General features: G+C 42.0%; 1 protein-coding gene across 1 annotated transcript; it reads right to left on the bottom strand.

Annotated features, from left to right (window-relative positions):
• Nucleotides 1-287: 287 nt before the first annotated feature.
• On the bottom strand, nucleotides 288-45,058 carry LOC307181041 (BCL-6 corepressor-like). Its single transcript, XM_079911809.1, is given in 13 exon segments — nucleotides 288-710; nucleotides 1,835-1,991; nucleotides 2,205-2,282; nucleotides 4,020-4,165; nucleotides 23,802-23,968; nucleotides 34,929-35,183; nucleotides 35,520-35,833; nucleotides 36,683-36,922; nucleotides 40,399-40,582; nucleotides 41,653-41,956; nucleotides 41,958-44,193; nucleotides 44,196-44,457; nucleotides 44,980-45,058. Coding segments are annotated over 13 exon segments (4,641 nt in total). The 5' UTR covers nucleotides 44,989-45,058; the 3' UTR covers nucleotides 288-421.
• Nucleotides 45,059-59,812: the final 14,754 nt, after the last annotated feature.

Genomic DNA, 59,812 nt, shown 5'->3' with positions numbered 1-59,812 from the left:
AGTGGCATGGACATATATACACTACCAAACGTAAAATAGATAGCTAGTGGGAAGCAGCCACCTAGAGGGGTGGGATAGGGAGGGTGGGAGGGAGGGAGATGCAAGAGGGAGGAGATATGGGAACATATGTATATGTATAACTGATTCACTTTGTTATAAAGCAGAAACTAACACACCATTGTAAAGCAATTATACTCCAATAAAGATGTAAAAAAATAATAATAATAAAATGGTAAAACACTTCAACTTCATAAAAACTAAAAAGAAAGACAATCTTGTACGTTTTCCAAATTGTGTTTTAGATAAAGCAGATATATATTTTCATATGTAATAATGTCCCTTCTTTACAGACAAAGCTGTATTTAAACAATAATGCACAGGATTAACACAACACATTTTGTATACAGTGAAACTAAACTGCTCAGTGGTCTTCCAGGGCCACATCACTGGGATTTAACCACTCCACAGAGGGGCCGAGCAGAGTCTGAAGTTCATTTGATAATTCAACCAAATCTAGTAGCTCTTTGCTTTCAGGATTGAAGGCTTCCAGGTCTTTGGGGCAAGAGAACAAGAGACTTGCAGAAACCTGCCTGTAAAACTCTGACTCTGCGACTGTGACAATTTCAATATTGGGAAAATTGCAGCGGAATACACAGGAGGACGTTTTCAATTTTTTAAGCACATCTGAAAGCAATAACCAGTTTCGTGGCCTACAAAATAAAAAAGAAAGTGGTTCAACTTTCTGGCAAAAATTACTGACTACTATCCTGAATAAACCCATCTACAGCCATAACAAGAGCCAATAGCTTTTTCTAACTATACCCATCATTGACCAATGCTCTCTTATCAAAGTAAGGGAAAGTATTTACTTCTAGTATGAGTAACTCAGAACTCATCTGGTTTTAAGAGAACATCTAGAGAAGGCCATCTGATTTTTAGAAAGCAGAAGGAACATCTTAATGAGATTCATCAAATGTGCTTTTCACTGCTCTCACTGCTAACAAATGGGTTAATTCCTATTCACTCAGCTCTTACCACAATTCAAGTTATAACTCTCTGTGTGTTCCACTATATTCACTGAGGGAAGTCTGTATCCCAACCCAAGAGGATTGATTACAAACACCTTTTCTGATCCCTCCTCCTACCCCCACAATAGAATACATTTTAAACACACATTACACCACATTTCTTTTCACACATGCCACACACTAAATTTCATCTCTTTCGGGATTGATGGTTTTTAGAAGCAAACTGTAACATTCCTTACATGCACAGTGCAACACAACTTTATGTTTTCTGTTACTATAAAATTTCACTGTTTTAATGGCATATATACTTTTATTTATTAAGTACCTTTGTTTACACAGCAAAGGATTAATCTCTTATGTGTATACGATATATAAAAGCCCATGAATAAATGATTTTTCTAATCCTACACGAGAAGGCAGATTATCAATACACTGTTACACACTTCGTGTGCCTAAGGAGTCCCCTGTGTTGGGAGCTCCTAGGACTCTTTCCCAAATATTTTGTGACCAAAGTCTCCAAGGGAGCAACTATTCTGTGAAATTCCACTGAATGACAGCTTCAACACTTTGGGCCCAGCGTCTTATTTGCCTTGGTGGTGTTCTATTGAGGATAGTTTATACTGGGCTATGAATCTGATCCCCACTGTGTATAATTAATCTTTTCCAGAAATTTTCATTAAGTGAGGTTCATGGAGAATTAGAAATCATTCACCCACCCTCATCTGCTTAAAAGGGGTTTTAGGTCCTGCTTCCCCAAGAAAACTACTGCAAGCTATTTTTCAACTACATGATATATACATCCTTACCTCTGAGCAACAGACACTTGGATGTTATAACAAGGTAAGAGAGGACTATCTGAAAATTCAAATTCAAACACATCGCTGAAAGCCTTATCCTCATCATCCTCATCCTCTGGTCCTGGAGGATCTGTCAAAACATTAAGTCCAGCCTTTTTATCTGGTTCTAATGCAGGTAAAAAGAAAGAAAGGAGTCAGTAGGCTCTACCACATTTCAGCTCTCAATAATTAAACAATTCTAAATAAAAACATAATTTCCTAATGATCCCTGCTTACAGTACCCATCACCCATCATCCCCTCACCCATACCAGAGAGAAATATTCTGTAACTCATTCACTTCCCACTGAAAGAAAAATGTGGAGGAAAAATGTTTCTCACCACATACAGAGCTTCCATAGAACTCCCAAGGGCCACCAAGTTTATCATCATTGTGACCCTGTAGGTCCTTTAAATAATCTAGAGATATGACAAAGTAAAAGGGTTTTTAAAAAAATGTTAGAAGTAATAAATGATTTCAGCAGAGTTGCATGAGAGTCAACATACAAAAATGAGTTGCAATTTTATATACTAACAATAAACAATTCAAAAGGGAAATAAAACAATCTCACAGTAGCATTGAAAAAATACTTAAGAATAAACTTAATAACGAAGGGACATCTAAAAAAAAATGGTTCTGAAGAACCTAGGGGTAAGACAGGAATAAAGACACAGACCTACTAGAGAATGGACTTGAGGTTATGGGGAGGGGGAAGGGTGAGCTGTGACAAAGTGAGAGAGTGGCATGGACATATATACACTACGAAACGTAAGATAGCTAGCTAGTGGGAAGCAGCCACATAGCACAGGGAGATCAGCTCAGTGCTTTGTGACCACCTAGAGGGGTGGGATAGGGAGGGTGGGAGGGAGAGAGATGCAAGAGGGAAGAGATATGGGAACATGTGTATATGTATAACTGATTCACTTTGTTATAAAGCAGAAACTAACACAACACTGTGAAGTTATTATACTCCAAAAAAGATGTAAAAACAAAACACAAAGAGACAAAGACTTGTACACTAAAATCTACAAAACTTAGCTAAAAGGAATCTAAGAAGATTCAGATAAATGGAAAGATATCCCATGTTCACAGATTAAGCAGACTTTATTGTTAAAATGTCCATACTACCCAATGCAGTCTACAGATTCAAGGCAATCTTTCTCAAAATCCCAGCCTTTTTTTTATATTTTTGCAAAATTAGAGAAGTCTATTCTAAATTCACGTGGAATCTCGAGGGATTCTGAATAGCCTAAGTAATCTTGAAAAACAACAAAGTTGGTGGCCTCACACTCCCTGATTTCAAAACACACCACAAAACAAAGTAATCAAAACAATACAGCACTGGCATAAAGACAATACACTGTCAAATAATCTTTGACAAGAGTGCCAAGGCTACACGTGGAGAAAGCCTCTTCAACAAAGGATGCTGCGGGAACTACCTGACGGTCTAGTGGTTAGGACTTCGTGATTTCACTGCGGTGGCCCTGATTCAATCCATGGTCAGGGAACTAAGATCCCACGAGCCATGTGGTGTGGCCAAGAAAACAAAACGACAGCAACAAAAAAATGATGCTGGGCAAAGAATGAAGCTGGACCCTTACCTTACACCAAATGCAAAAATTAACTCAAAATGGATATAATAAATAAGACCTAACACCATAAAAACATAGGAGGAAAGGTTCAGGAAATTGAATTTGACCAACATTTCTTGGATATGACACCAAAACACAGGCAACAAGAGCAAAATCAGATAAATCTGACTACGTCAAACTAAAAAATTTCTCCGTATCAAAGGAAATACAGTGAAAAGACAATCTACAGAACGGGAGAAAATACTGCAAGTCTGATAGGGGTTTATAGCCAGAATATAAAAGGAACTCCTGCAAGTCAACAAAAAACAAATAAACTAATATTAAAATGGGCAAAGAACCTGAATAAACATCTCTCCAAAGAAAATCTATAAATGGCCAATAAGCACGTTTTCATTAATTAGCAAATAAAATCTATAGTAAGATACCACCTCACATCAATTAGAACAAAAAACAGTGAGTGAGAGTGAGGATCTAGAGAAATTAGAAGTGTTGCAAATTACCATCTAATTTTTAATTTAAAACATTTGTTAAACTTTGTCATTCCTATTCTTTGAAGTTACCTACCTGCCAGAAACATTTCCATAAGTTTGCTGTGAGTCATACTCATGACAGTTCTACCGGAATACGTAGCCAAAGTGGGGTCAGCACCATAGGAGAGAAGCAACCGAACAATATCCAAGAAATCACTCTCAACTGCATCATGAAGAGGCCTAGGAAGAGATGTGCAGTGGGATTAACCTTGTGTACACATACTTGCTTCTGGAGTAGTTTCATTTAACAATAAGCAAAATACGGTGTGTGTACTATGTGTGATAAACCTCCTACATGGAATATTTCACGAAGAAAGTATGTACTTTCAAACCATTCTACACAAAGGGAAACTGAGGCATGATAACTGACCCAAGATGAAATAATAAATTACTGTTAGTTCTGTATCAGTCATTTATAAGACAGGTGAACAAACAATTTCAGAAATAATTCTCAAATGAAAATCTATTTTAGTCCAAGACCTAATTCAAGACAAAGATGAAAATATTTTGAAGGAATTTAACTAATGACAGACTGTATAACGATAAATCAGAGAGAAAAAAAATCCCATCGTTATGGAAGCCAATAGAAGTATCAATTGTTACACAATTTTTTAAAATACCTACTCCATTTTAAAAAGAACCAGGGTACAAATATCAGTGATCAGTGAAAATTTCTCTTGGAAGCTGGGCTCTAGGAACTTATAGACATTAATGATGAACTCTCTGCCTCAGAACCTCAGTGACTGAAGGGGAGAGAAGAAACAGGGTCCAGAGTCAGCCCAGAACCAGAGTCATTACGATGAGTTCTCATGAGGATACAGAGTCCTCCATCCATTTGCACTAGGGAATGAAACATTGCCTGCATTCCCAACCTGAATGGGTAGTAAGAAACTATAGAATACCACAAACATTTCAATTTTGCTTATTTTATAACTGTGAGGAGAGCCCTAGTACATTGCCTCTTGGTAGCATTTCGTGGACACAAGCACAAACTTGGTCCTCAGGCCAATAAATTGTGACCATATTGGGGATGGGGCCAGGTCTGAGGATGTGGGTTATGACATCAGGTTGTACACAAAGCCAACACAGGTCTGTACTCTGTACTATTGGGACTTGAAGATCATATATTTTTTGAACACAGTGATTTAAAGAAATGATTAAAGAGTTCAGTGTCTTAAAACTTAGCACTACTATTTATTCATATAACCCTTGATTATTTCAGGGACTAACCTACGGGGGCGTTGTACGACTGACCAATGTTTTACGCCTTGACTCTAATAAGCCATCTGAGGAGAAGAAATAAACACACAGAAAATTAAGAAGAAACAATAGTGCAAATTGCCAATAATGTGCAAGAGGAGGCCCCAAAACAAAGGCTGGTACTGAACGTTGGAGTAGGAGCTTGCAATTACTGAGAAGAGGCATAAAGTGTGGAGAAGGATTATGGAGGCCAAGCATACCTCATGGAGCAGAAAGTTTCTTCTGCTGGACACAGTGGAAAGCTACATAAATTCGGGGGGGAAAAAAAGTGGTCAAAATAATGTCTCGTTGCCCTGAACTGAGCTGTATCTTACTTTTTATTGGTTTTGAACAGTGAAATAATTTAGTTACTGACTTTTGGAAAGAAAAAAACTGAAAGGCCAAGAACTAAAGTGGAAATGATCAAGGTTTTTAAAAACAACAGTAAACAATAATATTATAAAATCAGAACAACAAAATTAGAGTCCATCACTGACGCATCCCTAACTGGCCTGAACAAGCACACACGTGCACACATGAACACACAAATACACACACTTATCAACTTAGAAACCACAATCAATCCTACGAGGGTAACTACTTACAGAATGCCTTTTTTCTTTCAATTTTTGAATTTTATTATATTTTTTTATACAGCAAGTCCTTTATTACTTATCCATTTTATACATATATACATGTCAATCCCAGTCTCCCAATTCATCCCACCACCACCCCCATCCCCCGTGCTGCTTTCCCCCCTTGGTGTCCATATGTTTGTTCTCTACATCTGTGTCTCACTTTCTGCCCTGCATACCAGTTCATCTGTACCATTTTTCTAGGTTCCACATACGTGCATTAATATACGATATTTGTTTTTCTCTTTCTGACTTACGTCACTCTGTATGACAGTCTCTAGATCCATCCACGTCTCTAAAAATGACCCAATTTCATTCCTCTTTATGGCTGAGTAATATTCCATTGTATACATGTACCACATCTTCTTTATCCATTCATCTGTCGATGCGCATTTAGGATGCTTCCAGGTCCTGGCTATTGTAAACAGAGCTGCAGTGAACATTGGAGTGCATGTGTCTTTTTGAATTATGGTTTTCTCAGGGTATATGCCCAGTAGTGGGATTGCTGGGTCATATGGTAGTTCTATTTGTAGTTTTTTAAGGAACCTCCATACTGTTCTCCATAGTGGCTGTACCAGTTCACATTCCCACCAACAATGCAAGACGCTTCCCCTTTTCTCCACACCCTCTCCAGCATTTATTGTTTGTAGATTTTTTGATGACGGCCATTCTGACTGGTGTGAGATGATATCTCATTGTAGTTTTGATTTGCATTTCTCTAATGATTAGTGATGTTGAGCATCCTTTCATGTATTCGTTGGCAATCTGTATATCTTCTTTGGAGAAATGTCTATTTAGGTCTTCTGTCCATTTTTGGATTGACTTGTTTATTTTTGTCATATTGAGATGCAGGAGCCGCTTGTAAATTTTGGAGATTGATCTTTTGTCAGTGGCTTCATTTGCAAATATTTTCTCCCATTCCGAGGGCTATCCTTTTGTCTTGTTTATGGTTTCCTTTGCTGTGCAAAAACTTTTAAGTTTCATTAGGTCCCATTTGTTTATTTTTATTTGCATTACTCTAGGAGGTTGATCAAAAAAGATCTTGCTGTGATTCATATCAAAGATTGCTCTTCCTATGTTTTCCTCTAAGAGATTTATAGTGTCCGGTCTTACATTTAGGTCTCTAATCCATTTGGAGTTTATTTTTGTGTATAGTGTTAGGGAGTGTTCTAATCTCATTCTTTTACATGTAGCTGTCCAGTTTTCCCAGCACCACTTATTGAAGAGGTTATCTTTTCTTCATTGTATGTTCTTGCCTCCTTTATCAAAAATAAGGTGACCATACGTGCATGGGTTTATCTCTGGGCTTTCTTTCCTGTTCCATTCATCTATCTTTCTGTTTTTGTTTGGCAGTACCATACTCTCTTGATTACTGTAGCTTTGTAGTATAGTATGAAGTCAGAGACCCTGATTCCTCCAGCTCCATTTTTCGTTCTCAAGATTGCTTTGGCTATTTGAGGGTCTTTGTGTTTTCATACAAAGTGTGAAATTTTTTGTTCTAGTTCTGTGAAAAATGCCAGTGGTAGTTTGATAGAGATTGCATTGAATCTGTAGATTGCTTTGGATAGTAGAGTCATTTTCACAATGTTGATTCTTCCAATCCAAGAACATGGTATATCTCTCCATCTAATTGTATTATCTTTAATTTCTTTCATCAGTGTCTTATAATTTTCTGCATACAGGTCTTTTGTCTCCTTAGGTAGGTTTATTCCTAGATATTTTATTCTTTTTCTTGCAATGGTAAACGGGAGTGTTTTCTTGATTTCTTTCACTTTCAGATTTTTCATCATTTAGTGTATAGGAATGACAGAGATTTCTGTGCATTCATTTTGTATCCTGCTACTTTACCAAATTCATTGATTAGCTCTAGTAGTTTTCTGGTAGCATCTTTAGGATTCTCTACGTATAGTATCATCTCATCTGCAAACAGTGACAGCTTTACTTCTTCTTTTCCAACTTGGACTCCTTTTATTTACTTTTATTCTCTGATGGCTGTGGCTAAAACTTCCAAAACTATGTTGAATAAGAGTGGTGAGAGTGGACAACCTTGTCTTGTTCCTGATCTTAGTGGAAATGCTTTCAGTTTTTCACCACTGAGAATGTTGTTTGCTGTCGGTCTGTGATACATGGGCTTTATTATGCTCAGGTAGTTCCTTCTATGCCCACTTTCTGGGGAGTTTTTATCATAAATTGGTGTTGAATTTTGTCAAAAGCTTTTTCTGCATCTATCCAGATGATCATATGGTTTTTATTCCTTAATTTGTTAATACGGTGTATCACACTGATTGATTTATTTGCGTATACTGAAGAATCCTTTGCATCCCTGGGATAACTCCCACTTGATCATGGTGTATGATCCTTTTAATGTTTTGTTAGATTCTGTTTGCTAGTATTTTGTTGAGGATTTCTGCATCTATGTTCATCAGAGATATTGGTCTGTAATTTTCTCTTTTTGTAGTATTTCTGTCTGGCTTTGATATCAGGGTGATGGTGGCCTCGTAGAATGAAATTGGGAGTGTTCCTTCCTCTGCAATTTTTTGGAAGAGTTTGAGAAGGATGGGTGTTAGCTCTTCTCTAAATGTTTGACGGAATTCACCTGTGAAGCCATCTGGTCCTGGACTTTTGTTTGTTGGAAGATTTTTAATCACAGTTTCAATGTCATCACTTGTGATTGGTATGTTCATATTTTCTATTTCTTCCTGGTTCAGTCTTGGAAGGTTATACCTTTGTAAGAATTTGTCCATTGCTTTCAGGTTTTCCATTTTATTGGCATAGAGTTGCTTTTAGTAGCTCTTAGGATGCTTTGTATTTCTGCGGTGTCTGTTATAACTTCTCCTTTTTCATTTCTAAATTTATTGATTTGAGTTCTCTCCCTCTTTTTCTGGATGAGTCTGGCTAATGGTTTATCAATTTTGTTTGTCTTCTCAAAGAACCAGCTTTTAGTTTTATTGACCTTTGCTATTGTTTTCTTTGCTTCTATTTCATTTATTTCTGCTCCGATCTTTATGATTTCTTTCCTTCTGCTAACTTTGGGTTTTGTTTGTTCTTCTTTCTCTATTTCCTTTAGGTGTAAGGTTAGATTGTTTACTTGAGGGGTTTCTTGTTTCTTGAGGTAGGCTTGTATAGCTATAAACTTCCCTCTTAGAACTGCTTTTGCTGCATCCCATAGGTTTTGGATCGTGTTTTCATTGTCATTTGTCTCTAGGTATTTTTGGATTTGCCCTTTGATTTCTTCAGTGATCTCTTGGTTATTTAGTAACATCTTGTTTAGCATCCATGTGTTTGTGTTTTTGACTTTTTTCCCCTGTAATTCATTTCTAATCTCATAGCCTTGTGGTCAGAAAAGATGCTTGATATGATTTCAATTTTCTTAAATTTACTGAGGCTTGATTTGTGACCCAAGGTGTGATCTATCCTGGAGAATGTTCCGGGCGCACTTGAGAAGAAAGTGTAATCTGCTGTTTTTGGATGGAATATCCTATAAATATCAATTAATTCTATCTGGTCTATTGTGTCTTGTGTTTCCTTATTAATTTTCTGTCTGGATGATCTGTCCATTGGTGTGAGGTGTTAAAGTCCCCCACTATGATTGTGTTACTGGCGATTTCCTCTTTTACAGCTGTTAGCAGTTGCCTTATGTATTGAGGTGCTCCTATGTTGGATGCATATATATTTGTAATTGTTATATCTTCTTCTTGGATTGATCCCTTGATCGTTATGTAGTGTCCCTCCTTGTTTCTTTTAACATTTGTTATTTTAAAGTCTATTTTTCCTGATATGAGTATTGCTACTCCAGCTTTCTTTTGATTTCCATTTGCATGGAATATCATTTCCATCCCCTCACTTTCAGTCTGTATGTGTCCCTAGGTCTGAAGTGGGTCTCTTGTAGTCAGCATATATATTGCCCTTGTTTTTGTATCCATTCAGCAAGCCTGTGTCTTTTGGTTGGAGCATTTCATCCATTCACATTTAAGATAATTATCGATATTACCATTTTCTTAATTGTTTGGGGTTTGTTTTTGTAGGTTCTTGTCTTCTCTTGTATTTCCCACCTAGAGAAGTTCCTTTAGCATTTGTTGTAAAGCTGGCTTGGTGGTGCTGAATTCTCTTAGCTTTTGCTTCTCTGTAAAGCTTTTGATTTCTCCATCGAGTCTGAATGAGATCCTTGCTGGGTAGAGTAATCTTGGTTGTAGGTTCTTCCCTTTCTTCACTTTAAGTATATCATGCCACTCCCTTCTGGCTTGTAAAGTTTGTGCTGAGAAGTCAGCTGTTAACCTTATGGGAGTTCCCTTGTATGTTATTTGTTGTTTTTCCCTTGCTGCTTTCAATAATTTTTCTTTGTCTTTAATTTTTGCCCATTTGATTACTATGTGCCTCGGCATGTTTCTCCTTGGGTTTATCTGGTATGGGACTCTCTGTGCTTCCTGGACGTGGGTGGCCATTTCCTTTCCCATGTTAGGGAAGTTTTCGACTGTAATCTCTTCAAATATCTTCCTGGGTCCTTTCTCTCTCTCTTTTCCTTCTGGGACCCCTATAATGCGAATGTTGGTGCGTTTAATGTTGTCCCAGAGGTCTCTTATGCTGTCTTCATTTCTTTTCATTCTTTTTTCTTTATTTTGTTCCGCAGCAGTGAATTCTACCATTTTGTCTTCCAAGTTATTCATCTGTTCTTCTTCTGCCTGTTATTCTGCTGTTGATTCCTTCTAGTGTACTTTTCATTTCAGTTATTGTATTGTTCATCTCTGTTTGTTTGTTCTTTAATTCTTCTAGGTCTTTGTTAAACATTTCTTGCATCTTCTCGATCTTTGCCTCCATTCTTTTTCCGAGGTCCTGGATCATCTTCACTATCATTATTCTGAATTCTTTTTCTGGAAGGTTGCCTATCTCTGCTTCATTTAGTTGTTTTCCCGGGGTTTTATCTTGTTCCTTCATCTGGTACACAGTCCTCTGCCTTTTCATCTTGTCTATCTTTCTGTGAATGTGATTTTTGTTCCACAGGCTGCAGGATTGTAGTTCTTCTTGCTTCTTCTGTCTGCCCTCTGGTGGATGAGGCTATCTAAGAGGCTTGTCGAACCCTTTTTATTAACACCTTCTTAGGTACAAATTTTCAAATAATTTCTCCCGTTGTTTTCCCTCTTATTGAATGTATCCTTTGACAAGTAGAAATTTATATAATCCCATTTGTCTGTTTTTGCTTTTACTGCTTCTGCTTTTGATGTCATATCCAACAAATCAATACCAAGTCAAATGTCATAAAGCTTTATCCCTAGTTTTTCTCTAGCAGTTTTATAGTTTTACGTCTTACATTTACATACTTAATCCATCATAAGTTAACTTTTGTATATGGAGTAAGGAAGGGATTCAACTTCACTGCTTTGCATGCGGACGTGTAAGTTTACTTGCAACTGTGGATGAAGAAATTTGTCCATCCCATGAGCAATGTGGCCACACCTGCAGAGCCTCATTTGACTATATACACAATGGTTTATTTCTCTATTTTATTCCATTGGACAATATAGCTGTCTTTATGCTACTCACATGCCGCTTTCATTAGTGTGGCTTTGTACTAAATGTTGAAGTCAGGACAAATCAAGACAAAAAAAAACAAACCTTGCCTTTTAAAACAGATTTTAAAAATTATTCAGGGCTCCTTGAAATTCAACATGAATTGTAAGATGGATTTTTCTCTCTCTTCAATAAATACTGTTGGTACTTTCATAAGACTGCACTAAAATCATAGAACTGAGTAACATTGACAAGACAAAGGAATCAGAAGCCTTAGGCCATCATTCCCCAACCAAGAGACACTGACTTAACAACAATATACAGACTAAATTGTCTTTATGATAATACCAGAAACTGGTTAAGAAGCTGTAGCAACCCAAGCAAGTGCAAAATCAAGAAGAGCTGCAATGAAGCAGGTAAGAATATTTGTTCCATTTACATGTGAGGGGACTCCCACCCCCTACACTTAGCACAATGCAGGAACAATCAGGAAAAAGTTCTCAGCTTCTTCCTAGAGAGGGAAAGGCAAGAATGGAATGTGTAGCAAATGTTCTAGCATTGCAGTGGGTCTACCTGAGGGACTGACTGAGGGACTGAGTCTATATGCCTGACTCAGAACACTGAAGTGGACAGAGGTATTCTTTGGATGCTATATTAGTCTGTTCAGGCCACCGTAAATTAATAAAGCAAAATGGGTGGCTTAAAAAAGATAAATTTATTTCTTACAGCTCTGGAAGTTGGCAAGTACAAGATAAAGATTCCTAGTGATTGACTCACCTCCTGATTTGCAGGTGGCTACCTTCTCACTGTGTTCTCATATGATAGAAAGAAAAAGAGATTCCTCTTTTAATAAGGCCACAGGCCTATTGTATTAGGGTCCTACTCTTATGACCTCAGTTCCTTTTATTCATGTCGTATTGTTTTTTCTTCGTGGTTACCATGTGAATTATTTACCTCTTCAATTTATACTATATGAAAAATGGATGAAATGAGCTAGTTGTTTGAAAAAATCAACAAAACTGTCAAACCTTTAACAAGACTCAAATAACATCAGAAATGAAAGAGGAAATGTTATAACTGATGCTATAGAAATGGAGAGAAATAATTTGCTCTGTAATTATTTAATATAAACAGTTGAATTTCCACAAATTGGATAACCTGGAAAAAAAGATAAGTTCCTAGAAACATGAAACACTTCAAAGCTGAATCGTGAAGAAACAGGAAATCTGAACGAGTAATGAGTAAGCAATCAAAAGTTTCCCAACAAAGAAAACCCCAGGGTCAAATGACTTCACTGGTAAATACCAAACATTTAAAGTCAAATTAACAACATACCCCTCAACTCCTTCTAAAAACATGGAAAGCGGGATCACTTCCAAACTTCATGGCCCAGCTTTGCAGGATCAGGAGAATGCATACAAGCTCAAGAATTCTGCCTCAAGAGAGTGCTAGAAGCATGGATCAGGTATGGCCTATCTATACAAGGTCTAAGAAAGCCTCAGAATCTGTAGCAGGACTGACTTAAACGTATTTCCACCCTGAAGGAAATTAGCTAAAAAGTGGAGGAGGTGACTGTGCCAACATGAAAACCGCAACACAAAATTCCAAGGAACTTGAAAACTCAAGGAAACATAAAATCACCAAAGGATTTCAACAATCTTCCAGTAACCAACCCAAAGACACAGACATCTATATTTAGTAATTAAAGAATTCAAATGAGCTATTTAAGGAAACTCAATAAGCTACAAGAAAATACAGAAAAACAATTCAATGAAATAAAGAAAACAAAACACAATCCAAATGTGAAATTTAACAGCGACAGAAATCATAAAAAGAGTCATAGGGAAATTCTGGATCTGAAGAATTCAATAAATGAAATGAAAAATGCAACAGACAGCACCAATATCAGAACAGACCAAATAGAATACAGAATCAGTGAGATAGAGTCAATGAAAGGAAAAGAGATACCATAAAGCTAACAACAACAACAACATCCAAATCACCGAAAATCCAAAAGGAAAAGAGAGGGAGAAGGGAACAGAAAAGTTTAATATTGAATCACTATGCTGTACACCTGAAACTAATATAATATTGTAAACCAACTATAATTCAATGAATGAATGAATGAATGAATGGAAGGCCAAGAACTTCCCAAACCTGGGGAGAGACTTGGAATCCAAAAATCGTGAAGATATATATCCCCCCCATTATTTCAGTTCAAAATGTTCTTATCTGAGAAACATTCTAGCAAACTGTCAAAAATCAAAGGTTCTAAAGGAAGCAAGAGAAAAAAATATTGTAACCTACAAGAAAATCCCATTAGGCTACCAACAGATTTCTGAGCACAATTATAGGCCAGGCAAAAAGGCAGAATAATATACTCATAGTGTTAAAACAGAAAAGCTGCCAACTTATCCTTTAGAAACAGACAGGAGAGAATTCATCACCACCAGACCTGTCTTAAAAGAAATGCTGAAAGGAGTTCTTCAGGCTGATACGAAAGGATGCTAATTAGTAATGAAAACATATGAAAATATACAACACACTGGTAAATGCAAATATATAGTCAAATTGTGAAACTCTAATACTGTAACATGAGGGTGTGTTAAACCAATTAACTATATTAAAAAGGTCAAAGGTATCAAAAATTACTCAGGCTACTATAATCTGTTGAAGAATATATAATATAAAAATCAAATTGCAACTCTAAACACTTGAAGGAGTGCATGAAAGGATAATGTGTTTGTAAGGCATAGACATGATGTTGCCAACCACATAAAATAGACTGTTATACCTAAAAGATGTTTAATGTAAGTCTCACGGTAACTACAGAGCAAAGACTAACTGTAGATTCACAAAAATAAAGACAGGAAATCATAGCAAACTATCACAGAAAATCAATAGTTCAAAGAAACATACTGAAAGAATAAGAAAGTAACAAGACGAACTACAAAACAGCCAGAAAATGGTTATATGGCAATAGTAAGTCCCTACATATCAATAACTACTCTAAATTTACATGGACTGAGTTGTCCAATCAAAAGGTACAAAGTGGCTGGATGCATAAAAAAAAAAACAAGACTCTACTGTATGCTATCTACAAGAGAGTAACTTCAGTTTTAAGGACATACACAGGCTCATATTTAAGGGATTAAAAGAGAATTCCATACAAATGAAAAAGAGAGTAGTGGTAGCTATACTCATATAAGAAAAAAACAGATTTTAAGCCAAAAGGGGTTAGCAGAGACAAAGCAAGTCATGATATAATGATAAAGGGTCAACCTATCAAGGAAACATAACAATGGTAAATACATGTGCACCTAACATAAGAGTACCAAAATACATTAACCAAATACTAACATCTGAAAGAAGAAACAGACAATACAGTAAGATCAGAGGACTTCAAAACAACACATTTGACAATGGACAGAAATCCAGATGGAAAATCCTCAAGAAAACATTGGGCTTGAATCATACATGAGATAAAATGAACCTAACAGAGATATATACATTCCATCCAAAAGCAGCAGAATACATTGAATTAAAGTGGCAAGAGTGGGCACACCCTTCTCTTGTTCCTGATCTTAGAGGGAAGGCTTTCAGCTTTTCACTGTTGAGTATGATATCAGCTATCAATCTGTCACATATGAGATATATCTGGTAAAGTTTCAGGATACAAAATTAATACACAGAAATTTGCTGCATTTCTATACACTGACAACAAACTATCTGAAAGAGAAATTAAGAAAACAATACCGTTTACCACATCATCAAAAAGAATAAAGCACCTTTTGCCTCCTCGGTAGGAATAAACCTACCGAGGAGGCAAAAGACTTGTACTCAGAAAACTGTAAGACTCTGATGAAAGAAACTGAAGACCACACAAACACATGGAAAAATATACAATGTTCTTGGATTGGAAGAATCAATACTGTCAAAATGACTATACTACCCAAGACAATCTACAGATTCAATGCAATGCCTACCAAATTACTAATAGAATTTTTCACAGAACTGGAATAAAAAATGTTTAGATTTGTATGGAACCACAAAGACATGGAACAGGCAACACAATCTTGAAAAAGAATGGAACTGAAGGAATCAGGCTCCCTGACTTCAGAATATACTACAAAGCTACTCATCGAAACAGTATGGTAGGGCAGAGTCAAGATGGCAGTCGGGGAGGACGCAGAGTTTGCGTCTCCCCACAAATAGGGCACCTGCTGGACATTGGTGGGTGCCCTCGACGCCCAAGGAGACAGGAGGAACCCCCGAGTGCCTGGGTAGGATGCAGGGGTAGGAGAAGAGTGGAGACCAGACAGCACCAGTGCCCCTGAGGGATGGCTGGGAGGGGGAGGGGTTCCCAGGCCTGGAGGGACCCTCAGGGGCTTGGAGAATCAGGCATTTCCCCTGCCCAATCGGGCCCGGGAAGTCTGCGGGGCTCCTGGGCCAGGTACTCCCCCCTCCAAGGCCTCCTCCAGGCCGCGTTGATCCTAGGGCATAGGAGGGAAGGGGGGCGAGAAGAGAAGAGGTGGTGGGAGGGGTCTTCCAGGACTGGAGGATCAGGGGAGGTGCAGCAGGCATTTCTCCCACCCACTGGGGCCCCAGGAGGCCTGCCGGGCTCTTGGGCCTGGTCCTCCATTCTCTGGGGCCCCCTCCAGCCTCATGGGTTCTAGAGGCATGGGAGGGAGGAAGGAGGGGGGAAGAGGAGCAGAGGGGGACGGTTGGGGCGGAACCATCCAGGACCGGAGAGGATCAGGGGAGACATGGAGGGAGTTTCTCCTGCTCACTTGGGCCCAGGGAAGGATGCTGGGTGCCCAGGCCTGGTCCTCTGTTCTCCATGGCCCCCTCTGGCCTCTTGGGTCATAGGGGCGTGGGAGGGAGGAAGGAGGGGGGAAGAGGAGCAGAGGGGGATGGTTGGGGCGGAACCGTCCAGGACCGGAGAGGATCAGGGGAGACATGGAGGGAGTTTCTCCTGCTCACTTGGGCGCAGGGAAGGATGCTGGGTGCCCAGGCCTGGTCCTCTGTTCTCCATGGCCCCCTCTGGCCTCTTGGGTCATAGGGGCATGGGAGGGAGGGAGGCAGGAGGAGGACGGGGAGCAGAGGCAGACAGTGTAGGGGGAACCCTCCAAGACCAGAGAACCAGAGGAGGTGAAGCGGGCGCTCCCCCACCCACTCAGCTCCAGGAACCCTCTTGGGCTTCCAGGTCTGGTCCTCTGCCTTCTGGGGCCCCCTCTAGCTGCCCCAGGGGGCATAGGAGGAAGGAGCAAGAAGAGAACCCAAGGGGAAGGGGCCCTCTGGGATCGGAGGATCGGGGGGAACACACCTAGTGTCTCCCATGCCCACTTGGGCCCAGTGATGAGCCTGTTGGGTCCTGGACCTGGTCCTCTGCCCTCCAAGGCCAGAGGCACTCCTGGGACCCTCTTCCTGCACTGAGCCTAAGCCGCACCCCCAACAGCCCCCCAGGGCCTTTTCCGGCCCTGTGGGTCCTAAGCGTAGACTCCCCACAACGGCCTAAACCCCGCCCCTGCCTAAGCCCCACCCCCCACAGCCAAGGTCTTTTCCAGCTTTTTGTTTGGTTTTACTCCTCTTTTTTTCACTATTGTGGTTCTGTTTTATCTTACGGTTATTTTGTCATCTATATTTTTATTTAATTCTTTGTAATATATCTGTTAGTTATCTAATCTTATTTTATTTTTTTACTATTTGTTATTCTTCTGCTCCTTTATTTCTTATTTTTTTCCCCGCCCCATGTGGCTTCTGGGATCTTGGTTCATGAGCCGGGGATCAAGCCAGAGCTCCTGTAGTAGAAGCATTGAGTATGAACCACTGGACTAACAGAAAACCTCAGACTCCAAGGAATATTCCTCAGGGTGAGGTCTCCCAGAAATCCTCATCTCGGTACAAAGACCCAGCTCCACCCAACAGCCTACAAACTCCAGTTCTAGAAGCCTCAGGCCAAACAGTAAGACAGGAACACAGTCTCACCCATCCAAGAAAAAAAAAAAAAATTAGACGACAAAAACCTACAAGACCAAATAAATGAAGAGGAAATAGGCAACCAACCTGAAAAAAGAATATAGAGTAATGACAATAAAGGCCCAGAATCTCAGAAATAGAATGGAGGCACGGATTGAGAAAATACAAGAAATGTTTAATAATGATCTAGAAGGACTAAAGAACACCAACAGAGATGAACAACAAAATAACAAATGAAAAATACACTAGAAGGAATCAATAACAGAATAACTGAGGCAGAAAAATGAGTAAGTGAGCTGGAAGACAGAATGGTGGAAATAACTTCTGAGAAGCAGAATAAAGAAAAAAGAATGAAAAGAATTGAGAACAATCTCACAGACCTCTGGGACAACACTAAACATGCCAACATTCGAATCATAAGGGTCCCAGAGAAGAACAGAAAAGCAAAGGGTCTGAGAAAATATTTGAAGAGATTACAGTGGAAAACTTCCCTAACATGGGAAAGAAAATAGTCAATCAAGTCAGGGAAGCGCAGAGAGTCCCATACAGGATAAATCCAAGAAAAAACACTCCTAGACACATATTAATCAAACTATCAAAATTAAATAAAAAGAAAAAATATTAAAAGCAGCAAAGGAAAAGTGAAAAATAACATACAAAGGAATCCCCATAAGGTTATCAGCTGATTTTTCAGCAGACACTCTGCAGGCCAGAATGGAGAGGCAGGATAGACTTAAAGTGATGAAAGAGAAAAACTTACCGCACTCTACGCAGCAAGGATCTCATTCACATTTCACAGGGGAACTAAAACCTTTACAAAAAAGCAAAAGCTAAGCAAATTCAGCACCACCAAACCAGCTTTACAACAAATGCTAAAGGAACTTCTCTAGGCAGGAAACACAAGAGAAGGAAAACACCTACAAAAACAAACCCAAAAGAATTAAGAAAATGGTAATAGGAACATACATATCGATAACTACCTTAAATGTAAATGGATTAAACCTCCAACCAAAAGACGCAGACTGGTTGAATGGATACAAAAATAAGACCCATATATATGCTGTCTGCAAGAGACCCACTTCACACCTAGGGACACATAAAGACTGAAAGTGAAGGGATGGAAAAAGATTCCACGCAAATGGAAATCAGAAGAAAGCTGGAGCTGCAATACTTGTATCAGAATAGACTCTAAAATAAAGACTGTTACAAGAGATAAGGAAGGACACTATATAATGCTCAAGGGATCGATCCAGTAAGAAGATATACCAATTATAAATATTTATGCACCAACAAAGGAGCACCTCAATACATAAAGCAAATACTATCAACCATAAAAGAGGAAATTAACAGTAACACAATAATATTAGGAGACTTTAACACCATTTACAACAATGCACAGATTATCCAAACAGAAACTAAGTAAGGAAACACAAGCTTTAAATGACATGACAGACCAGATAAATTTAATTGATATCTATAGGATATTCCACCCAAAGGTGTGAAAACACACTTGCTTCTCAAGTGCACACGGAACATTCTCCAGGAAGATCACATCTTGAGTCACAAATCAAGCCTTGGAAAATTTAAGAAAACTGAAACTGTACCAAGCATCTTTTCTGACCACAATGCTATGAGACTGAAAATCAATTACAGGAAAAAAACTAAAAAACATAAATACATGGAGCCTAAACAGTGCGCTACTAAATAACCAAGAGATCACTGAAGAAATCAAAGAAGAAATAAAAAAAATACACAGAAACAAATGACAAAGAAAACACAACAACGCAAAACCTATGGGATGCAGCAAAAGCAGTTCTAAGAGGGAAGTTTATAGCAATTCAATCTCACCTCAAGAAACAAGAAAAATATCAAATAAACAATCTAACCCTACATGTAAAGCAACCAGAGAACCCAAAGTCAGGAGAAGGAAAGAAATCATAAAGATGAGAACAGGAATAAATGAAATAGAAATGAAGAATACAATAGCAAAGGTCAATAAAACTAAAAGTTGGTTTTCTGAGAAGATAAAATCGATAAACCTTCAGCCAGACTCATTGAGAAAAACAGGGAGAGGACACAAATCAATAAAATTAGGAATGAAAAAAGAAAAATCACACCTGACAATGCAAAGGATTATACAAAGGATTATAAGAGACTACTACAAACATGTATATGCCAATAAAAAGGACAACCACGAAGAAATGGACAAATTCTTGCAAAGGCACAATTTTCCAATACTGAACCAGGAAGAGTTAGAAAATATAAACAGACCTATCACAAGTAATAAAATTGAAAACGTAATTTAAAATCTTCCACCAAACAAAAGTCCAGGACCAGATATGGCTTCACAGGTGAATTCTATCAAATATTTACAGAAGAGCTAACAGAGATCCTTCTCAAACCCTTCCAAAAAACTGCAAAGGGAGAAACACTCCCAAATTCATTCTACGAAACCACCAACCACCTGATATACCAAAACCAGACAAAATATCACAAAAAAAGAAAATTAGAGACCAACATCACTGATGAATGTAGATGCAAAAATCCTCAACAAAATACTAGCAAACAGACTCCAACAACACATTAAAAGCATAATACACCACAATCAAGTGGAATTTATCCCAGAGATGCAAGGATTCTTCAATACACAAATTAATCAGTGTGATACACCATATTAAAACTTTGAAGGGGCTTCCCTGGTGGCGCAGTGGTTGAGAGTCCACCTGCCGATGCAGGGGACACGGGTTCATGCCCTGGTCCGGGAAGATACCACATGCCGCGGAGCGGCTGGGTCTGTGAGCCATGGCCGCTGAGCCTGCGCGTCCGGAGCCTGTGCTCCGCCATGGGAGAGGCCACAACAGTGAGAGGCCCGCGTACCGCCCCCGCGCCCCCCCAAAAAAAATAACTGAATAAAAACCATATGATCATCTCAATAGATGCAGAAAAAGCTTCTGACAAAATTTGACATCCATTTATGATAAAAACTCTCCAGAAAGTGGGCATACAGGGAACTTACTTCAACATAATAAAGGCCATATATGACAAACCCACAGCAAACACTATTCTCAGTGGTGAGAAACTGAAAGCATTTCCACTAAGATCAGGTACAAGACAAGGATGTCCAATCTCGCCACTCTTATTCAACACAGTTTTGGAAGTCCTAGCCACGGCAATCAGAGAAGAAAAAGAAATAAAAGGAATACAAATTGGAAAAGAAGAAGTAAAATTGTCACTGTTTGCAGATGACATAATACTACACTTAGAAAATCCTAAAGATGCCATCAGAAAACTACTAGAGCTAATCAATGAATTTGGTAAAGTTGCAGGATTCAAAATTAATGCACAGAAATCTCTGGCATTCCTATACACTAACAACGGAAAATCAGAAAGAGAAATCAAGGAAACAATCCCATTTACTATCACAACAAAAAGAATAAAATACCTAGGAATAAACCTACTTAAGGAAGCAAAAGACCTGTACTCAGAAAACTATAAAACACTGATGAAAGAAATCAAAGATGACATAAACAGATGGAGAAATATACCATGTTCTTTGACTGGAAGATTCAATATTGTGAAAATGACTATTGTGCCCAAAGCCATCTACAGATTGAATGCAATCCATATCAAATTACCAATGGAATTCTTCACGAATTATAACAAAAATTTTACAATTTGCATGGAAATACAAAACACCCCGAATAGCCAAGGCAATCTTGAGAAAGAAAAATGGAGGTGGAGGAATCAGGCACCCCAACTTTAAACTATACTACAAAGCTACAATAATCAAGACGGTATGGTACTGGCACAAAAACAGAAATACAGATCCATGGTACAGGACTGAAAGCCCAGAGATAGATTAGGTGACCATATGTGCATGGATTTATGACAAAGGAGGCAGGAACATACAATGGAGAAAAGATAGCCTCTTCAATAAGTGGTGCTGGGAGATTACCTCCTAGAGTAATGAAAATAAAAAAAATAAACAAATGGTACCTAATGAAATTTAAAAGCTTTTGCACAGCAAAGGAAACCATAAACAAAAAGACAACTCTCAGAATGGGAGAAAATATTTGCCAAGAAAGCAACTGACAAAGGATTACTCTCCAAAATGCATAAGCAGCTCATGAAGCTCAATATCTAAAAAAACAAACAACCCAATCCAAAAATGGGCAGAAGACCTAAACAGACACTTCTCCAAAGCAGACATACAGATGGCCAAGAGGCACAAGAAAAGATGTGCAACATCACTAATTATTAGAGAAATGTAAGTCAAAACTACAATGAGGTATCACCTTACACCAGTCAAAATGGCCATCGTCAAAAATTCTACAAACAATAAATGCTGCAGAGGGTGTGGAGAAAAGGGAACCCTCTTGCACTGTTGGTGGGAATGTAAATTGATACAGCCACTCTGGAGAACAGTATGGAGGTTCCTTAAAATACTACAAATAGAACTACCATAGGACCGAGCAATCCCACTACTGGGCATATACCCTGAGAAAACCATAATTCAAAAGGACACATATAGCCCAATGTTCATTGCAGCATTATTTACTATAGCCAGGACATGGAAACAACCTAAATGTCCAACAACAGATGAATGGATAAAGATGTGGTACATATATACAATGGAATATTACTCAGCCATAAAAAGGAATGAACTGGGTCATTTGCAGAGACATGGATGGAACTAGAGTCTGTCACACAGAGTGAGGTTAACCAGAAAAAGAAAAACAAATATCATATATTAATGCATGTATGTGGAATCTAAAAAAATGATACAGATGAACCCATTTGTAGGACAGGAATAGAGACACAGACATAGAGAATGGACATATGGACACAGCGGGGAAGGGGAGGGTGGGACAAACTGGGAGATTTGGTTTGACATAAATACACTACCATGTGTAAAACAGATAGCTAGTGGGTCGTGCTGTATATAGCACATGGCTAAGCTGGGTGCTCTGTGACAACCAAGATGGTGAGATGAGGGGCGTGGGAGGGAGGTCCAAGAGGGAGGGGATACACGTATACACATAGATGGTTCACTTCCTTGTACAGCAGAAACTAACAGAACATTGTAAAACAATTTTACTCCAATAAAAATAAATAAATAAAAATTTAAAAAATTTAACCCCCCCCCCCAAAAAAAAACCCGAACAGTATGGTATTGGCATAAAACAGATAAAGAGATCAACAGAACAGGGTAGAAAGCCCAGAAATTTACTCATGCACTTATGGTCACCTACTCTATGACAAAGGAGACAAGAATATGTACTAGAGAAAAGATAGCCTCTTCAATAAGGCATGGTGGAAGAACTGGACAGCTCCATGTAAAAGAATATAATTAGAATAGTGTCTATCACCATATACAAATATAAACTCAAAATGGATTAAACACCTAAATGTAAGGTGGGACAGTATAAAACTCCTTGAGAAAAACATAGGGAGAACACTCTTTGACATAATTGCAGTAATATCGTTTTGGTTCTATCTCCTAAAGTAAAGGAAACAACAGCAAAAATTAACAAACAGAACGTAATTAGACTTTAGTACAGTACAGGAAACCAACCACAAAATTAAAGGACAACTTTTGTGCACATTGGTGGGAATGTAAATTGGTATAGCCACTGTGGAAAACAGTATGGAGGTTTCTAAAAATAACTAAAAACAGAACTACCACATGATCCTGCAATCCCACTCCCGGGCATGTATAAGGAGAAAACTCTAATTAGTAACGATACCCCAATGTTCACAGCAGCACTTTTACAATAGTCAAGACACTAAAGCAAGCTAAATGTCCACTGACAGATGAATGGATAGAGAAAATGAGACACATATATATAATGGAATATTACTCAGCCATAAAAAAGAATGAAGTAATGTTATTTGCAGCAACATGGATGGACCTCCGAGATTGTCACAGTAAGTAAAGTCAAAGACAAATACCATATGATACCACTTATATGTAGAATCTAAAAAATGATACAAATGAACTTATTTATAAAACAGAAATAGACTCAAAGACATAGAAAACAAACTTATTGTTACCAAAAGGGAAAGGGGGGAAGGGATTAATTAGGAGTTTGGGATGAATATACACACTATTATATATAAAATAGACAATCAACAAGGATTTATAATGTATAGCACAAAGAACTATATATATCTTGCAATAAACTGTAATGGAAAAGAATCAGAAAAATATACATATGTTTATAGGCATAACTGAATCACCTTGCTGTATACTTGAAGCTAACACAACACTGTAAATCACCTATATACTTCAATTGAAAAACATAAGAAAAATTGAAGTAATACTCAACTTGGCCAGAAATATACATTTGATTCAATTCTGGAGTACTCTGTCATCAATGTGATTACTCATATTTCCTTAAGTGTTTCCCACATACCTGAGGACCACTGCTAGTGCCCTAGCAAGACACAACACTAACCTGGTTCCATCCTGGGCACTGCAGTTGACGTCAGCACCGTATTTAAGAAGATGTTCAGCAATATGGAGCCACCCTCCTGCACAAGCTTCATGTAGAGCACAGTAACCTGCATTGTCCTGATGATTAATGTCACAAATCTTGTTTTTCAGGCAGTACAAGACCAATTCCTACGTGGAGGAGAAAAGGGGATGCCATCAGATTGCACACAATAAACCTCATAATAATGATCTCTCCATAGCTTGGTAGTATCCATTTTCAAAGACGTCCACCCTCAGGCCTGAGAACCCACTGTAGCATGGGCAGGCAATATCCATCTTGGTGGAAGGTGTGTGTGTGAAAGTCTTGATGACGGAGACAGTGTTGTCAAGGGCTGCTAATACCTTAGACGATGCATTGGTAAGTACAAAAGCACTCCCATTTGATGGGTATACTTGGCAGGTGGTAGTGGATGACAATACAAGTTTAGATAAAAATATAGAAAACCAACACACAAGAAGAGAGTAAATGAGGTAAAGAACATCCCTAACCTTAAAGAGGGAGGGAAACCCAGGAGGTTAGCCAGGTCCTCTTGCTCCTGTAAAGATCAGAACCTGGGAAGCAAATGCTTCTGTTTTTATATTAAAGAAGAGTCCCTCTCGAAAATGATCATAGAGAAAACCCAGACTGTCACAGAAGCAAGGAGCCACCATTGAGTGACACGCAGGAGTGGAGCCTGTTATCGCAGCCTCTTTCTCCATGTGCTGGCCCCATGCCCCGCCAGGCACTACGAAAGCCCCCACCAGGGCTGACCTTCTCAGGCCTGCTACCAGGAACTAGGAAAAGCCCCCTCCAGGGCTGATCTTCTCATGCCTGCGGCCAAGGCTAAGAAAAGCCTCCTCCAGGGCTGACTTTGTCACACCTGCCGCAGGCACAAGGAAAAGCCACCACCAGGGCTGAGCTTCTTGTGCCTGCAGCTAGGGCTAAGAAAAGCCCCCTCCAGGGCTAACCTTCTTGCACAGACAGCCAGGTATTAGGGCTACATCTATTGTGCCCACGGCCTCCAGCTTTCTCATGCACCTGTCACTGCCAGGGTTCCCGCAACCCAGGGAGTTGTGCCACCTCCACAACCTGCCCTCACAGGGGCAGACCCGAGTGCTCCAGAGCAGCCTCAGAAGCACAACCCTGTGGGTGGCCCACACACAGAGGTGGGGCTAAAACCACAGCTGAGCCCCAGGAGCAGGGCAACTAAGGAACAAGAACAAAAATCTTTCTGAGCAAATGCACAAGTCGCAGATTAAGTCCCTACAATCAGCTTGGTAAACCCTGCATCTATGGAATAACTGAATGGATTAGTGTTCACACAAATGACACTGGTCTAGCTCTAAGCAGTTGTGGACTCTGGGTACTAGTACATGCAGGAGTTGGGCCAAGACAGAGTCTGAGCTGCCTCCACAGTGCCCACAGGGGAAACAGAGACCTACTGAGAGGTTTTGGAGGGCCTCCTGGCGAGGCGGAGGTTCGCCGTGCCTCATGGTGGAGGCAAGGACACTGACATCTGAGACCCAGGAAAATATTATTATTACTATTTTTTATGTTTTGTTCTGTTCTCTTGTTTTTTGTTTGTTTTTATTTTTATTTCTATTGTTTATACTTTCCATATGTTTTTAATTTTTTATATTTCTATTTCTCTGTTACTTTTTCCTTGTTGTTTCTTCCTTGTGTTTTTTCTTTTCCTTTGTTCTACTTTCTATCTTTTTCCTTTTTTCAATTTGTTCTTATCTTTTCTTACTTTTTTTATTTGTGTGTTTGTGTTTTTGCTTTTTACTTCAGTTTGCATTCTGCTTTTGTATTTTTTATTTCTTTGTATTTCTTATTTCCGTTTTTAATTGTTTGATTTCATATTGGGATACTTTTGTTTGTCTAGTTGTCCTCTTGTTTTTTGTTTTCTCTGTTTTTGTTTCTTATTTTGTATGTGTGTATGTTTTGTTCTGTTCTGTTGGTTTTTAAAAATTTATTTTTCTTTTCATTTAGTTTTTTAAATTTTTTCAGGTTCTTAAAATTGTTTTTATATTTCTATTTCTCTGTTACTTTTTTCTTGCTCTGTTTTTCTTCCTTGTTTTTTTCCTTTCCTTTGTTCTATTTTGTTGTTTTTTTCTATGTTCTATTTCTTCTCATCTTTATTTTTTGTTTAATCATTTTTCTGTTTGCTTTGTTTTCTTTCCTTTTTCCTTCAGTTTGCATTCTGCCTTTTTTTCTTTTTTGTTTTTGTCAGTTTTGTTTTTAATTGTTTGATTTCATTTTGGGGTTCTTTTGTTTCTGTTTTTTTCTCTTGTTTTTTGGTTTCCCTGTTTTTTTGTTTCTCTTTTTTTGTATGTTTGCGTGTTTCTTTTTTTGTTGTTGTTCTTGTTTGGCTCTGCTTTTACCATCTGTCTGGGGTCTTGTCTGTCTGTTCATTTGTTTGTTCTTAATTGTTGTTTCTGTTTGCTTGTTTTGTCATTGCTATTTGTCTTGGGGTTGAATGTTTGTTTTCATTCAACCCTTTCTCTTTTCTTCCCCTTTTATGCCAAGCTGTGTGGCTTGCTGGGTCTTAGTTCCCAGGCTGGAGGTCGAGCCTGAGCCTCTGGGGTGGGAGAACCAAGTCCAGGATGCTGGAACACTAGACAATTCCCAGCCGCAGGGAATATTAAACCGCTCTCCTAGAGCTCTCCTGCAGGTCTCCATCTCAACTCCAAGACCCAGCTCCACCCAACTGCCTGCAGGCTCCAGTGCTGAACGGCCCACGCCAAACAACAAGCAAGACAGGAACACAAACCCACTCACCAGCAGACAGGCTGCCTAAAGTACTAAGCCCACAGACACCCCACAACACACCAACTAAAGAACAAACAGAGATGAACAAAACAATGACTGAAATTAAAACTATTCTAGAAGGAATCAATAGCAGAATAACTGAAGCAGAAGAATGAGTGAGCTGAAAGACAGAATGGTGGAAATAACTGCTGCAGAGCAGAATAAAGAAAAAAGAAAGAAAATAAATGAGGACAATCTCAGAGACCTCCGGGACAACCTTAAATGCACCATATTCGAATCATAGGTGTCCCAGAAGAAGAGAGAAAGGGTCTGAAAATATTTGGAGGCTATAGTCAAAAACTTCCCTAACATGGGAAAGGAAATAGTCAATCAAGTCCAGGAAGTGCAGAGAGTCCCATACAGGACAAACCCAAGGAGAAACATGCCGAGACACATATTAATAAAATTAACAAAAATTAAATTAAAAGAAAACATATTAAAAGCAGCAAATGAAAAGCAAAAAATAATATACAAAGGAATCCCCATAAGGTTATCAGCTGATTTTTCAGCAGAAACTCTGCAGGCCAGATGGGAGTGGCAGAATATACTTAAAGTGATGAAAGAGAAAAGCTTACAGCCAAGATTACTCTACCCAGCAAGCATCTCATTCAGATTCGATGGAGAAATCAAAAGCTTTACAGAGAAGCAAAAGCTAAGAGAAATCAGCACCACCAAGCCAGCTTTACAACAAATAATAAAGGAACTTCTCTAGGCAGGAAACACAAGAGAAGGAAAAGACCTACAATAACAAACCCAAAACAATTAAGAAAATGGTAATAGAAACAAACTTATCAATAATTACCTTAAATGTAAATGGATTAAACGCTCCAACCAAAAGACATAGGCTGGCTGAATGGATACAAAAACAAGACCTTATATATGTTGTCTACAAAAGACCCACTTCACTCAGGAACACATACAGACTGAAAGTGAAGGGACGGAAAAAGATATTCCATCCAAATGGAAATCAAAAGAAAACTGGAGTAGCAATACTCGTTTCACGAAAAATAGACTTTAAAATAAAGACTGTAACAAGAGATAAGGAAGGACACTATATAATGATCAACGGACCAATGCAAGAAGAAGATATAACAATTATAAATATATATGCATCCAACATAGGAGCACCTCAATACATAAGGCAACTGCTAACAGCCATAAAAGGGGAAATTGACAGTAAAACAATAAGACTGGGGGACTTTAACAACCCACTAACACCAATGGACAGATCATCCAAAATGAAAATAAATAAGGAAACACAAGCTTTAAACGACACATTAAAAAGATGGACTTAATTGATATTTATAGGACATTCCTTCCAAAAGTGGCACAATACACTTTCTTCTCAAGTGCTCATGGAACATTCTTCAGGACAGACCACATCCTGGGTCACAAATCAAAGCCTTGGTAAATTTAAGAAAACTGAAATCATATCAAGCCTCTTTTCTAACCACAATGCTATGATATTAGAAATAAATTACAGGAAAAAAAACTGTAAAAAATACAAACACATGGAGGATAAATAATATGCTACTAAATGACCAATGAGATCACTGAAGAAACCAAAGAGGAAATCAAAAAAATACCTACAAACAAATGACAATGAAAACATTGTCTATAATCTATGGGACACAACAAAAGCAGTTCTAACTGGGAAGTTTATAGCAACACACTCTTAACTCAAGAAACAAGAAAAGGGCTTCCCTCGTGGCACAGTGATTGACAAGTCTGCCTGCCGATGCAGGGGAAGCAGGTTTGTGCCCCATTCTGGGAAGATCCCACGTGCTGTGGAGCGGCTAGGCCCGTGAGCCATGGCCACTGAGCCTGCGCGTCCGGAGCCTGTGCTCCGCAATGGGAGAGGCCACAACAGTGAGAGGCCCGCGTACCACAAAAAAAAAAAAAAAAAAGAAAGAAAAAAGAAACAAGAAAAGTCTCAAACAAACTGAACTTACACCTAACACAACTAGGGAAAAAAGAACAAATAAAACCCAAATTTAGTAGAGGAAAGATCATAAAGATCAGAAGATCTGATCATCAGATCAGAAGATCAGATCAGAGCAGAAATAAATAAAATAGAAATGAAAAAAAAACAATAGCAATGATCAATAAAACGAAAAGCTGGTTCTTTGAAAAGATAAACAAAATTGATAAACCTTTAGCCATACTCATCAAGAAAAAGAGGGAGAGGACTCAAATCAACAAAATTAGAAATGAAAAAAACCTTACAACTGATACCGCAGAAATACAAAGGATCAAAGGCTACTACAAGCAGCCGTATGTCAATAAAATGGACAACCTGGAAGAAATGGACAAATTCTTAGAAAAGTACAACCTTCCAAGACTGAACCAGGAAGAAATAGAACATATGAACAGACCAATCACAAGTAATGAAACTGAAGCTGTGATTAAAAATATTCCAACAAACAAAAGTCCAGGACCAGATGGCTTCACAGGCTAATTCTATCAAACATTTACAGAAGAGCTAACACCTATCCTTCTAAAACTCTGGAAAAAATTACACAGAGGAGCACTCCCAAACTCATTCTACAAGGCCACCATCACCTTGGTACCAAAACCAGACAAAGAAAGCACAAAAAAAAGAAAATTACAGACCAATATCAAATTTTTGAACACTGATGCAAAAATCCTCAACAAAATAAATCCAACAATGCATTAAAAAGATCATACACCATGATCAAGTAGGATTTATCCCAGGGATGCAAGGATTCTTCAATATATGCAAATCAATCACTGTGATACACTATGGTAACAAACTGAAGGATAAAAACCATATGATCCAAAAAAAAAAAAAACCCAAAAACCATATGATCATCTCAATAGATGCAGGAAAATTTTTTGACAAAATTCAACAGCGATTTATGATAAAATCTCTCCAGAAAGTGGGCATAGGGGGAACATTCCTCAACATAATAAAGGCCAGATATGACAAACCCACAGCAAACACTATTCTCAGTGGTGAGAAACTGAAAGCATTTCCTATAAAATCAGAAACAAAAAGGTGTCCACTCTCGCTACTGTTATTCAACATAGTTTTGGAAGTCCTAGCAGTGGCAATCAGAGAAGAAAAAGAAATAAAAGGGATCCAAATTGGAAAAGTAAAACTGTCACTGTTTGCAGATGACATGATACTATACCTAGAAAATCCTAAAGATGCCACCAGAAAACTATTAGAGCTCATCCATGAATTTGGTAAAGTTGCAGGATACAAAAGTAATGCACAGAAATCTCTCGCATTCCTGTACACTAACAATGGAAGATCAGAAAGAGAAATCAAGGGAACATTCCCATTTACCAATGCAACAAAAAGAATAAAATACCTAGGAATAAATCTACCTAAGGAGGCAAAAGACCAGTACACAGAAAACTACAAGATACTGATGAAAGAAGTCAAAGACAACAGAAACAGATGGAGAGATATACCATGTTCTTGGATTGGAGGAATCAACATTGTGACAATGACTGTACTACCCAAAGCAATCTACAGAATCAATGTAATCCTTATCAAGTTACCAATGGGATTTCTCATAGAATTAGAACAAAAAATTTTACAACTTGTATAGAACCACAAAATACCTCAAATAGCAAAAGCAAACCTGAGAAAGAAAAATGGAGCTGCAGTAATCAGGCTCCCTGACTTCAGACTATACTATAAAGCTACAGTAATCAAGACAGTATGGTACTGGCAGAAAAACAGAAAGATACATCCATAGTACAGGACAGAAAGCCCAGAGGTAAACCCACACACCTATGGTCACCTAATCTATGACAAAGGAGGCCAGAATATACAATGTAGAAAAGACAGCCACTTCAATAAGTGATGCTGAGAAAACTGAACATCTACATGTAAAAGAATGTAATTAGAACACTCCCTAACATCATACACAAAAATAAACTCAAAATGGATTAAAGACCTAAATGTAAATTAGAACACTATAAACTCTTAGAGGAAAACATAGGAAAAACCCTCTTTGACATAAACCACAGCAAGATCTTTTTTGCCCAGCTCCTAAAGTAATGAAAATAAAAGCAAAAGTAAAGAAATTGGACCTAATTAAACTTAAAAGCTTTTGCATAGCAAAGGAAACCATAAACAAGACGAAGAGACAATGCTCCAGAATGGGAGAAAATATTTGCAAACAAAGCAACGGACAAAGGATTAACCTTCAAAATATACAAACAGTTCATGGAGCAAACAAACAACCCAATCAAAAAATGGGTGGAAGACCTAAATGGAGAAGACCTAAATTTCTCTGAAGAAGACATACAGATGGCCAAGAGGCACATGAAAAGATGCTCATCATCACTAATTATTAGAGAAATGCAAATCAAAACTACAAGGAGGTATATCACCTCCCATCAGTCAGAATGGCCATCATCAAAAAATCTACAAACAATAAATGTTGGAGAGAATGTGGAGAAAAGGGAACCCTCTTGCACTCCTGGTGGGAATGTAAACTGATACAGCCACTACGGAGAACAGTATTGAGGTTCCTATAAAAACTGAAAATAGAACTACCATACGACCCAGCAATCCCACTACTGGGCATACACCCTGAGAAAACCATAATTCAAAAAGAGTCATGTACCACAATGTTCACTGCAGCACTATTTACAATAGCCAGGTCATGGAAGCAACCTAAATGTCCATCTACAGGTGAATGACAAAGAACATGTGGTACATATACACAATGGAATATTACTCAGCTATAAAAAGGAACAAAATTGGGCCATTTGTAGAGACGTGGATGGACCTAGAGACTGTCATACAGAGTGAAGTCAGTCAGAAAGAGAAAAATAAATATCGTATATTGACTCACATATGTGGCATCTGAGAAAACTGGTATAGACGATCTTATTTACAAAGCAGAAATAGAGACACTGACGTAGAGAACAAACATATGGGATGCCAAGGGGGATGGGGGGTGAGTGGGATGAACTGGGAGTTTGGGACTGACATATATACACTACTATGTATAAAACAGGTAATTAGCGAGAACATACTGTATAGCACAGGGAACTCTACTCAATGCTCTGTGGTGACCTTAATGGGAAGGAAATCTAAAACAATGGATATATGTGTATGTATAACTGATTCACTTTGCTGTACAGCAGAAACTAACACAATATTGTAAAGCAAGTATACTGCAATAAAAAAATACAGAAAAAAATAAGAGGCTCTCCCCATGGACTACATAAAGTGCTGTATTTTGCTTCATTCTCCATCCCAGTTGGGGTTGAATCAATGTAATATTTCATATTTGCTTATGTTGGTGACAGGAATCAACCTACGCATTTCACGTATTAAGTAAAAGTGTATCCCTCCTACTTTTCAGAATGTGAACAGAATATAAAGAGTTTGTATTAGAATCACTGTTACTAATTTCATTTCTTTGGTATGTTATAATATCAGTAGTTAATCAAAACCAGAGCCTGTAGAAAACAGAGTGAACTTTAATGTAAACTATGAACTTTAGTTACTAATAATGTGTCACTATCAACATATCAACTGTAACAAAACATTAATAATAGGAATTTGGGGGGGGGGAGAAGTTTGTACAAATACAGGGAACTCTGTATTTTTGCTCAATTCTAAAAACCTAAAGCTGCTAAAAAATAGTTTATTAAAAAAATAGTTTATTAAAAATGTGTAAATATATACACAGATATACTCCCACTACACAAGAGAAGCAACTTATTCAATGTTTTATCACCTTGGTTAAGAAAGTTTCATAAATATAGAACAAAATGTGCCACCAATAAACAAGTTACACTGTTTTCCTACAAGGCATGCTCAGCAGAGAGCTATCATGTTCTGACAACAAAGGAAACAAAGTAGATGGAGACTACAGGGGACCCAATACTTGTTAAGGGGGAGCTCACTGGAGTCACAGCAGGCCTCATTGTGACAACTCTTAAATAACTCACCTGCTAAATTTAAAACAAGGGCCATTCCAGCCACTCACAGAAGTGAGAAGCCTTTTATGACTTTTCAAGGACACATCAACCAAAGGTGACCACCCACTTGGGAGCTAACTAGGATATTCCATTTGCTCATCCCATGAACCTAATGTGACATGCTGGCAAACCTGGCCATCAGCACCCTGTTACTTTGGGTCACTGCAGCAGCTCCCTCCCAAAACAAGAGAAGAAAGAGAGAAGGCACGCCCACAAATGGATTCCTTCATTCAGATCCTAATCTGCCAGAGAGCCCACAATCCTCTGGACTCCCAGGCCACCTGCACCGAAGCCCTGGTTACTGAACTGGGATACCGCATGAAGCTGCTCTTTTAGCAGGCCCTCACTAGGCAGACTCGAGTGAACACCTGCAAAGCTAATGAGTTTTGTGCTCCAGCCAGGGTGAGGCCCTGTCACAAGGCTCTGAAAGGCACTGACTGCTCTGTACAGATGAATTTACCCAGATCTTGGCAGCCCACCTGGTATCCTATCAACCCAGGGTTTATTTGCTCTCACAATTATGGCCTTCATCTGGAGACCTTCATCACTACCACAGCTAATTCAAGGGTACACAGAAATAAAAAGACATGATAGCTAATGGGTATTTCAACTCTCTTCACGTGGAGGGTGGCAACAAAGCAGCAGTAACCAGGTCAGACTTTCTGCCATCAACTGTCAACTCAACTGTGTTACTATCACATAGTACTTTTCATTTCTGCAAATGAATGTATCTTATGTTATCCCACAGAAATACCTATGAGATACCAGGAACAGGATTATTCTTACTCAACACCTGGGGAAATTGCAGACAAGAGAGGTCAAACCCCAACTTCAAGTTTACATGACCTATGAAACTTATAACTCATGTCTAGTGTTGAGAGTCAAAAGGTCAAATCAATAGCCCCGGCTAGAGAAATGTAACCTAAATGTGATAACCACCTGAAAACCCTTCTCTGTTGCAGGCAAGTTGGTTAAATACATGCCTCCTAATTTTTAAGGGTGGTGGCTTCTAAACAAATGATAACTGCTGTCACCAACAGTCAGAATGGTTATGAGGCCAGGCAAGTCTCCCATACAATACATTTCTGGTTTATTTTTTAACACTAGAAATTGGGAATATCTGAAGGGTACCCCACCCATTCCCAAACAAAATCAAACTGTTTTTGTTGGCACAAATTAAAAATATCCCAGACTAAGAAAATGCTACTGTTTCAAAGGACTGTCCCACAGGGTGCTAGCTTACTTACAACTTCCCACCCACTCATGAAGTGTGCTCAGGGTCAATGGGAGACCTACAACTGGGCACTCAGAAAGGGCTCACGGGACACTGGACAGCAGCACAAATCTGGCCAAGGTGAAGGAGACACAGTTTCAGTTAAATCCTGTGTGGTGGTAAAGATGCACAGTGGCAGTAATCTATTTCACAGATATTTCAAATTGTAAGTAGGGCAATTCCAATGTGACACAGTCCTTGGAGAGCAGTGGGGTAGGGGAGAGAAGGGAAGATGGGGGGGCTTGGCTTTGGAGCCATACTGGTGAACTGCTACCTGCATAAGTAGCACTTTAACCCCTCTGGGGTTCAAATTCCTCATCTGAAGTCAAGATAATACTTGCTACTACCACACGAAAAGGCTGAAAGGATGAAATGCGTTACCATGATCTTGTGGGCTTAGAACGAGTGCTGAGACAATACAATCTACCACTGACATCAGCCACGCTAGGTGGGGAAATGCAGGTGAAATGGGCAGGGAGTTCGGAGCAAAGTCTAAGTCCCTCCTCTCATCTGCCCTTGGGCTCATCTACCCTCTCAGGAATAGAGGTCTGTCCCCCTCCATTTCCACAACCCTGCTGCTTCAGCACCTACCCTGCAGACACTGACCAACAGCTGACCCCCATGTGTATCTGTTCATAAACAAGCCAAAATGGGGCTAGTAAGTTCTCTTCCCCTTGCTAATCAGAATCCAAAAGGCTTATTTCCACAAGCCCTGAATTATGTCAAATTTGATAGCAGATGTAAGTGAGCAAGCCTAAAGGATGCCAAACCAAGCCACCTGCTTAAACAAAGTAAATATCAGAGCGGCCTTTCTTTTCACACCCTGACTGAACAAGTCACCAAAAGAAGGGCAGCACCAGCAGGGCTAATATAAACATCCTGGGAGAATACCTAAGCCCAGCTCCTAATGTGAAGGGCGCTGGGCTCTGAATGCCATCTCCTCCCCTGCCCTGGTCCCAGGCAGTGCACCCTCCTACCGCATGTCACGGAGGAGTGGCCAGTGATTTCTGAATCTAGGAACCCACAAAAACACACACGAGGACACCCACCTCGTAGCCAAGTCGGGCAGCCCGCTGCAGGAGGGTCTCTCCAGTATTCTTATTGACAGAAAGTCTCCGTGCTTTCGGGTGCAAAGGGCGACACTGGGTTGTCTGTGGAGATGACCCTGAGTATAGCAGCTGTGAGGTCTGTGAAGCTGGCAGCAATTGCTGCACACTGTTGAAGTACTTCTGGTCCTGCTTGGCTGGTGACTGTTCGCAGTTAGAAGTGAGCTCAGGCTGATTTCGGAATCTCTGGATGTTCACCTATCACAAAACCAGGCAGTACAAACATTTAAGGCCATCTTCCAACAGCTGATTCTTGCCCTGACTTACAAACCTGAGAAGGAGGCACTTTTTCCTTTTCAGGTGTTTGGAGGAGGGAGGGGTGTCAGAGGGTACTGGGGAAAGGATTTCATTCGTACTAGTTTGAAACTTCATCACCACCTAGGAGATATGGTCGCTAGGACAAGTGAGTCAACTTGGGGAATGAGATCAGGAAAAGGAAAGCTTTGTTCTTTGAGAAGCAGGAAACAGGTAGGCAAGCAATAACTTATGGAGTGCCTGCACAAGCCTGATTCAGGAGGAGATGTCAAAAGGTACCTGGCTATCTGCACTGTCGCTTTTCAGTGAGGTGCACCGCCTGGGCCCCTGAGGAATCAAATGCTTGGTTTTGCACAGTCTCTTCCCAGATGTTTTCTCAGTGCCATTAGTGTATTTCTGCAGCAGCATGGCACCCTGGCAATCCTCTTGATCATCTCTGTGCAGTACACCTGGCTTATGGCTTTGTTTAATTCTCTGCTGTTTGGTATGCATCATCAAGCCTGATGTGCAGCTTGGCTGGGGCTGCATTTGGTTGCCCACAGTGGTAGATAAAAGCCTCTTCGTGGGCACGGAGCTGGAGGATACAGGAAAGTCTAAAAGGGGGGGTGGAGGGGTGAGGTGTAGGGAAGGCAGAAACGTGCGTTACAAGTTTTAGCTGGTACAGGAAGAAAAAACTACTGTTAACACTGATCACTTCAGTTTTCAAAGGTATACTAATTACATTTCAAAGCCTTAATTTTTTTTTTTTTTTTTTTGCGGTACGTGGGCCTCTCACTGTTGTGGCCTCTCCTGTTGCGGAGCACAGGCTCCAGACGCGCAGGCCCAGCGGCCATGGCTCACGGGCCCAGCCGTTCCGCGGCACGCGGGATCTTCCCTGACCGGGGCACGAACCTGTGTCCCCCGCAACAACAGGCGGACTCTCAACCACTGCGCCATCAGGGAAGCCCAAGCCTTAATATTTTAATGACTCAAATTCAAACAGCAAATAAGTTAACCCACAAAATGAGTGTCATGTTTGTTCAAAGAACCATGACAAGAGAGCAAGAGTCAGCTCTTCATGATTTTACACCCCCACCTAGTGGGCTCAGATGCAGGACCTTCCCAACCAAGGACAACCAGCCTACATTCTAAGGAACTACCAAACTGACATACTAAGGTGCTGGAATGAGGGCACTGTCATGCCACAGGGTCAACAAGACTTACCTTCCTGAGCAGCCATGGTCTGGGTAAGAAAAGCCCAAGAAATAAATCTCCCTCCTTTCAACTGAGCTCCTCACTGTACATTGCAGAAGGAAGAAGTATGGAGGCTAGTAGGACCTCAGGAGAGAACTCCCCACCTACCACGTACTACTCAGCCAACTTCGATGGTGCTCAGGTCCTGTCCAGGGCCCTTTGCCACAGACGACAGGTGACCCACCCTCCAGGAGAGGCCCCCCGTGTACCTTGATCATTGTTACTCGATTTGAGGAACTCCTCCGACCAGCTTCTGTTGCCTTTGGCCTCTGCACTCTTTCTGCTGGGTTTCTCTTCAGAGATTTCACTGCTCTGGGCAATGACCTCAGGCTTAACAGCCTGGGTCACTTCCTTCCTGCCTTGCCAGAAAGGTTTGCTCTCTGCCGCCAACACCTGATGCTCCCGTTCTGTAAGATGGAGCAAGTAGCGCTGCTTTTTGGGATGGAGCCCTGTTAATTCAATGCACACCTGTCATTTCCCTCTCAGGCCAGTCATCTAATGGAGAAATAACTACAAATTAACCAAAAAGTACCCTGGCGGGGTGGGTTAGTTAGCCTGTCTTACACATCAGTAATGGGAGTATAGGAAGGGAGGAGGAGTGTGGTCACTCTCTTTGCTGGAACGTAAGTCTTGGGAGACTTTGTCTCTCTGTCTTTAGCTATCTTGGGGCTTAAGTATCTAGCAACCGGGAAGAAGGGGTACGAGCACCTTTCCAAGGGCCTGTAGGTTGTATGTAATCATTACTATACTGCCCTGGAAGTGGTATGAGAACAGAGCTCTTCCACTACAACTGTTCAAAATACAAATGCCTTATCTTCTATACTGAATGGACTAGTAACTTCATGCTTTTACAGTTGGGGGCATGAAGGAAACAACCAAAATGAGGCACGAAGCATATGCAGTCCTTTTAAGCATACATGGTCCTTTCTTTTGGCAGCAAAATCTAAGCAAGCCAAGACTGACCTGAAAACCTCTATGAAAACATATGTCCATATTTTCAATTAAGTGAAGGCTGATATAATAAACAGACCAAGTATCTACCAAATATCACCTACAGAAAGAAAAACACTAATACTCACTTGGGTCAACAGGAAAAATGATGAAGGAAAAGGGACAGTAAACAAAGTGGTGAAAGACAGCCCACATCCTTTATGGGACAAAGCATATGGTCTCTACTATATGTTCTGGGCCTACAGCCCAGGCTACTACTGCAACCTTCAAGATAAGCAGAGGAATGCAGGGAACCTGAGAAGACCAATGGCACTAGGACGAGGAACCCTTTAGCAAAGTTTATTAGTGTATGTACAGGTTCAGAGGCAACTTCAAAGAAATCAATCTAGTTACTGCTAATCCTTCTCTGTCCTCTCATCACACTTAAAGTGAAAACCGTATCACTGAAACCATGTAACTGTTACCATTTCCTGTCCAGGAGAAAGGTCCTTGATATCTCAGCACCCCCGTGACACTATGTACTTCTATCCCTTTCATTGGCACGTATGCCTTTCACGGATGTCTCAAGACAGGTGGTTTGAAGACTGATTAGCTAGGTGATATTTTGTGTGTTCCAGATGAACAACAAAACAGTTGTTGAATAGACAGGACCCTATCTTCCTTGTCATATAACTTATCATCAGATTAAGAATCAGTTTATCAGCACAAGTGTTTCAGATTCCAAGTCCAAATTTTACATTTTAACTTCAGGTGTCATGTAATCACCTGTATCTCTAATAACAGTTTCAACCATTCCTAAACAGGCATCATTCTCAAGGAGAATATTTTCTACTTAAGTTTTCACCCTCATGCAAACTTCGTAAAAGTGATATTAGTTTATATCTCACCCACCTGATTTTTTGGCTGGCACCTTCTGCCCACAGAAAATACCCAGAACACTTGTGATGACTTATTTCACATGTGCTGGCAAAGAGTGATTCACTGGTAACCTCATCTCCCTGCTCCTCATTGAATGACAGCACCCCCACAGAAAGAGCCCTTTCCTGACAGGCTCTAGGCTTCCCACCTGGTAAAACCTGCCTGGGTGCAGAGGGTGCCCCTTCACCCACCAGGTCTGGGAGCATGCAGCCCATGTGTTGCCCTTCCCGCTCAGCCAGGCATGGGACTCCTGTGCCTGAACTTACAGTCTCCTCATGCCTTGTCCCCAGGGACCCCAAAGTGTGATGTCTGTGGCGCCTCATTCTGAACTATTATCAGAAAGCTCCATTGCTAAAGTCATGGTTCACTGAAATCACTCATCCACACACACAGTTTATGTTTTCTTCTGCTTTTCACAAGAGGATCTTTTTCCCAAACTAGGTCCATCCACCCTTTCCCCAAATACCCACTTAAGACACTACAAGAAAAAAAAATAGAACAACTGAGACCTTTTCAGTGCTGCCTCTCACAGCAAAGATCTGGATTCTCTTAAATGAAGCCCTCTCAAGAGGGCTCCTGAAGAACACCTATGACTGTGCAAGATACACAGGCTATACAACCTACATGGGAGAGAAGCTATACAGCACATTCCTGCAGATATCAATTTAGTCTTTTGCAATTGAGGTCATTTTAAGGCCTATCCAAATGACTACCCTTGAAGACAAAGAAGACAGACAAAGAGATATGTAGGTGCACTGACCATGAGGATATGCCATTGTAGCTACTTTTCTAAAAACAGAAAGTCACATGTCCTTGGTCTTGCAGTCTAGGCAGATGTTACCATGACTATGTTCTTTTCTTTTCTTTTCTTTTTTTTCAGCATGCGGGCCTCTCACTGTTGCGGCCTCCTCCATTGCGGAGCACAGGCTCCGGACGCACAGGTTCAGCGGCCATGGCTCACGGACCCAGCCACTCCGCAGCACGTGGGATCCTCCCGGACCGGGGCACGACCCCGTGTCCCCTGCATCGGCAGGCGGACTCTCAACCACTGCGCCACCAGGGAAGCCCCATGTCTATGTTTAACACTTGCTTCCTGCAGCACGGTCATATGATTCACAGCACATATGTCCCATAATATATCATGTTGTACCACAGCATTTCCTCACAAAAGCATCACCACGGCAACATTTACAAGTCATCACAGCAACAAAGCAACCTCTCTACTATTGAGCCATGCCCAGTTAGCACTAAACAAAATGGGGAAGTATTGATTGTTTAAGACTTACCAATGATCTAAATTCCATCCTCTGCAGGTAATTATGGAAACTCTAGCAAAAGCTAACCTTGTTAAAACTTATTTCCTCTACAGAAGAGGCATTGGGAATCTCTGTTCAAAACTCAAAGTAGTTTACAAAACATACACATGCTGTAGTGTAAGAGAGGTTTCCTGACCTAAAAAGTTTCATGAAGCTCTTTGACTCAGCCTTCTTCCAATTCCTGCCCAGCCATTTCCACTGAGCAGGTCCTAAGTCTGACCCAGCCAAACAGCTGGCAAAGAAGACCGTCACTGCGTGTTTGAGAAGGAAGGGATGAATGCCTCCTTGTCCTTCCCACTGATGGTTCCTATTTATGCACGTCCTAGTTTTAAGAACCTAACTCATATGTTGTCTTCTAAAGTGAAAATTTACCTCAACTGCCTATATTATCATAGAGTAAATGAAAATCTTGACCACCACATTTTCAAGTTAATTCACCTTTTTGTAGGCCACTGCCACAGAGATGTACCCAGAGACGTACCATATTAGAGTATTTCTAAATTCAGGGCCAGTGCTTCTTTGAAAAAGGATATATGTCCCAAGAAATAACCCACCCTAGGTGCTTCTTTCTTGGATGCCACAGCTTTCGAAAGGACAATCAACCCTTCACTCTGCAGACTGAAAGAGCAGCCTATTTCCCCCTGCAGCCACCAAACTGCAGAGTGAATTCCTTCCTCTCAACTCTGAGAATAGACTCAACCCCATTCTCATAGATGTGGTACCACACTCAAGCTACTTACCTCTCTCACTATCATTCTGGTTGTCAATGGCCTCCAGGGTTACCTTCTTCCACTTTTTGCCCCGATTTCCTTTCAGCCTTTCCCGGTCAGCAGGGCTGAACTTGCACACCTCAGAGTCTTTGGTTGCAGGGTGGCCACATTTTCTCTCTTTCCTCTCCATCTCCAAGAAGCGCAACATTGCACGCTAGAAAGAGAATGAATATGGAAAAAGTACAGCTTACCATTAAAGACGTTTTAGTTGCCTTATCTTAAAGGAAAGTATCTCCAAAAAACGGTTTGCCTGAAAACAAATACAATTTATGAAATAAAGCTGTTTTACCGTATCCTTTTCATAAAATTTGGCATGCAAATACATATGCTGCATGTATGTATATTCATGAACACACTATTGCAAAAATACATTCTCATTTGGAGATAAAAACAACAAAGATAAAACAGTAGTAAGAAGAGATGCACAATGAACAAAGATGGGCATAAGCTATAAGCTTCCCTTCAAATATTTTGTAATAAAATTTAATTCTAAAAGTTTATGTAATATTCTAGTAAAAATAATTTGAAAAACAGAAAATTGCAGAACTGATGGTGAGCCAGGTAGATGTAATACTGTCCTTTTGCAATCCTTCTATTCATGTAATTAAGGTGGGCATTCAATGAGTCATTTACATAACTTTATCCATTTTTATAAACATGTGCCAACTTTTTTCATGACTTTACAGCAATAATTTGACTTTATTCATCTTTTAAATAATGCTAAAAATCTTGATAAATTCCTGCATGAATGATAATTCACTACTGAGTTTAGTAACAGGCTATAGCTCATTATGCAAGGGGTGTGTGTGAAGGCTGCACGAATGCCACAGACATGCAGCTCCCACACACTTCCACCAACTATCACCACATAGGGCATTCTGAACAGCAATTCTAGGTATAACTGTTAACATACAGTAACAGCACAGAAATTAAAGCAACTTGTAAACATCATACAATCTTTGCAATTATTAAAACTTCTGATATTAGCATTTGAGTGAAGTCCTTTTAGAGTCTACACAATAATTTGGAGTATGCAGATACATGAACCTCCTAAGTCCTACCATGTACTCCCCTTACTGGAGACCTTTCAAACATTTCAATTACCATAAGCTTCATTAATTAAATCTGCCTACTGTCCTGCCCTACCATGTCCCCCCAATCCTCTTCATACATTTAAAACACTGACAACTACTCAACCTCCTGAAATTTGGGTGCGGGGCTCACCTGCAATGCCCACTGCTCCCGGCTGAGCTGCCTGGAATCTGCATACAGTTCAGTAGTGACACATTTGAACTGGTCACCCACATAACCAGTAGAGTTTGCAATTCTCTTTGCCAGCTTAGATGGCTTTGGTTTCAGAACTTTGATATTGTTTGATTCTGCCTCATCAACTCCATCCTTGGTATAAATGGGGGTGATGTCCACGCTCGGTGGGGCACTGCCCAAGCAAAGTGGTTTGGGATCCTTTTGGGTTTCACCAGAAGTTACCCCAGGGCCATCATTCCCAAGGCTTGGCTCCAGGAATAAAGACCGACATCGCCAGGTTCTCCTTGTTGGTTCCCACTGGAATATTCTCCGTGCTTAAACGGAAGACAGACTGGCCTGGAGCTTGTTTGAAAGTACAAGCTTCCTGAAAGTCACTGATCTGCCCCGACTCCTCTTTCAGGGCAATAAAATCCTGGCGTGGCTGCAGGGCTGGGCCAGTTGGGGGTTTGGTGGGCTCAGCACTCTGGCCAACACTCTCAGCCATGAACCTGGCTTTGGATAGGTCTGCATCAGGTTTCGCACCTGGCTCTTCCTTGAGAAGATGTACACAGATAAGACTGTCACTCCTGATGAGAGTTTTCCCTTGATTCCAGATAAGGCTTGCATTTACATTCTTTTCAGTGGAGACTTGTGGATGTAACGTGGTGCTGTTAGCTTCCAACACCTCAGGAAACTGATTCCAAACGGCTGAGTCCTCATAGGAGGCTCTGTCGTGGGACCAGGACAACTTCTCTGTTTTCTCTTCTTTAGTGGGCATAATGGGCTGCACCATATCCAACACATCTTGGTTGGCCACAAACTCTGGCTGGCCCAAGGGTACCCTGTAGGGCAATCTAGGCTTTGTGGCAAGGTGCCCGGGAAAGACAGTACTGTTTGGCAACAAAACTGGGTGAGGGTAGATAGGTTGCTCACCATGTAAGGAGACGCGACTCAGATGCACGCTTTCAGGTGCTGGGTAAGGGAGGTAACTCCTAGGGTAAGAAATTGGTGGGGACCTGAACGCCTCATTTGGAGATAGAAATATTGAATTTGGTGGGAGGCCATTCTCATTTGCTTTGAAACTCGGTTCTGGGTTGCTGGCTTTGGTGCCCTTGCTGCTGATGCCACTGCCATGCTTGGCAGTTGTGGCCAGGGGCTGGCCCATGTGTTGATTAAAACATGCCATGGAATCCATGGAGCTCCTGCTAGTCTTGTTGCCATCTGCACTGGCATTTGGGACTGGCAACACAAAGGCTGGGTGACCCGTGCTCAGCACTGACCCCGAAACGTTAGTGACTGCAGTACCTGTGTTTTCCACTTGGAGACGTGAAGAACTGTGCAGCTGGGAGATGGCCCAGTCCAAGGCCTTGTTTTTCAGAGGCAGGCCTTTGCCATTGTTCTCTTTGTTACACCTTGGTCCAGGCACCACCCAGGATGAGGTAGCCATGTTAGTGATCTCAGATCTACAGGCAGTACAGCTGTTTCCTGGAGGAGACAGTGTTTCTTTCGGAATCTCACTTCTGGAGAGCACTTGGCCACTTCCAGTTCTGCTGTAAACCAGGACCTTGGGAGCCATCTTTTTCATGTGGTCAGCTGTGGAAGCATCTACGCCCACCACTTCAGAAAACAAGTCTAGGAGCTTATTAGTGACATCTTTGGTAACCATCTGCTTCTCCAACACAGGAGGTGAGCAGACACCTTTTCTGTGTTCACCTGCTGTTTTCCAGATGTGCTCAGGAACTGGCTGAGTACTTCTGCCTCCTTCTGGAGTCTTCAGATATTTGCTGCTGCAGAGCCTGGCCACGGGGAACTCGCTGCTGACCGTCATATATGGCTTTGACAGGGAAATGGAGGGCGAGGTGGAAATCGTGGCATAGTGCTTATGAAATTCAGAGTAGGTGTCTGCACTGGGCTGGGAAGGAAAGCGGACTCTTGGTAAAGGCCAAGGGGAGGGGGGCAGTAGAGGAGCTGTGTCCTCCAGCTGGCCATGGGTGACTACCTTGGCAGAGAGCACCCTAGAGTGCTCACTGTTCTGAACGTGGAAATGTGAGTGGGAATTAAACAGGTTCCCAGGACTGACGTCCATCTCCCAGGGCAGGCTTTTGTCTGCACAGTGGACCAGAGGCGGGACAGGTGGAGAGTCTGAAGGCACTGGGAGCCTCACAGCTGAAGCAAGAGATGATGGGATGTAGGGACTGACAGAGTGAGGGACTGACAGTTTTCGCTCATTTGCGAAAACTGGAGAATACAGCGGCTGGGCTAAGCTGTGAGACTGCTGAAGTGGCAAGGTCTTGTATTCACTGAACAGTGAATACTTATTTGGTGAGCTGTGGAAAGGAGAGATGGCTGGCATGGCCTGCTCCATGTAAGGATTGACCCAGGGCATCTGCTGGTAATTAGCACCCCTGATGTTGAAAGGGCTGTATCTGGCACTGGCAGAGCTATCTAAGCCCAATGTTTCTCTTGTAGGTATAACGCTTTTTTGTATACTAGGTGGTGTTTTGTAAACAGCACTGAAGCATCTGGGGGTTCTCCAGAGACAGCAGAAGCCTCCACTGTCTCGGGTATATTCAGTTTGAACTGCATCTCTGGACTTCTTTCTGAAGAAAACCCAGGGCCACCTAAAGAGCTCATGGCAGCCTCCTGACCTTTCTCTGAGCCCAGTTCACACAAGCCAGAAGATATAATGCCTTCAGGTACACAGAGCTCTTTTGGAATCAGGCCACTGCGGTCCATGCTCACCACTGCCACGCCATCGATCCAGTGGGCAGTAGTCACATCCACCTTTACAGAAAAAGAACATGGGTGTTACTTACCATTCCTTCAAAGCAGCAGTACCCACCCCAAAGAAAATCTGCAAGTTAATTTATTATGACAGCAGCCTAACATTAGAGCATCCATGGTTAAAGATGAACTAAAAATAAAATACTCACAGGGCTTGCTTTTTCCACTACTACAAATAAATCCTATCTCAGGGCAGTGAAATGTGCTGCCTGCTTTCTTCACTGCTCCGTTCAACTAGCATTCTAAAAGCATGTGAAATGTTTACCCCTTTAGAGTTAATATATATTAATTAAGTCATCTATTAACTCTGAGAAGTTCACCTTCTTGGCAAAAATTCTATATTACAATTGAGAGGACACCATCTCCACCACTTTGCACTACCCTCATGGGATTCAGAACTCACACTAAACCTCCCCAGCCCTGTCAGGGTTGTGGGAGGGATTCTTTCCTGGATATAGGAAGGCACAAATTAATATAACCAGAAACAATCTTCCATTGGACAACTGGAACATGGCATATTACCTGTCTCATTTCGAAATCAATGAAGAGTCTAAGGGTCAAACTGTGGTTGCATCTTTTGATTTCCTCTCCCTAGTATCTGAAGATAGTCCTGTGTTTCATATTTTACTGGTAAAAGGTAAACTGTAAGGGTCTACTTAAAGGCTCGAAATGTATCCAGCTGATGGCACTGACAGAGCCAAAGACAGAATCTCAACGGCAGTAAGAGAAAAGTGACTCATCACAAACATGGGAACCTCTATAAAATTATTAACCAATTTCTTAGCTGAAATCTTGCAGGCAAAAAGGCAGTGGATGATAAAATTAAAAGTGTGCAAGAAAATAACTGTTAACCAAGAATACAACATTACAACATCTGCAAAACTGTCCTTCAAAATCGGAGGAAAAATTAAGGCTTTTCCCAGATTAAAAAACACACACACACAAAACAAAAACGATGAAGGAATTCATTACCACAAGAACTTCCCTAGAAGAAATTCTAAAGGGAGTCCTTGAAGTTGAAACAAAATGATGCTCTATAGCAACACAAAGTTACATGGATTACAAGATTCTCCCATAAAGTTAAATACCCAGGTAAATAAAGGACCTTGTACCACTGTAATGTGGGTCCATCTTTTAACTCTATTATGAAACAAAAAAATTATATCTATGTTAATGGATACAATATATATAAAGACATAATTTTTGACACCTATATGGAGACAGTGAACCTAAAAATACATAGTTTTTATACACCATGGACGCTACCAATCTAAAATATATTATTACTACTGAAAGATGTTTTATATAATCCCCACGGTAACCAGAAAGAAAATATGTATAGAATATACACAAAGGAAATAAGGAGGGAATCAAAGCATATCACTACAGAAAGTTGACAAAACAAAGACATTAAAAGAAGAAATAAGGGACCAAAACACTCAAGACATACAGAAAACAGCAAAGGTAACAGTAAATCCTTCCCTATCAGTAATTATTTCAAATGTAAATTAATTAAACTCCAGTCAAAATAAATACATTGACTGACTTGATAAAAACACAGGATCTAACTATATGCTGTCTAATAGAGACTCACTTTAGAACACTTGCCAAAAGACGCATCCTAGGACCCTATAAACATCCCCTACAACACCACCCCCACATTTGCACAGGGCAAAGACTGCTCCTAAAGTTGTGACCACCAGAAGTTCTTGGACCTCTCACCTGCTCTGCCCCTGCCATCTTGACCTGAATTATCCACTCCCCTCTGTTTGCACCTAAACAAATTTAATTTCGCTTATGGTCTTTAATTTTAGCATGACCACTGCATGTAAATCAATTATGACGATCACCATCTAAATCGTCCCCTAATCCTAAATCAGGGTAAACTGATCACTGTTCGCCTCCTGTCTTTTGGCTCACAAATTATATTTTGTCCTGTTAGGACCTTCTCCAACCTGACCTCCCACACCTGATCACCGGGTGTGCAACACAGAGATGCCGAGTGCCAGTGTTAGCTTGGGAGACACAGCTCGATTCACTCTATTATAAAGAAGAAACTAACACACCATTGTAAAACAATTATACACCAATAAAGATGTTAATAAATAAATAATTAATTTAAAAAAAAATAAAGGAAGAACATTCTACTTTCTGTTACCCTCAATGAACTCTTACTCAACAAAAAATCAGATATTCCTCCCAAGGAACACCTTGGGGACAACCAGCAAGCCTGGCCTGACTTTGGAGAGGTCAATGGATCACTCACTCCCCTGGGCAAACTGAGGAGTCCATCACTCCAGCCCCAGCTGCTTCTCATTGTGGTGGCCACAACCTAGGAGTCAGCAAGGTACACAGTTGCAAACAGACAGACTCCCAGAGGCCATAAACATTGGCAAAGAAATTGGGGTGGCCCAAGTCAGCATCTGCCTCCATTCCAGGCCCTAACCATGTGAGGGAGTGGCTAGGGCCCTGAAGCAAGGAGAAGGTGTGTATTTGCTGAAAGTACCACCCTCCTTCCCATCTGAGGCTCCCAGGGCACCAATCTGACCTGACGCCTAACAAACAAAGGGCCTTTCCTCCTTAGGACAGTGGGAGAAGAGTCAACCCACTGCCCTCTATGAAGCAATGTCATGAGGACCATCCCGGCAATGCTGGAGTTTGGGAAGCACTGCATCCCACTGTTCCCTGCACTGCCTGATCCCACACAAGCTTCATCCATGTGTGAGCCTCCCAATAAAAACTGGAATGCTGGGATGGGCTCAAACAGAGGCAAACAGACTCTGCAGGCAAACCAGGCTGGAATTTAAGTGTGCCTCTAGGGTTGTCAGGCACCTGCTAATCCACCCTACAAGTGCCATATTCCCTTGGTCTCCTCCAGAAAAAAAAAAAAAAAAAAAATTAAAGCATCCCAAATTAAAAGGCAATAATTACCATTTATTCCTCCCAGAAGCAGTACTTCTTTCAGTTCTGTCCTTGTCCACTAGGCCCTGCTCCACCTAAGCAACAGAACCACAAGCAATATACACTCCCCATGACCACAAAGTAGAAAGATATTCCTCTTTTTCCACCACCATCCATCCACTAAAGGTCAATAACTCAAAATCTCTTAGAAGTGTTCCTTTATATTTAACACATACCCTATCCCCAGCTTGAGAGAAGAAAATATAACCAGAAGCAATTGAGGGCCATCCTACTTAGCTAGAACACTTTGCCCTTCCTGGCCAAAGATGCACTACTTCACTGTAAGTGAGTTTGTGAATGAATAGTTGGGCCCAGGCTTCGCTGCCTGTGTTGCTTTCACTGAGCAGGAAAGTTTTTGTCAAGCACTGAGGAATTTTTGTCATTCAGACTGTGTATCTAATCATGAATATTTGTATTTGAATTATTTTTGTTTCCAAGTGACCCTCTTCACATTTTTAAAATGACTTTTGTCTCTAGAAACATCTTATAGAAATTCTGCCCAGTTTTCAATTCAACAAAATCCTGTATCTCGTCTTAGAATGCAGCAATACCTTATGTCCTCTGTATTTACATACCCATGTTTACTTCTCAATTGGCCAGTTATCTCTAGTTTGGTACATCATCCGAGTCCACCTGTCTTGATTTGTTCCAGCACATGTTAATCAGGGGAACTTCTTAATCTAAATATTCCTAACATATACAGCTTTCTAGGTCCTTATGGCGTTTTTGTTCCGCCTATTGCCTATAACATTACACATTCCCAAGCCAGAACAACACAGGTTTACAAGGGAAAAAGAGACAGTAGATTCAAGAATTAGCAACTTTTATTTCCAGGGTGTAAAATGTGTTATCTGTAACCCACCCACTCAAATCAAGTTTTGGAAAGAACTAGACAAATACCTGCATCAGTATATTAAGTTTTTAGACCAATCCAATACTGGCTCCAAAGCATCCACATATTAGTCTCCAATTCCTGTTTGGAGGCTGTCTCCCTGCCCATTTCTCATCTGTCTCCCCCAAAAGGTCATGGTTGAAGGTGTGTCTATTTATACATATGACTCAAGGTCCTCTTTGTTCTCTCCAGTGGCTACCTGTACACACTGCTCTGGTATTTTAGGCTTAGGTCTTCCTTCTGCATAAACATTGGTCAGGGTCTCTATGCAACCACAGAGCTCTACGCAGACTTTCCTGTATTTGAAGACCAGCATGAATCCTTTCTCTGAATACTGGGGTTAGTACGCCAAGTTCCATTCCTTAAGGGAGCATGCCTATTGTGTATGTTCACTGTTACCCCACTAAGAATGACCAAGTAAAACTAGACACTCTAGCACCTGCTTTTGGTACGTCAAAGAATTAAACCCCATGCACCTGGATGTGAACAGAAAAGAAAAGAAAGTAGCAGGCCAAGACTGCCATCCTTTCCCTATGGAGGATACTCTGCCTCCAGGAATATCCATTAGACTTTGTTCCACCATCTTGTCCATTATATAATTTCCAGTACCTCTACAGGGTTAAGAGCAAAGAAAACCCAGAAGCCTTCCTTCCACTTTGCTCCATGAGACCTGTAAGGCTGGGTTGCACAATCCTGCTAGTGGGTGTTGGCCAGCGCTTCTGCATCCCACCCTTCCCCCAGCTACCAGTCTTCCTCCTCTCCCCCTTCTTCAGCCAGAAGGAGTGTCCGTTTCTGTCGAACCAATCTATTACAAGCACACCAACAATCCCCTCGAGGGCGCAGTACAGTCCACGGCGGACACAACCAAGCAACCCTGATGACGCCTGCGTGGTGGGGGTCGGGGACATACATGCACCCGAAGGCACTAGTGCATAGGTGTTCCTTCCCGGGCCAGCCTGGCCGCCTGCGCAGTCACAGTGCTGCATTCTAGGATATACACACACGTATGTAGTCTATGTATAAAGTTTGTTTACTTATTTATTTTCTTGCCTAATCCCCAAGCGGGCAAGGAGCACAGGCGTAGCGCTTCGACAAGAGTTTAGGGAGGGAGGCAAGGAGGAGCTGGTCGGCAGCGACGCGAAGCAGAGCAAGTTAGACATGTGTCCAGGCGACAAAGAGTGAGAACAAAGGGCTGAGTGCTCGGCCTTTACGCGCAGCGTATAACGCGTCAGTCGGGATAAGTTATGCTACCCTCATGGCCGTCCTCACTGCCAGTAACCCTCCACTTGCCAGCGGAGCTTTTCTCAACCGGTGCCTCAGGGACACAGCCCAGGAGGCACAGAACTGGCCCTCACTTCAAAAGTCTAGAGAGAATGGCCAATGACCTGTCGAATTCATTCATCAGAACATTATTAACTCTCAGGCACCCAGGGCCTCAAAGGACCTCAATGTGCCCCACACAGTCCCAGCCAAAAGCGCCAAAAAGCCTCAGGACCTACTTCCCAACGGAGGAAATCCCGGCTTAGGAAGGCATATAGTTAGTTACACAAGGGCGACCAGTCTAGGAATAAACATCAACCACCTATTAATAATCGCCATCTCCTGCGCTCCTCTAAGCAGTGAAGTAAGTGTCCGAAGTAAATACGAGAAGAAACATGAGAAAGTCCAGACCACACAACGGGTGGGAGTGTAGTGTGAAGGCTGGAGAAGCTAGTTATAATTGAAATCTCCGAGTATGAGCACCTATTTAATGACCTACCATTTAAATGCCCTCCACATACGGAATTCTGTCACAGCAAAAGAAATCCAACAGACGCAGCGTCCATTTTCAGAGGGTAGGGCAAGTGTCAGAAATAAATATATCTGTGCTGGCCACTCAGCACACTTTCTGGGATGATGCTGTTTCTTCCTCATTTTTAGTCCCATGTCAAGAAGCTTCCCCAGGGACGCAATACCACTTGTCCTGCCCTAGCCTCATCCCCAAAAGGGGACAAATGCAGCTAAAACACAGAGCTGTCTCATTCACACTACTCTATACAAATACCTACTTGAAGCGAGCTAATTCCTCTCTGAGCTTTGTTTTAAAATACAGCCCTCGCGTATTTAAATACACCTCTTCAAATAATTCTCCTTCTGCTCTCCTCTTCCCCCTCCCTCATCCATTCTGCAACCGCCACCCTTAAGACGCCGAACGCCAATACAGGCACTCAGCGTCTAGTTGCAAATCGCGAACTTTCTGGAAAAACCTCTTTAATGGTAAATTTACCCTTGCCCGGCCTGAGCCTACAAGCCAGGTAAGGTGTTTGTCTCCAGAGCCCCGGAATGTGCCGTCTGGCAAGCGACAGGCGGTGAGCCAGCCGGAACAACGCTCGCGTCCAGCCGCACACCTTGCACACAACAGGGGAACCGAGTAGCCACCCGCAAACCCCAACCCACGACCTCACGCCGCACACGGATATTCTTCTTCCACTCCCAGGAACTTATAACCAAAAATTCAAAACAGCAACGCCTGAGAATGGAGACAACCGTTAAACTGTATTTACTTATCAACATGTCTAACCCGACGGCGGATCAACCGAATGGGAACCCCTTACTTTGTTCTGTTTCCTGGCAGTTGGTTTTTCCAACAGTTTACGAGATTAACACTCCGGAGCACGCTGAGAGAAACTCGGTCTCTCTCTCCCAGAGATGCCGCGCCGAGCGCTACCGTTGCCCTAGGTCTCGCTCCGCCGCGTCCTGGACGCTCGCTACGTAATCTTAAAACACGCACCCGCCGTGGCACTAATTCTAGGGAACTATCCATCCGCCAAGAGGTAAGGCCGGGGAGGCGGCGTGTCTTCAGAGAACCAAGTCCAAAAAAGAAAACCGTGGAAATCCGCCGCCTTCTTTTTCCTGCTCTCGAGAGAATGCAGCAGAGCTTCCAGCCCAGCTCTCTCCCCTTAGGCGAACGTCTTCCGCAGCGCAGTCCCCAGGAAAATGGCGGGGCCCCTTTCACACCCTCCCGTTCTTCCCCGGTTTCCATGCGGCGCTGCTTAAGTTGGCTGCAGTTTTAATTACTTCTAGCTATGAAACAAAAACGAGAGCGAACAATGCAGCCAAAGGGACGCGCGAAGGAGAAAGCCTCACAGGATGCGTGAAAGAATCCGCGAAGAAACCGGTGCGGGAGTCCGAGGAAAGGCAGCCAACTACAGCCCGAAGCTCCTTAAAAAGAGTATGAAGCTACGGCCTCCTGAGTGAGAGGGTTCCGGCGCTGACCTGAAGTCCTCAACTAGGGACTGGCGAAAAGTGGGTCGAGAGGGAAGTTGTGTAATTGGGTCATGGAAAGGGGTATGTTAAGAAGCGAAGGGGGTCCGGCTGAGGAAGCTTCGGGAGCGGCAAAGTTTGCCATCTCCGAGTGCCCGACGTTGCTTTTGCCCCTGTCACCTGTTTTTAGCCAGGTGCTGTCAGGTCCGACTAGTAGAGGGCTGGGCTCTGGGCAGAGGTGGAGGCAGCGGGGTCCGCCACTTCAGGCAAGTGACCTAACCCTACGGGACCCTGCAGGACCCAGCGACTAGGCGGGGCCCCAGAAGCCGCATCAGCTTCCCCTCTGATTTCTGCCTCGTTCCAGCGCTCGGTGGCTGTCCGAGCCCCAGCGCCTCTGCCGCGAGGCCGCGAAGTTACGCCTGCCTTCAACGAGGAGTGCATCTCTGCCTCACCTTTTTGCTAAGATCCGGAGTTCAGTCAGTCGGCCGCTGCACCCCTGGATCCCACTGCGTCTTCCTCGTGGGTTAACTGCACTCCCTCCGCCAGCCCTCCTTTCCCACTAGCCACTCCCTCCCACGCCCTCCCTCCTCCCCCCACCCCCGCCGCCCCGGCAAACGTAGCCGGAGAGACAAAAGCCCTCCCGCCACCGCCTCCAGTTGCAGTTTTTCTTTTGTTTTGTTTCGTTTTGTTTTGTTTTCCGGTACGCGGGCCTCCCACTGCCCTGGCCTCTCCCGCTGCGGAGCACAGGCTCCGGACGCGCAGACCCAGCGGCCACGGCTCACGAGCCCAGCCGCTCCGCGGCACGTGGTATCCTCCCGGACCGGGGCACGATCCCGCGTCCCCCGCATCGGCAGGCGGACCCCCAACCACCGCCCCACCAGGGAAGCCCTCCAGTTGCAGTTTTGATCTTCCCCCAGCCTTCCCTCACCTCGGCCTCCTCGGTGGTTGGGTTTTCAGGACGGGTGATTCACAAGGGAAGGTGTGCCTGAGTTTCCCGGGACGTCGGCAGCCTGACCCGTTTAGTTTCTCTGATCGCAATCCCCGGCCACTCCGGGGCGTTCCTCCTCTTCCCCCAGTTCTCCCCTCCCCCACCAGGCAAAGTAGGCAGCACGCGTACGCAACTGCGGCGAGAGCTGCCCCTCGGCGCCTGAGCAGGGGACTAGTGGGGCGCATTCCTAGCCGTGCTCCAAGGATCCCCTGGCTATCCAGAAGGCCTGTGGAGGACCACAGCTGCCGTAACTCACCTAGTACTCCACTCAGCCAGAGTTACCAGATACCATCGGCAGCAGTCTCTTGTCACCTGCGCTACTTTCTCCAGGCCTCGAGTCCTCTCTGGGACTACACAGAACTTGGCGAGTGCTCGTCAACGCCAAGCCTCACGCCAGATCTCCATTTCCTCCCAGTGGCGCCCATTCGCATTTCCCTATCAAGTGCTCAAGAAAACACTACCTAGAAAATAGTAGCCGGTGCCCCGAACTCAACGCCCGAATTCCTGGGATGTTTTGATCGTACCGTAATTATTTAAAGAGTGGGGAGGAGAAGGGGGAATACCCGTGGGGGCACTAGGTGAGCGGATGAGAGAGTAGAGGAAATCCGCCTTAATTTCTCACCGTTCGCAGGCACCTCAGATGGTTGCTGGATCTGCCCTGCTTCCTATCCCCGGCCTTGGGAAATTTTCTTCAGCGTTTTCTTTTTCTTGGCACGGAGCAATTTTTGGCTTACAGTGTTCTCTAATAACCTTTCGTCTTGTATGGTGGTGCTGATCTGTGCTTGAGCTCCATACGTAGCCTGCACTGTGCGGATCGATTTTATTGGCACGTATTGAGACCCTCTTGCTCAGCTGCTAGGGATCCGGGGACGGAGCAAGGGCGAGAGCCGGTAGGCGGCAGCGCAAAGCAGGGAGGCAAAGCTCCCACCTCCTCCGCGCGGGGAGGAGTGCTCCAGTTTAAGCCTCAAAGGCTGCAGACAAGGACATCGCTGACAAAGATGTCCCAGTCATCTCCTCCTGAAGGTCTTTTTATGCCGGGGTCGGGAACTCTCTTCCTGCCTAAGGACAGAATTATGCAGGGTCGATGAGAATATCAATTTGAAATGGAATAACTTGTGAATCCACACTGAAAGTTTTAAAATACCCGGGCGTGTCCTCATTCTAAAAACAATCAATAGTAAGTTGACTCCTAAGTCAAGATCAAGATTGAAACCAGCTCTACGTACCAGATATTTACCTTTAAAAACTCGAAGTATTGTTCACAGCGGGATTTAGGTTAGATAGTATTCGTTCTGTTTACTTCTCAGTGCATAGCTATAACAACAGGTCTTTTAGAAGTGAAACATCTCTGTCTGTTGAAACCGTAAACTTAAGGCACAGCTACACCTTCACAGTCCAAACCTGCTTATAATCACTGATGCAAAATGAGAACCTACTATATATATAGCACAAGGAACTCTACTCAGTGTTCTGCGGTGACCTAAATGGGGAGGAAATCCGAAAAAGGGGATATATGTATTCACATAGGTGATTCACTTCACTATACAGCAGAAACTAACACATTGTAAGGTAACTATACCCCAATTAAACAAACAAACAAACAAGACAGTTGGGCAGTTGCCCTCCGACCAGTACCCAAGTTGGGCTGGACTGCCAATGCAGGCAACTGCGCACACTTTCACCTAGGAGGCAAAAGAGAATGCATACCTTTCTATTTTCTTTTGGCGGGGTGGATGTCTCTGAAAGCTAACCCACGCGTTTTTCTTTTTAAATCCGTGGTAACAAGCAGAAAGACAGCTAATTTTTGTAAAGACATTTTCGTCCAAATATTAAAAGTTCTTAGACCGAATGCGAGTTACAGACGCAGAAAGGCCTCTTGTTGTATTATATAACAACACTTATTTTTAAGCATCTCCTTTTATTCAAAACAAGTCTAAAATAACCAGATGACTGAGTTGGGAATTTCTGAGGAAATCCTCTGAATGTGCCTCCAGGTAAGGAAGCGCTATCCCTCTTTGAGCTGCTGAGGAGCGCTGACCTGGGTGAGCACAGGTCATGCCAGCCTCTTCCAGCTGGATTAGGCTGCACTATGCACATGCAAAAACCTCTTCCTCCACCCCTCGCTTCCTCAACTCCTCCTCAAGCTACAGGCTTTCCCCAGAATTACAAGTAATAGGAAAAACCAAGAACTGAGCAAGAGCTTGGAGCCTGCTGCTTCTCTGAGTCCAAGGGCCTCTAGCGGTGAGGGTGGGGTAGGGCTGACATAAGGGCCTGTTTGTCTACCTTTCAAAGTTCTGGAGGTACTATGAGTAGGAAGGGAGTATTTTAAAGGGGGCAAGCGTGCAAGGAGGGCTGACTATGGAAAAATAAATTGTTGCTGGAGACAAACAGGCCAGTAGATTTGCCTTTGAGGTAATTTGCTCTTTAAGCCATCCTTTTTAAAAGTGTGCCTGGGGCTTCCCTGGTGGCGCAGTGATTGAGAATCTGTCTGCTTAATGCAGGGGACACGGGTTCGAGCCCTGGTCTGGGAAGATCCCACATGCCGCGGAGCAACTAGGCCCGTGAGCCACAACTACTGAGCCTGCGCGTCTGGAGCCTGTGCTCCGCAACAGGGGAGGAGAGGCCCGCGCACCGCGATGAAGGGTGCCCCCCCACCTCGCTTGCCACAACTAGAAAGAGCCCTCACACAGGAATGAAGACCCAACACAGCCAAAAATAAATAAATAAATAAGTCAAGAATTTAAAAAAAAAAAAAAAAAGTGAACCTGGCTCCATTGTATTCTGCACAGGCTGGTGGAATTAAAAGTGTTTCCTTTTCATCTCTAAAGGAATATATTTTCCAATTCCATTGACTTTTTAAAGCATTATTATAAGGAAACCCAACTGTATCCTACATTCTAAAGAGTTTGGAATGATTTAAGAGAAATTCTAGGGACTTTCCTTGTGGTCCAGTGGTTAAGACTCCATGGTTATGCAGGGGGCCTGGGTTCAATCCCTGGTCAGATCCCTGGTCGGATCTTAGTTCCCACATGCTGCGTTGCGTGGCAAAAAAAAAAAAAAAAGAGAGAGAGAGAGAAATTCTAAAACGGATTGAATGGGATTTAATGGAAATTAAAATGTGAGATTTTCTTTATCCATTTGAGATATTTACAGTTTGCTATTAGTCCTGCATCTGGTTAGGTGAAACAGAGAAGTCAGTCACAAAGCTGCAAAAGAACAATTTATACAATTTATACGCCATCTCTGACGACTGCCACTGTCAAGGAACTGAGGCTGATCTTCTCCATGATGGCCTTATAGACTGCTTATTGTGCAGCATCACCAGACCCTTCTTCTCCCTTTCTCTCTCTGCATCCTAACTCTCTGCTAGCCCCTTAAAAACTGAGAGGGTAGTCAGACTGCTCTACTTGACACTCAGCAAAGGGGAAACTCTCATGAAATTGAAGGAGACAGAGAGAACTAGAGAACTACAATCAGCAAGGTGGAGGGAGTGGAGGGCATCAGATAGCAGAGGAAAAAAGAAAGATGTGAGGTTCCACAGGCAGAAGATCCTGTGATTATAAAACATGGCTCCATCTAAGGTACTTTCCTCATGCAGATTCTTATTCAGTCTCTAACCCTCTTACACTCTGCTTGATGCTACTGTATGCAGGCCTCTCTATCCTAGTTACTGCTTTCATACCACACTGATGTTGCCAAGATCAGCCAGGACCCTTTCGCTCCTCTCAGGCTAAAGGGCGAGGCCACTACACCTGTGGTAAGGCCCTTACCCTGGTTATATTGGAGACCGGTGGCTCCCAACTCTGTCCTGGGGTTGATCTGTAATAGGCAACCTCACAGGCTTGTCCGGTGGTCCTTCCCAGAAGCTTTGCTCTGGGCTCGGAGACACCAGTACTTCATCAGGAGGATTTGGGTAACTACAGATATTGTGTTTCTACTTTACGTAGTATAAAGTAGCTTGTTCATGTGAAACAGCAATATAAGACAACAAGACAAACACAATGAAAGTCTTGCAGTCGTTTTGTAAAAGAAGTGTAAGCAGCTACTGAATGGCACTAGAAGATCCATTGACCCCAGGTCTTCTTCTCCACCTGCCAGCTACCTTCAAGCATAGTTTTGTTTGCCTTCCTTTCCCTGGTAAATGAAATAATATCTGAAGACTTAGTCTTTCTCAGGGATTTCTGGATCAGGAAGTATCTAAGGTCACTGTCTTCCTGGGAAACGAACCTAGTCTAGAGCTTGGATCTGGGGCCCAGAGAATGAAACTGTTGGAATCAGGGGGTCATTAGGGAGAAGAAGGCTAGTCTTTCTGTCTGTCCTTTTCGAAGGATTATTGAGCATTTTAGGAAAGAGGCCCTAAAGGGCAGGCCCAACATAGCATCAGTAATATTGTCTCAGAATTTCCGGCCTGGGCTTACTTTAATGTCAGACCTTTAGTGCCCCCAAATTGAGGCACCAGTGGGTGAGCTGGTGTCTATACTGCAGAGTCAGGCAAGAGTTCTAGTGTCAGCTCAGTGGACGTAAATACAGGCTGCACAGGAATTTAGTGAGTGTGGCGACTCAGGAGGTGATCTCTTTGCTCAACCCAGCCCCTGGAATCTGCTGTGCTCAGACCAGTACTCCTGTACTGGATTGGGGGCAGTAAATGGGAACCTCAGGAGACAGGGCAACTAAGGCCAACTATACCTATCTTTGCTCTTCTACTTCCGCAGGGTCTCTTCAAAGAGGCACCATCCCTAGACTTTTAGTCAGCACCATTCTGGGACTGGAGAAAAACAGACGACTCTGCCAGCCCTGTGTCCATGTTCCTAACCTCTTCTGGGTTAGGAATTAGTTAGCAGCCAGCAAATACAACCTTGGCATGTCTCCAAGTAACTCACTCACAAAAGACAACAGAAGTGCGTGGCACAGGATGGTTACCTCAGGAAGTCTGAAGCCAAGAGCAAAGCTCTTGCTCATGCAGGGAGTGGATGGCGGTCAGGGGTTGTCAAGATTATTGTATTAGAGGCTGGACAGAACACGGTGTGCATCAAAGGAGGAGCTAACACATAATGCACAGCGCCTGGAAGTCTGGCCGTTAAAGGCCTGTGGATGACACAGGAAAAAAACTGAATGGGAAGAAATGCAATTCACTCTGGTGTTTAAATATACCAGTTTAGACGGGGAAACACCATTTAAAAAGTGTTTGCATTATTAGCACAGGTACTTCTATGCAATACTCTGTGATAAACTATATAGGAAAAGAATCTGAAAAAGAATAGATATATGTTTATGTACAACTAAATCAATTTGCTTTACACCTGAAACTAACAAATCACTGTAAATCAACTATACTCCAAAATAAGATTTTTAAATTTTTTAAATCATTCATCTTTAAAAAAAATTTTTTTTAAGTGTCTGCAGACCCTTCCATATATCTTTACATTTTACAGGATGTCATGTCTCCCAGCCTTGCTCAAAAAAGGATATGTTTGACGAGAGGGAATGAAGTCAGAAGGAAATCCACTCAGCACCTCAGCAACGGGGTTTGGGTTTCAGATGTTCTCCTGGGGGATAAGACTGTTGTTTACTGAGGTTGAACGGAACCAGGGATGTGCCACAGTTAAGGAAACCATAAGCCCTTGTGCCACCAGGAGCTGGCCTTCAGGTCAGCCACACGGCACCCCCCACCCTGGCCTCAGGCAACAGCCCAATTCCCGTTTAAACCATCTAAGCTGGGAGCCTTCTCTCTGCTACTGGACCAGGCATCTTCTCCACCTTACTCCCCACCTCCCCACCCCAACATACAACCCCTCTACCAAGCTCCAGGCTAGGAGGGGCTAGGAGGCGAGGGCCGCAGAGCATCTGCATTCATGTCATGGAACACTAGCTCCTAAGCACTGCACATAGTGATGCACAGCCAGGAAAAACTGCCCAGACGTGGAAGAGAAAATGGAGCTCTGAAGCTCCAGGTGAAGCACGACCCATCTTGGCCTCTGGCTTCTCTGTCTGGTTATCCAGCTCCAAGCCGGTTTGCCTGCTAGCGGTCCAGGTGTCCTTCCCAGGGTTGAGGACGTGCCGCCTCAGTATCAGGCTACAAGAGAGGAGGACATTGTTTAAGACAAAGTAGGCAGAAACCTGCTGTGGGAGCCTTCTATTTCTGCAAACGAGAGTATTCATTTTTACCTCAGCCTCAAACTAACCTTCAGTATGGGGCTTCGTTAGGTCCTGGTGGTGCTGACACCCTCACAGAACAATCAGCTACCAGTGGAAAAATATTAATGGGTACATTCTCCATCCTCACTCATTCCTTCACTGCACACCCTGTCTTATCTGTCACACTACTACCACCCCATCCCTGATCTCCTGGATGGGAAGAACTGGGGGAGTTCAACATAGACAACCCTCTTTACACTAATGTAAGTGCACACAGCCAGGCAGCATGGAGGAGGACTATTTCTAGGCAGGTGAGATGCTGGCAGAGACTGCAGCAACTGCCTGCCACCAGCCCAACTGGACTTTTCAATTTTAACACCCTGCTTTCCACTTTTCCACAGCTTCACACATCTTTTTCACTATTATTTTGTACTCTACACAGAACATCTGCATTTGTACTGATGTCTCCTAAACCAAAGTTTTGTCAGGGAAATTTGCACAGCAACACAGCAGAAATTGGGGGGAACCACAAACTAACAGGCCCTCCTACCTGCCACTCACCCTCACTTCCTCCCTCTTTCCCTCTCTCCTCCAGAAGTCTTAGTGGCCCAGCAAATTAATCCTGAGGAACTGTGACCAGTAAAAGGAGTCCCACAGTTTGTCAGTCAGCATCCAGTTTTGGGCACTGGGTGATCTCAATCTCTGCAGCTGATACCTATCTTTATTTTTGACACTCATTTTTGTTTGTTTTTTGTTTTAACTGTTTCTCTTTTCGTTAAAGCATATCAAAATTTACCATCTAAACCATTTCTAAGTATAGGGATCTGTAGTGTTAACTATATTCACATTGTTGTGCAACCAAAGCAAATTGGAGATCGTAGAAGAATTAAACTCAGAATGTCACGAAGAATCATGTCCTAAAATCTCAACTCTTATGTGTGTGTGTACATACATATGTTGTTTACATAAATGTTTATTTACTTATCCAAAATTTTATTGTGGAAAAGCACATATAACATCTAAAATGGACAGCTTAGAGTGATTAAATACATTCATAATGTGCTACCATACCACCATCCAACTCCAGAACTCTTTCATCTTGTAAACTAGGAACTCTAAACCCATTAAACAGTAAT

Source organism: Stenella coeruleoalba, assembly GCF_951394435.1.
Source record: "Stenella coeruleoalba genome assembly, chromosome: Y".
NCBI classification, from domain to species: domain Eukaryota; kingdom Metazoa; phylum Chordata; class Mammalia; order Artiodactyla; family Delphinidae; genus Stenella; species Stenella coeruleoalba.
This window is presented reverse-complemented; position numbering and strand designations above follow the sequence as displayed.